This window comes from Myotis myotis, unplaced genomic scaffold (assembly GCF_014108235.1).
Source record: "Myotis myotis isolate mMyoMyo1 unplaced genomic scaffold, mMyoMyo1.p scaffold_m19_p_49, whole genome shotgun sequence".
Classification (NCBI taxonomy): Eukaryota; Metazoa; Chordata; class Mammalia; order Chiroptera; family Vespertilionidae; genus Myotis; species Myotis myotis.
Window position 1 is genome coordinate 780294 of NW_023416356.1, and position 60948 is coordinate 841241.

The window sequence follows — 60948 nt, forward strand, 5'->3', positions numbered from 1 at the left end:
CTCCCCTCCATCTCCCTCCATCTCCCTCCCATCTCCCCTCCATCTCCCAGCTCCCTCTCATCCCTCCTCTCCCCGCCATCTCCACCTCCATCTCCCCCCCATCTCCCACTCACTCTTCCCCCATCTCCCTCCATCTCCCTCCCCCATCTCCCCACTCATCTTCCCCCATCTCCCCCTCCCGTGTGCAGGGTCTCAGTGCAGTAGGTCTTTCAGGCTCAGAAATGTGCCCCAAGTTCAATGGCACAAAGTCGTACACAGCCCACGTGGTGCGGCCGTAGAAGCAGATGAGGCCGGCGCATCAGAGATCCGGGAAGGCTTCCTGGGTGGTGTTTCTGTGGCTCCTGAAGGTTCGGTGGTAGCCAGACGTGTAGAGTGAAGTGCTGACAGGCTCCACCGTGAGTGAGCCTGAGAACACGTGCTGAGGGCGAGAACCGGGCCCAGAGGCCATCGGTTGTCCGTCCCATCGACGTGAACGATCCAGAATCGGCAAATTCACGGCCAGGGAGGAGGCTGCCTCGGGGTCAGTGGGAGCGGCTGCTCCTGGGTGCAGGGTTTCTCTTTGGGGCGACGAAAACACCCTGACCTGGGCTGTAGCGGTGACTGCACAGTCCTGTGCGTCCACTGGAAACCGCTGGACTGTCTGTGCAGAGCACGTGGGCGAGTTGCACGGCGCGTTTCTGTCGCGATGAAGCTGCCAGCAGAGCACAGAACCCGCCAGGCTCTTCTGGGTCAAAGCCCCGCTCGCCCCGCAGCGACGGTGGGTCCCAGCTTCGCTGGAGGAAGCGTGGCTGGGAGCTCGCTACCCCTGCAGCCTCTCCGGCCGTCCCCGAAGTCCCAGTCCACGTGGTGAGTCCAGGGAGCCTCTGAGCCCGACAGGCCAGGGTGCATCGTGTGCACGTGGCCCGAGGCCCCACCTGGAGACCACGGCCGTGTGCATAGTAGGGCTTCTGCAGCCAAGACCCACGGGCCCGTCAGTGAGGTTAGGACGGGACACTCCAGGGGCCCATTTTCCTATCGAGGGCGACTTGTTTCCAGAGGTTGGGCAGCAGGAAAGGACAGAGGGAGAGAGAGAGGGGCGGGCCCAGCTGCTGTTGCTCAGTGGATAGAGCGCTGGCCTGTGGACTGAAGGGTCCCGGGTTCGATTCCAGTCAAGGACACCTGCCCGGGTTGCAGGCTCGATCCCCAGTGGGGGGCATGCAGGAGGCAGCCAGTCAGTGGTTCTCTCTCATCATTGGTGTTTCTCTCCCTCTCCCTTCCTCTCTGACATCAATAAAAATGTATTGAGAGAGAGAGAGAGAGGGCGGGCAGAGGGATGCACAGCAGGTATCCAGGGTGGAGGCGGGTCAGACCCTCCACGGGCGGGCGCAGCCCGAGAGCAGAAAGGTCAGAGGTTGAGGAAACGGCGAGAGGAGGGGCAAATACTCACACCCTGAGCCCCCCCCCCCCCGCCGGGGGCCCCTGGATGACCCTTTGCCTCAAGTGAGGTCCTTGGAGGAGGTTCCGGTGACGGGTGACGCCGGCTCTCAGGCTCCGTCTGAAGAGCCTGGGAAGGGTCACTCCAGGCTCCTCGCAGGTGCGCCCTTCAGCGTCGGGAGGCGGAGCCCGAACCGGCCGCTGCTCCGTGTTTGCTCGGAAAGAGGCGCATGTTCTTCTCTGAACGGCACAGGCGGAGCCTTTGAGGGCCAAGTGGGCCCCGGTTGGGGGTCTCAGAGCGGGGGGCGGGCAGAGGGCTCCCCGAGGGGCTGCAGCCCCGGCTACCCACGGACGGGCCGGGGCCCTGAGCTTTTCAACCAGGAACTGGAGGCCTTGCCAGCAGCCTCTGAGCTGGGGGGAGACCGGTCCGGGCCCTTCTCTGCCACAGGTTCCGTGTGGGTGACGCCAGCGCCTCCGGGAGGTGGAGCCGGGCAGAGAAGAGAACGTGGAGACGGGAGGACGCTGGGGCTGTTCAGAGCCGGGCCCTCTGCCCCGTGGACACTGCTCAGCCCGGTGCGAGGCCAGGACTGCTCTCCCCTGACTCTGTGGCAGCCCCTGTCTGTGGGGAGGGTCGGGCCTCAGGGAGCCCAGCGCCTCTGGAGACCATGCCGACCCCCCAGGGGCAGGGGGCTCAGAGCAGAGAGGGGTCGCTTCCCTCTTCGTTATCTCCCCAGACGGCGCTGGGGTCACGGGCGCCCCCTCCTACCTCCCAGCTGGGCTCTTCCCCCACCTCCGGCCGGTCCCAGGGGGCAGGGAGGGTGGAGCCAGGACCCAGGGACAGTCCCGTCCTGAGCACTGGGCCACGAGGACGAGAAGCCAGCTCAGCGGCCTTCCCTTTCCTCTGAGGCCCCCCGGGTGCGGCCTGTACACGCCCACAGCCCGTGCGGGGCCCTGGCTGTGCTCAGAGGGAGCTGTTCCCCACATGGCTCTGCCCAGGGCCACCTGCCCTCCTCTGGGGGCCTCCCTTCCCCCTCCCCTTCCCCCTCCCCGCTCTCCCCTCCCCCCTGTCCCTAGTGCATGAGCTTCTGTAACCCCCAGTGTCTTCGATGCCGGGCCCCTGCCAGGGGCGCTGGAAACACACCTGCAGCTGAAGCCTCCTGACCTGGGCGGGGCGGCAGGTGCGAGCTCACCGCTCCACATTCCTGGGCGCCTCCCCTTCGGGCCGGCGGGCGGGCTCAGGCAGGCAGGCCCGGTGGGTCCAGGATGCACCCACCCAGCGGCTTCCCTCTCCTCGCGGGGCCTCCCCTGCTCATGCTGGGCCTCCGGGGCCTGGCCGTGCTCGGAGGGACCGAGGAGGGCGTGTGCGTGAGCCAGGAGGCTCCTGCTCTCCGCTCCTGGCTCTCGGGACTCAGGCACCAAGTGTGAGCCGGAGGGAGGCAGACAGCGCGGGAGGGGGCTCGTGAAGCTGTGAGCCCCCAGAGCCCAGCCCATGTGATGATGCTCGGATCTCGGGGCGCCTCGGGTGCAGGGGGGCTGGGAGGAAGGGGGCGCGGAGGATGGAGACGATCGGACTTGAGGGCTGATTATCATGGAGCTGACATTCACGCCGGTCTTGGAAACTGGGGTTCCCTGGGAAGGGCCGTAAACTGCACCCAATTCTGCCTCCTCCTCCCCGTGGCCTGAGGAGCTGCACTCGGGCAGTCCCCAGGGGCCCTGACGTGCTTTATGTGGGTCGGGGGCCCCTGTGGGGTGTGATGTGGGTGGGATCACACATGACCTGACGGTTAAACCTGGTTTGTCAAATGGATAAACTGAGGGCGGGAAGGAGTTAATGACTTAATTCCAGGTCATGGAGGCCCCTGTGGCCTCTGGGCCCTCTGCCCTCGGATCCGCGGGAAAGGCTGGGGAGCTGAGTGTTCGCTGGGCCTCGTGCGGCTCGGCCGCCGGGAAGGGTGCCCTGCACAGGGTGGGTGCCCTGCACAGGGTGGGCGCCGAGCGGGTTCCCGTGATCCCCGGGGGGCGGCTGGGTTTGCTGACTGTGGGAGAGATCAGGCTGGGGACCCAGCCGTGCTGCCGAGGATGAATTATGAGCAGAAACTCTCACGCCGATGAGCCTCCGTCTGCTAAGCTCATCCCTGACGGTCCCAGGCCACAGCGGGTTCTGGTCGGGGCCCAGCACAGCCTCCCGCTCTGCCCCTCACACACACACACGCCAGCCCTCCCCAGACCCTCCCGCATAACTGGGCAGAGAGCTCCTCGTGGCTCAGCCTTTGAAGAAAACCAGATAAAGCTGGGCCCGGCCCAGGCCAGGCAGGGGCTATTTCTTTTAAAAACAAAGAAGGAGACAGAATTCCTGCCCGAATCCGCGCCCCCGTCCCGTGGCCAAGCCCCAGGAATCCCGCCCTGGCTGCCGGGCTCCGGCCTCAGCACTTTCTGCGCCCAGGGACCTGGGCCAGAGGCTCCACCAGGCCCTGCCCCCGAGTGGCAGCTGGCGGGGGGCGGGGGGGGGGATGGGGGGGCCGTGCAGAGCCTCCAGTCCTCCCGCTGCAGCATGAGGCTGGGGGATCTTGAAGCTACTTCTATTTTTATTGCAAATTATAAAACACACACAACTATCACCTCATAGAACGTTAATAAGAGTTAAGGAACTTAGCTCAGTGCCGGGCATGGAGGCAGTGGCCCCAGGCTGGTCATTTCATAAATTACGCATTTCTGGTGACAAAAGCGGCTCTCGCTGTAAACAGATTTAGAAAGCCCTGAGAAGGTCCAGGAATGCCGTCACAGCCACCGGCACTCCGATCCCGGGCGCGGGTACACGTCCTTCCAGGTTTTTCTACCTCGAAACGCAGCCCATCGGGTCATAGACGGGCTCTGCCTGTGTCACACGTCACAGATGACGGGCCTGAGAGCCGCGACCGTGGTGTGGGTGTGGCCCCGTGTTCACCGGCGTGAGCGTCTCCCTGTTAACGACACTGTTTTCCATTCCTTTCCTTAGGCGTCGTGCTCCTTCCCGCCGTGCAGTCTCGGGCGCCTGGCACACGCACCCCCTGGCCGGGTGGTTTTCTCTGGCTGATCCGCAGAAGCTGGACTCTCAGGAGAACCAAGGTGGTGGCGTAGGTAACGCCGTGCTCACCGCCTCCCACAAGCACATCTCAGTTACAACTAAAATACAGAACAGCGATTGCCCTGGCTGGTGTTGCTCAGTGGACAGAGCATCGGCCTGTGGACTGAAGAATCCCGGGTTCTATTCCGATCAAGGGCACAGGCCTGGGTTGGGGGCTCCATCCCCAGCGGGGGGCGTGCAGGAGGCAGCCGACCCGTGATCCTCTCGCCTCGATGTTTCATCTCTCTCTCCCTCTCCCTTCCTCTCTGAAATCAATAACAGTATATTTTTTTAAAAAACGCTATTTCTAAATAAATAAAATAAAATAAAATGCAGGATAAGTATCATTCAGAACCACTTGAAAGCTGGCTGGATGGAAGCCCTACAACTAGGGAAGGAAAGAAGACAGCGTGTGGAGACTGGCAGGGGGGCGGGGTGCAGAACAGGCTGGTCCAACGCCCACATGTGGCGTTTTCTTAATCAGGAGGGAGATTGCCTCTCTGTGGTGTTCCCACGAGAGAAACAAGGGGTCCAGGCCCCATGCCAGACCCCCTGCCCGGGGTTCCAGAGCTGCGACGGGCAGGCCTGCTGGCTGCTATGAGGGTCGGGCCGAGGCACCGGTGCCACCGGGGGCCATGGAGTGGAAGCCACTTGTGGAGCAACCCCTTGTTCCCACCAGCTTGTCTGTCCCCTGGGGTCCCACCAAGAAGGATGTGAGGAGAGATGCACAGACGATGGGCTCTGGAAAGAGGAGCCCTCACACGACAAGAACGTAGTTTTGTCTATCCCAGCTCCTCCCGTCCAAACACATCAGCATTCAGTGAGGAGGTTTTGAACACAAGGGTCAAGCCCCCTTGTGGCTGGGCAACTCCAAGGCCAACCTGAGCCTTAGTGGAAAGAGGGACGGCTTACTTTTGATCTTGATGATCAGTCACACAGATATGCACTCTGTCCTGCTCTTGCGCCTGGTACACTGTGATGGCTGCACATGAAAGGCGAGTGCCTAGCCAGTGTGGATCGGTGGTTGAGTGTTGACGTAGGAAACAGGAGGCCAGGGTTCGATTCCCTGTCAGGGCACATGCCCAGGTAAGGGCCCAATGCCCAGTGTGGGGTGTGCAGGAGGCAGCCGATCCATGATTCTCTTTCATCATTGTTTCTCTCTCGCCCTTCCTCTGTGAAATCAGCAAAGTATATATATTTATTTAAAAAGACAGACTTGTGATAAAAGATAACACGCTTGTGATATTTAACCCTGAGAAACCCGTCCAAGCAGCCCCCTCTAAAGGTCACACATTTAGTTCTGAGAGGCGGCTGAGAAGGCTGCGGCATCGAGCTTTGGAGACGAATTCAGGTCAAACCCTAAACCTGACCCTGACATTGAACCTACACTTAGGCCTAGGCCTAAACCGAGCCCTACCCTACACCCCAAATATAAACTTGGCCCTAGCCCTAATAATAACCATACCCTAGACCAAAACTTAACCCTAACCTCGAAACCTAACCGTAACTCCTAAACCTAACACTAAACCGAACTGCTAATCCTAACCCTAACCATAACAGCGAACACTAATCCAAACCCTACTATTAACTCTAAACCTAACAATAACCCATAACCCTAACACTAACCCTAACACTAACCCTAACTCTAACCCTAAACCTAACCCTAACCCTTACACTTAACCCCTAACCCTAACTGCTAAGCATAACCCTAACCCTAACCCTAACCCTGTCCATATCCCTAACCCTAACCCTAACCCTGTCCCTAACCCTAACCCTAGCCCCAGCCCTAGCCCTAACCCTAACCCTAGCCCTAACCCTAACCCTAACCCTGTCCCTATCCCTAACCCTAACCCTGTCCCTAACCCTAACCCTAGCCCCAGCCTTAGCCCTAACCCTAACCCTAGCCCTAACCCTAACCCTAACCCTGTCCCTATCCCTAACCCTAACACTAACCCTAACCCTATCCCTAGCCCTAACCCTAACCCTAACCCTAACCCTAACCCTAGCCCTAACCCTAACCCTAACCCTAACCCTGTCCCTGTCCCTAACCCTAACCCTAGCCCAGGATAGGTCTGAGTGACAGGTGACTCCATCTTAACCCTAAACCTAACACTAACTCTAACCCTAACCATAACCATAACCATTGTCACATGTTTTTCTGGAGCTTCTGTGTCCAGGGTATGAGCTGCCTTGTTTGCGGGGTTGGCTCTCAGCACCTCCTGTGTCACCTCAGGAATCGAGGGTGTGCTCAGCGGGGAAGGCAGCCAGGCCCGGGAATGTCTGCCAAAGGCGCGGATGGGAGCGCGTCACCTCACGCCATGGAAACGGTCCTGGCGCCGGCCCACCCTGCCACAGGGTCGGGGTGCAGAGGGCTGTGGGCAAGCGAGACCGCCCTCGAGACCCTGCCTCCCTGACTAGCGGGCAAACCTGCCCTGGGGGTCTGAGTGCAGAGCAAACACGGACAAGGCGTGGGGGCCTCTTCCGGAGATTGTGGGGGTTCCAGGGAGAACGGCCCCCACCAGCTCCCAAGAAGTCTCCCTACTGGCCTCCAATGGGTCTGTGTCCAGGAGTCAGACGGAGATGCTCAAGTTACTGTCAACAAGGTGTTTTCTGTCCTAAACTGCTCTGTTTTCTTACGGGGAAAATACATTAAAGGGGAAAATAGAGATGACACGCCATGCCCAGCATTCCTACAGAAAACTTTAGGGCATACACGCTATGCACAGGTTTCGTATCCAATCTTCCACTTCGCATAACATCCTGGTCACTTCCCCGTAGCCTTAAATCTTAATAATAATAATAACATAATGGCTGAGTAATGGTCTGTCTGGTGGATGGTGACAGCTCTAAGTCCTGGACACACAGGCTAGCTCTCCAATGTGGAAGTCACTCCGAACGCGGGAAGCCTCTGCAATCCGCCTCTGCAGTCTGACTGGGGAGCCCTCGCAGAACCAGGAAAACACCCTGAAAGCCACGCTGCTCCATTAACTATGTCTTACAGTTACATTTTTTAATTCATAAATTTGAATATGATTTAATGTTTATTGAATATTTGTACTTCATCTACTTATCTTCTTTGCCCGTGACTATTAATTATTTCCTCACTGTTTTGCATTAGCCTTTCACACAAAAGTAAGGTTTAACTCCCTGATATTTTCCACCAACACCTTCCGATGTGCTGATAGGCAGTTTTCGCGTTTCTGTGGTCAGCCCCAATAATCGTTTATTTATTAGCCTATCTTTAAGCATTTATAGCTACAAAGCCCTCTTGCTTTTGTTATTTTTGCATAACTGTTAACTGCATGTGGAACTTATTTGGTCTATGGGGAGAGCTGGGGATTACCTTTAATTTTTTCCACATGGTTGGTCCTAACATCATTTACTGACTAATCTCATTTTCTTCACGGCCTTCACCAGGGACGAGTATTAACTCCACTAGGGTCTGTGGTGGAGGCGTGGGTATAGCTGTCACCTGTTGATGGTTTCATTTGGTGACTGGCATTTTTTCTTTTTCCCCCTCAACGATATAATGCTTTTAATATTCTTCTTTCTCAGGTGTTCTGGGCTGGATCAACTACCAGGATTTCCTTAGAAGGAGCACCCATGCTACGCACGGCTCGTCTGAGCACAGCTCGTGGTGAACTGAGCAGCCGCCCCGTCTCTCACATTCAGAGTCAGGTTTACAGCGGTTCCCTGGGAAAATGCTCTTTAGCTTTTTGTGTTTGCTCTTTTTAATATATTTTTTTATTGATCTCAGAGAGGAAGGAAGAGGGAGAGGGAGAGAAACATCAATGAGAGAGAATCATGGATCGGCTGCCTCCTGCACGCCCCACACTGGGAATCGAGCCCGCAGCCGGGGCACGTGCCCTGACCAGGAATCGAACTGTGACCTCCTGGCTCCTAGGTTGACGCTCAACCCCTGAGCCACGCTGCCAGAGCGGAAAATGCTCAGAGGCGCAAACGAGGGCGATGGAGACAGAGCGAGGGCCTTGCTGGGCCACACTGACAGAAAGTTAATTCGGGGTCGGTCACCCTCTTAGGAAAGGTGTCTTTTCGCTTGGCTGGAAGTAACGGCTTGCATTTAGCTACGGCCGTCTTCATTGCTCCCTGGCAGAGGGACACTGGACGTGCGACAAGTAGCTGCTCTATGAACATGCAGCAAAGGGCATGAGCTCCACCTGTCACTTTACCCCTCGGTTCTCGTGGGTGTGCTGCTGTCACCCCATCTGCAAAGTGCGGCTTCCAGACGGGACACCCTTCCGGCTCCCACAGGGCAGCTGGCTGCGGGCAGCCGTCCACACCCTCAGAAACTAACACTCCCCCGTGTCTTCCCTGAGGCCGGCGTTGGCCAGGGCTTTGCAGCAGCTCTTAGTTCAGCCTCTCGCTTCTCGGGGCGTCTTGCTTCGTGAGAAGTCCTTCTAAGACCCAGGGATAAAAGCTCCCCGAAGCGTGAAGCAGATAAAAAGCAATAGTTGCACAGAAGACGAGGTTGCGGGCTTCTCCCCTTCCCCGCCCCATCCTCTCATTAGTTTAAGTTCTGACTGACTGAAACACTTGTTACACTTTTCCTGGAAACATAAAAGTTTAATTTGGAATATGGTCACGGAGCAAAACTTGGGCTGAGCATAACGCAAAGACATGGCTGCTAATGAGTGGGCCTGACTGAACAGGAAGCAAGGAAGAAAATACAGATTTTGGAAGAAAATAAGCAATTTCACAATGTTTCCATTTGCTCCAAGTCCAACGTCATTGCTTCAAGGGGCAGCCTGGAAATTCTCCTCATGAAGGCGCAGTAAATACTCCTGGAGACGTCTGTTCTCGGGCCTGCAAGAAACGGGTAGAAATAACAGATTTCCTAGAGCAACTTGTGGGAGATTTGTGTTGGTGATACCTGTTTTAAACTCATTCTTCCCTCCAGCAAAAGCACAGATCATGCCACCATGCAGAACAGAGCAGTGAATTACTGCTTCTTTCATAAAAAAAGTGTATGTATATTGTCTTTGTGGTTGCGGTTGATTGTGTGTGAATACCTGTGTGCTTTGGATACATTCTGGGATAATTTGAAAAGCTATTGCAAAATCCTCCCTCCCCATTAGAAATTCCGATTTTTAAAGAAAGGAAATTCTGATTTTTCACCATTAACTGGCATTTTCCACATGCCAAGCGCCCAGTTTGAAGCCTACAAATAAAACCGAGCCCAGATGCCTGCACTTAACACGTCATAAGCAGCTCGTTACACTGATAAGCGTCACACAGTAACACGGGCTCCTCCAGGCGCCCTCGCCCTCCCTTGTCCCGAGTCACCGAGTCACCGGGTGAGACTCCTGGGCTGGGAGCCCCAGGCATTTACCCTCCTGACGTCCCCCCAGCCTGGCTGGCTCAGAGGGGCCAGCTCCAGCCTGCACACCCGAGTGGCCGCACACACAGGGTCAGGCGGGAGGGGCAGACCCAGGGACGCGGCCAGGGGGTGGGAGGGGGCCCCAGGCCCCAGGACGACCCAGCACAGCCACGGCCGGCCTCACCCTTTCCCGAACCCCTGGGTCCCAGCGCAGCCCTGGCTCGCCCAGGCCACGTCCTCTCGCCAGAACCAGTTTCCCAAGAGCGGGCCGCTCCGAATCGAGGGTTTGGGGCGAATGCTCACCGCCCTGGCGCCTTGTCTTCTAACAGTTCTCGGCCTGGCGCACGAGGGCCCCATCCCCCGCCTGGGCTGCCGGCGCCCTGGTCTCTGCCCACCGTCAGGGCCCAGCGGCCTTGGCTCTTCGGATGCGCCAGCCACGGTGCCCGCTGCGCGGCTCTTCAGTCCCGGGGCCGTTTTGTTGGGGCGGAGGCGGCCCAGTCAACAGGGGGACGATGCGCCCTGGACGCGCGGGGCTCCGGCCGGGGCGCTGACAGCCGTCCCAGCTTCAGCTCCTTCTCCTCCACCGCCGGGCGCTCCCATCCGCTTCTGCAGGAGGAAAACGGGCGGAAAGGCATTCGGGTCCATCTGGGCCCAGGACAGGCGCGGGCCGCCTCCGAGAACGCGGGGTGCGCACAGCGAGTTCAAGGCTCCCACAGCCGAGCTCCTGGGGTTACCCCCCCCCCCCCGCCCCGAGGCTGCGAGACCCCGGCCCCTCGCGCTCCCCCTGCAGGGCCCGCCCCGGGCGCCCCGTTCCCACGCCCCGGATCTGGGAGGAGTGGATGGGTGACGGGGTGACGGACCCCCGGCTGGTGAACCTCGCGGGGCGCTGGGCGAGAAGCGGAGGCGGAGGCTCCACCGCCAGGGGCGCAGCGCCATCGCGTGGCCGGGCCGTGCGCTCCGACCTCCAGGGTGGAGGGAGCGGGGAACGGGGTCCCTTTGGGAACATCCTGGGCGGCTGCCGGGCGCGGGCGGCCCTGTAGCTGCAGCAGGAAAAGGAGTGGGGGCGGGGGGCCTGCCTGGCGGGGTCGCCCCGAACTCACAGAGGGAGCAAGGCCCCCTCTCCCGGCGGGGCCGGGTTTGTCCCGGAGGAAGAGGCACGTGCATCCGGCAAAGGCCCGGACCTCCTCCGGGGACATGCGGGTCCCTGAACCCGGCGAGGCCGTTCCTCCTGGAACATCGTTTGAAAATTGGGGTTACAGCTGACGGACAACAGCGACGTCTCAGGAACCCCACGGAGCGACTGGACGTTGACAGAAGGGCCAGGCCCCATGGCCCCATTTTATGGCAAAAACGTCATGAGCACCTACTGTGCGCCAGGACCTGAGGGGGAGCTGATGGTCCAGGTGGCTGGGCAGCACCGAGGGCGTCCGCAGAGGCGCTGGGCCCCGGGTGTGTGACAACAGGGACAGTGAGGTGCTCAGGACAGGCCGCCGCTGCTGCACTGAAACAGCCATCAGACTCTGAAATGCTCGGTAGCCACGTCCTCTAACCTATGAGGTCACAGGTCCTCTCTGAGGTCACGGGTCCTCTCTGAGGTCACGGGTCCTCTATGAGGTCACCCACCCACAGACCCGCGTACTCACCGCAGGCCTTTCAGACGGAGGAGATGGTCGGTGTGCGGAGTATCTGCGCCAACCGCCCCGCGATCGGGAGAGAGCTGCGCTCCTGCAGGTGCGATGTGACCATTGAAAACGCTCCGTCCGTCAGAGGTCAGTGCGAACAAGGAGGGCCATGCCCCCATCCCCATCGCGGGGCCCCCAGCCTTTGTCCGCAGACCCCTGGGTTAGGAAGCGGCGTGAGCGGAACAGATGGCACAGAAGCAGGTGCATGGACGCTCTGACAGCAAACGGGAAGGACAGCCTGAGCTACCGGGACAGTGTGGGGTCAGCACCTTGCGCAGGAGCCTGGTGCAGAGGGAGGCAATGGCCACCAGGGGGCCCAGTTCAGCCGTAAACCCACCCAGTCTGTACACTCGACTCGCCTGCTAAGGACCGCAGTCCGGGCCCCACCCCAATTCTAAACCCAGTCGGGCTCGTTTCTTACCGGCCTGGGTCCTGGCACTTGAGTTTGCAATGTTGCCGCTTGGGGCAGCCCCGCCTGACAACAGCATCAGCCCGGGGCGTCGACCTCCTGGAGCTGAACCCGCCGCTGAAGCTCAGCATCTGGGTCCTTCCAGGCCTCCACCCGCCGTCCACCCCGCTGGACCCGGGGTCACTCCTAGGCCAGCAGGGATGGTACCTGTTCCCACCACAGGTTCCACCGGCGGCAGCACCACAGGCCGCGTTTTGGGGTGACTCGGAGCTCAGGGCTGGGTCAGAGGTGCCGTGTGGTTGGGTAGGAGCCAGGGTGGCAAGTTTGCGGGGTGATGTCAGAGCTGGCACCGGCAGGGAACAACTCTGTTGACAAGAAGATTAATCAGGCAAACGGTGCCCATCAGTTACCACCACCGCCTCCTCGGGGTCAGCGCCAGTCAAGCCGTTACTAGGCTGTTTCCATCTTTTTAAAAGAAAGCTTAATCTCCTCACAAGGCAGCCAGCACACAGCTCCTGGCGTGCCAGAGGGCAAGTCCCTGCAAGCAGGTTCTGGGAAGGGTTCCTGGAACCGCGGGGCCTCGGGCTGGCACAGCCGAGCCGGGCGGGCCTCCTACCTGCACAGACCCAGCCCCGGAAGCTGGGCTCTGCGCCCCCACCAGGGACGCCGCTGTGAGCTCTCCTGGTCGCTCCCTCCCTGCCACCCACGGGTGAGCGTCCCTTGAGGGGCTGGCAGTGGCCACGCTGGGCCTCCTGGCTTAGGGGCTTCCGCCACCGACACCTTCCCTCATTTCAAATGTCCTTTCTCCAACACGCCCACCCCCCTGTCCATGATGAGACGTGGCCTCATCCTTCATCCGACAAACACACTGGCCTCTCTGTGCCAGCGACACAGGGTGGAGGGGTGACCTCCACATGCCCGGCCCTGGCCTTGCGCAGGGGGCGTAGAGGGACACGGCAGTGAGTAAATACACGCACGTGAGCTGCCTGCGCCTGGGTGGAGGCCTGGACGGGCACCGAGGGGCTGCGTGGAGAGGGCCTGAGGGGCAGCGGTTTGGGGAAAGGCCCGAGGAGGGGGTCTTCGGAGAGGAGGGCGGGAAGGTGCCCAGGGAGGGACAGGAGTCTGACGTGCGGGGAGGGAGGGGTGCTCTGCGAATGTCTGTTGACTGGATAGAAACAGGCTCCCAAGTTCTGCTTCTCTTGCTTCGTGTGAATTAGATTCTCCAGGGACTCGTTAAAATGTAGACTCCCAGCTCCACTGATTCAGGAGGGGCCCAGAAAGCTGCATCTGAAAACCCCGCCCCCGCCCCCTCTCCCCCCCAGCTGCTGCGGTTGGTCCTGCCTGAGGCCCCGGGCCTGCCCAGGCAGCCCTCCCCTTCCAGCTGCGTCTGCCCACAGCCCCCTCCCCAGGCAGCCTGCTCAGTCCTGGTGCTGCACTGCCCGCCAGCCTCCGAGGGTGAGGCCCGAGAACGCCTCCGTCCCTCCGTGGGCCTCCCACCTCCTGCAGCCCCGGCCAGGCCCGAGGAGGCCGTCCCGGCTCTGCAGTCTCCGGGCACCGGGCTCCCAGGCCCAGGTCTCTCTCTGGCACTTAGATCCTGGGCCTCTGCCCACCAACCAGGGCTGGGGAGGCGGCAGCAGAGGCACAGCTTGTCTCAGGAGATGCTGGGGGCCCTGGGTCACACATTTATAGGAACCCCCTTTCCCAGCTGCACAGGGAGGGACCAACCCAAACACTCCTGCCCCGCCCACACCCATGGCCTGGGCCTCCGGAGCCCCAGCCTCAGCCCCGGGGGGCAGCGCTCCTCAGGCCTGCTGGCTGGTCCTCATTGGGTCGGGCTGACAGGCCTGCGCATCCCCAACCTGGGACCACGGCCTCAGCAGCCAGTGTGCAGAGGCTGTAAGGCCAGTAGAAGTCCGGGCGAGTCCCCCTCCTCACTCACCAGGGCCCAGTGGGGGGGAAGCTTCTCGCTCGGGGGCTGGTGGCTTCCGGGCGCGGAGCCAGACAGATGTTCAGACAAAGGGCAGCTCCTAACCGGGAGCTTCGAGCTTCGGGGCTGTGGTGAGGCCACGGCCTGCATGTCCCGGTCCCTGCTGCCCCCTGCTGCCCGGCGCAGGCTGGCGCAGGCTGGCGCGGTGCAGGCGGAAAGCAGGAGGCAGGGCCATGCTGGAAGGGTCTCTCACCCACGGGAACCTGAGGCTTGGAATGGGCAGGGGTCGCCTCCAGGCCACACAGCACGTCTCTGTGGAACGGCTCCGACAAGGAAGACGCCTGAATGGCAGCACCCGCCTCTCTGGGGAGCTGGCTGGCAGGCGCGTCTCAGCCCCAGGGGCCCTCGGGGTAGGAAGGTGGATGGGGCCCCGCCTGGAGCTTCAGTCCCAGGGAGCCCCATGCTCTAGAGGAGTCGGGAGAAGAGTGGGGATCCTGCGCAGCGACAACTAGAGCAAGAGGACCACGACGGGAAGCGCAGGAGCGGGACGGACCACCTTGCTTTCCTCTCCGTGTGGGCAGGTCGGTGCGCGAGAACGTCGACTCCCAGGCGCACAGCGGGCTGGTCGGAGCTTCTGCGGAGAACAGACTCCTCCAGGTGGGTGGGTGAAGTCTGACCTGAGCGATGCGGGGGCGCCGCTCCGGGGGGGACGAAGAGCCTCCCTGGGTCTCGGACGCGGGTGAGAGTCCACGCAGACATCATGGCTCAGGGGTTGGATTTTTCCACAGGGCTGACCTGCACTCCCTCCGCCCCTCCCTCCTCCCCTCCACCCACCCACTTGGCACCTGTTCACTGAGCACCAAGCAAGTCCCCTGCAGACCAAGCCAGCTGTTCCCACTGGTTCCCGCCCTGGTGGTGGGCCCGGGGGGACAGGCGGTGGACCTGAACTTGCACCTGAAGTGAATCAGCGGAGGGTCACTCGTCACGGCTGTACCCAGCGCCTGAGGGGGACCTTCGGGTGCTCGACGGGCCACAGCGCAGGCCTGGAACACACACCCCGGACGGCCCTTCATGGATCCAGTTCCTCTCGGAGGGGACAGGCAGAGCTGGGATCCCACCTGCAATCCCACCTGCAGGTGGCGCACACCTGGGAGGGAAACCTGGAGAGGCGCCCTCCCCCTCACCTCTGGGAGCCACAGCGGAGCCGCTCAGGGGACAGAGCCCAGGCTCAGGGTCCAGGCGCTCAGTCCTGCTCCGAGCCGCACCCTCGGACCTCAGCCTGGATTCTCTGGGTTCGGCGCACGGCCTGGACTTCGGAGGGTGGGCGGCCGGACGGACTCCTGAGGAGCCAGCACAGCGCCCACCTCAGGCACAGAGAACACAAAAGCCTGGCTGGGATTTCCTGTTTATTTCTCATTTCTGTACGTTATGGACATTAAAATCTCAGCAATAATTTACAATAGGCACATCTCATGTTAAGAACACAAAGACAAATTTAAAGCATGAAGATATCAAAAAGGAGGTTCCCATAATGCATCACAGGAGTTAAAATGCAAATATCAAAGACCCGGTATTGGAACCACGCGCACAGGGTGGAAGTCCCCGCGAGCCTCCGTGATGCCACAGAAGGCAGCCCTGCCGGGACCGGGGCACAGGGAGTCCAGGCCAGGACACAGGGAGCTTCAGTGACCTCGGCCAGGACACAGGGAGCTTGGGTGACTTGGCCAGGACACACGGAGCTTCGGTGACCTCGGCCAGGACACAGGGAGCTTCGGTGACCTCGGCCAGGACACAGGGCGCTTCGGTGACCTCGGCCAGGACACACGGAGCTTCGGTGACCTCGGCACTGCTGGCTGCGTGTCGTCTGCATCTTCCACGGCTGAGTATAAACACAGGCACAGCACAGAGCTGAGAATAGGTCTCACAAACTCACTACAGGTTCCCAAACATCTGTAAATGTCATCGATGAGAAAAGTAATTCAGTTGCTTGAATTTTAAGTTTAAAAAAATTAAGTCTTTCCAGGGACTCTTAAAGCATAAAGTGGCATCTCTCTCACAATGGGAGCGCTCACGCTGTTCTCTGACAGCTGTGCACGGGGCCGGGGAGCTGGGGAGCGCTCGAGGACCTGGAGTGAAGCGTCCATCAGCCTGGGCTGTGACCGTGACCGTGGCCCGACCGACGCCCGCCTCACCTGGCTTGCACGGTCAGATTTCCTGGCGCCTGTTAACCTGTCACTCTTCAGCCAGTTCCTGTTTGGGGGACTGCAGCTCATTCAATAAATCTCTGCCAGCGGCTCCAGCTTTTGAAGCGAAAAGAACTGCTCCCTGTTTAAAACCGAGGCTCTTCAAGCTCCGGGCGTAGTCTGCGTACACGGCAGAGATGAGTCTCTGTGAGCCGCAGTCAAGGAGCTGAAGGCGGCAGGCCCAGCCACCCCCTCCCCACCACCCAGCTCCCCCGTGGGGAGGGCGGCTCCACCCACAGGTGCAGAGGCACTGAGGCCACTCCTGGCGTGGCGAGGGCGGTCCCATCTGTGACATCACCACACAGCACCAGCGGAGCCCATTCTTCTCCGAACAGCGGTCACCAACCTTTTGGACCTTACGGACCACCAGTGGTCCACAGACCTCCGGTTGGAGACCACTGTCCTAGAAGATCCGCTAACGTCCTCCCAGGTCCCACAACTGAGCATAGCTACACCCGGGGAAGAAGCCGAGGAGCCGCGTGCCCGTCCGAGAGGCTGGCGTCTGGGGCAGAGAGAGCCTCAGTGAGAGGCTCTTCCAGGCCTGACCCACGGCAGGAGCCTCATTTCTGGGCGTGGGGTTCTGACGGCCCTGCTCTGCTGGGTTCTGATACCACAATGGCTCCCCTGAACTAGAGTCGCTTCACCAGAGCCCAAGTGAGCTCGTAACGACGACGTACAGACCACACGTGACTGCCTGTCACAATGAGACCATGTCGTCGTCAGGAAAAGCGCAGTAACAGGCAGGGCCTGCCAACGGAAGGCGTGGAACGGCACCTCGAGCCTGTTCGCCGAAGGAGAAACGTGGTTCCGCTGAGCCGCGAGGCGGCATGGTCCCCGCTGCAGGGACAGGACCCGCCCGCACGGCCATGGCGGGAGCCCATCCACACGCGGGTAACGCTGCTCCCATTTGCTCCTGGAAATGTTTTCCAGAGGAACACGTGGACTCACTGCCTGGAGGGCACTGCTCTGAAACAGCCACATCACAGCACAGGCTCCTTCCTTCCCTGAACGACCCTGCACCTTCTTTAAAGCTCAAACGCCGTATCTCAGAGCCCGAGACCCTCCCTGATGACTTCCTGGTCCCAGAGCTGCAGCAGCAAGGCCACCCCCCGCGTCCCCTCGCGTCCCCTCTCGGCTCGGGGATCAGAACAGGCTCTTCCTCGAGGTAATACAGCCCCTGCCCAGGCGGCGTGCCCAGAGGGGTCTAAACCCTCTCGTCCACTGCTGCCTCCTCAGCATCACCACCAGCAAAGGATATCTGTGTCCTGGCCGACCTCCAGGGCCCCGTACTGGAGACACGCCTCCACGAACAAGGCGGCTCGATCGAAGTATCTCATGCTGCTCGACAGAACACACAGGTCAGGCCGTCACTCACGGCTGCGCGTCTCACCAGCGCCTTCCTAGCCGGGCTTCCGAGGAGAGGGGGGCACTCGGGCCCTCACCCGCGCCCCCTTCTGCTAACACGGAAGAAGTGAGCAGCAGCCGGGACACAGAAACCTCCAGGGATGGGACAGCAGCCTGCACCGCTGTCCACACGTACCCTCTCCTTGCATTGACCTCCCCCACCTCCTTCCTCTGAAACACATGAAATGTCCATCATGAGTCATGGGCACCGCTCCTCAGACTCTCAGGGCGACCCTCCCACTCCCCACGCTGTCCCCTCCGCACTGCCCTTGGGCCTGGACTCAAAGCTGAATGTGCCCGAGCCTCTACAGACTTCTCCGTATTCTTCTTAAAGAGGCACCTGTAGGTTTGACCAGGACAGGCAGGAATAGAGCATAGCTCCCAGAGCAAACAAAGGGTTAATAGACATGGCCCTGCCCTGGCCGGTTTTGCTCAGTGGACAGAGGTCGGCCTATAGGCCAAAGGGTCCCAGGTTCGATTCCAGTCAAGGGCACGTACATTGGATGCAGGCTCCTCCCTGGCCCAGGCGCTCACCAGGGCACATGCAGGAGGCAACCAATCGATGTGTTTCTCTCACATCGATGTTTCTCTCTCTCTTCCACTCTCTCTAAAAATCAATGAAAAAATATTCTCGGGTGAAGGATTATAAACAAATAAAAATAAACATGGCCCTGGCTGGTGTGGCTCAGAGGCTGAGCCTTAACTTATGAACCAGGAGGTCACGGTTCGATTCCTGGTCAGGGCACAGGCCCAGGTTGCCGACTCAATCCCCAGTAGGGGGCGTGCAGGAGGCAGCTGATCAATGATTCTCTCTCATCATTGATGTTTCTCTCTCCCCCTAAAAAACCAATAAACTATTCTTAAAAAAAAAAAGTAATGAATAAACAACGCACCATCCCCCCCTTTTAGGTGTTTAATCAGCCTGGAACGCAGGCCTCTCCCCAACCTCAGGCACTGAGTAACCCCCCACCCCCCACCCCTCACTCCCCTACACCCCCACCCCCTCACCCCCCACCCCCCCACTGCCCCCCCCGCCCCGCTGCGGAGCCCCAAGGGCGTGGGCAGTGACGGACGCAGCACGGGGGCCCAGCCTGGGAGCATCCCGGTACCTGTGCAGCATCTCAGCGACGCTGGAGAAGCAGCCCAGGGAGAGGAGGACCAGGAGGGCCTTCGACTTCTGGTTGACTTGGGGAGAGCAAAGGTGGTCCACCCACCGCTTCAGAACATCGGCGCACTCTTCCGAGCTCAGCCGGACCTGGAGAGACGCCGTGTGAGCAAGACATCGGCACAGACACCAGCACCGATCACCACACGCTCCTGAGACCGAGGCTGGGTGTGGCTTCACTGGCAACACCCTGACGCCGCCGCTGACCACGACTGGGAGGGACAGGGCCGGCCTGCAGGGCCTGGGGCCAGCACATGGTGTGTGAGCCGGCTGCCACCTGGTCAGCACCGTCACCAGTGGGAACTGCGTCTCCCAATAAGAAGCAATGCAGTCTGTGCTCAAAAGAGCAGGAGGATGATTTGTAAGAAAATATTTGCAAAGCAGCTCTGCAGCCAAAACTGCTTCTAAAATCTTGAGTGTAAGGTTCAAGACTAAAGTTTCTACCCAAGCACTCAGGGCACCCACAGGAACCGCCTACCTTTGCAAGCCACGCAGCCCGGCTCCACTCCCCGTAGGTCTGCAGGTAGCGGCAGGCATCCGCGGCCTTGTCAATCAGGCAGAGCAGCTGCACACCCTCTGGAAGACCCCGGGCAGCCCCGTGAGCCCCGCGCCCTCTGTCAGCCGGTGATAGTCAGATCACGCCTGACTCCACCCGGTCATTTCACCTGCTGGAGACCCCTGCTGCCCCTCAATGACCAGGCAGGAAGCACACAGGTCAAGCACACTCCCTGGCTGTCAGCATGGCTGTCAGCAGGTCGTCTCATCAGCCAGGTGTGTCCAACTGGTGCCCGTTGTCATTTCCAGGGCCCCTTTCACTCCTGGAAAGAGCTCTGGCCCAGGCGATTAAGTTGGAGCTATCTCCTAAAGGCCAGCAAAAGTCCTTCTCTCCCTCCAGGACCCATAAAAAGGCAGAAACGTCCCTGATGATCTCACCTTTGCAGGGAGCAGCCTGACTTCTCCGGGCCCTGGTGAACAGGCCCCAGCTCGCTTACCTGCCAGCTTGCCGCTGGCAATCATGTTGGTGGCCACCAGCTTGATGGTGCTCTGGGAGGGGCCGGAGGAGGTGACGGTGGTGACCAGGCAGGCCTTCAGCGCGTCGCAGTAGTAGTGCTGGTTGTCCGCGCTCGTCTCCAGCAGCAGCTGCACGGCCCTGTCTGTCTGGCAGGGACACGGTTCCTCCAATGACTCTCCCCCAACACCACCCTCAGGCTCATCACCTGGACCCTGACGCTCACGGCCGCAAGAGGACTTTCATTTCCAAGAACTCCCGACGCTCAGTTCACAAGACGCACACTGAGCGTGCTCCTGCTCCTCCGGGCAGCGTGACCCGCTGGCCTACAGGAGTGCCTGTCAGCTCCGGCCACCAACAGAACACACCGCGGCCTCACTCAGCACCATGAGGCCCAAGGCACAAGCTGAGTAACCATATAGTTTCACTTTCTTAGAAGATGTGCTGGCCTGTCTTTGAGACAAAGCCCACTTTATACTTATCCTTTCAGAGAAATGCTATGGTGCGTGTACGGGGGGGGGGGGGGGAGGGGGGGGGGGGGAGAGGGGGGAGGGGGAGAGGGGGAGGGGGGGAGAGGGAGAAGGAGAGGGAGAAGGAGAGGGAGAGGGAGAGGGAGAGGGAGAGGGAGGAAAGGGGTGCGATGCTCTGAAATACGAAACAACCAGTAACTCCATGAAGCATGAAAAGCTGTAAAAACTGACGTACTTGACCCAAGAGCAGAAGCTGGTCCGTGCACTTGCGCGTGTGATCGTAGGTCGACCGTTTCGCCTCCTGCAGATTAACCCTTTCCAGCTGAAATTTCTAGAGGGGGGAGAGGAGAAGTGAACCTGGATTAAAAGACTTGATTATTTAAATTTCACTATACTTAGTAACTTCATTTATACTGACATCACTGACTTCTGAGTCATTAACCAACTCCACGGAAGGACTGGGACAGCAGGTGAGCCTGCCGTTCGCACAGGCCGCCGCTCAGACAGCACCTGTGAGCAGCTGGGAAGCCCTGTGAGCGCCGAGTGTACCACAGACTCAACGTCAGGAAGCTGCCCTTTCATATATAAAAAGCACATTCAAGCCAAGAGAAAGAAATAGGAAATAATAAGAGAGAGAGAATAAACCTAAGTTAAAATTTTTTAGGCAAAGAAAAAAATAAGACTGCTAATAAAATTTCAACGTGTATTAAAAAATCTAGAAACATTCATAAACGCTTCAAGTCCTGGGTCCAGCCTTTTTTATGCAAATGTGGGCATGGGCTCATTCTATTTTGCGGATTTTAACTTAGTTCCAAAGTTTCCCAAGGGAAGAGGGTTACAGACACGTAAGTCATAGGGAGACAGCGTTCAGGGCTAAACCGCGTAGGAATGCGCCACAGCACCTGGAAGTAGGCGTTCTCACAGAGCACGTCATAGCAGATGTCCAGCGGGTTGCTCGCCCGGTCCCGAGGGGCAGCTTCCTGGGCAGCGGGGGTGCTGGCCGACTTCTCCTGGGACCAGCTGTGCAGGTAGTGGGCAGCCACGGTCCAGAAGTGCAGCTCCGACTCATCACCGTAGAGCCTGCGGAGGCAAAGCCAAGCGTCCACGGAACCACCTGGCAGGCGGCCTGGAAAGGCTCTCAGAGCACCTGAACCCCGGGGCTCAGGGCTGCCACGTGACCGGGGGGGGGGGGGGGGGGGGGCGCGGGGCTGGCTCGGAGAAGGTGCTGAAGCAGCAAGTCCTCCAGGCCTGTGCCCGGCCCAAACAATACAGGGGCCTGGCCGCAGAGGGTCCCTCAGCCCCAGGCCTCTCCGTGGTGCCCAGAGCAGCGCATCTAGAAACCTGGGCCACGAGAGGCCCAGCTTGCTTGAGCGCCTTTCCCTCGGAGCCACAGCACACACGGAGGAGGTTCTGGGTTAACTGCCCACACGAGGTCTGGAGACAGTGTCCACTGTCCTCTGGGGAGTGGAGGGAAATGTCTTTTCACAGGTGACAATCCACTGTACGTGAAAGTACCGGTGATCGACTCTCATGTCACTCATCGGAATGACATCACTGAAGTACATGCCCTTATAGCTGATACTGTTAAGAAGCTGTTTGTGAGGGAGTCTTCTCAATAGATAAGGCCTAGATCTCACGTTTAAATGTGATTTTTATTCTATTTGTTACTACTTTAAAAATTGTCATATTAAAGGATAAACTACAATATATTTTTCTAATCTAAGAGAGTTTGGTCTTAACTAAAAATCCATAAAAGAAATGAGTTAGCCAATTCTGTCTCTTATACAGAATTCTTTTTAAAACATATGGTTTTTTAAAGATTGACCTTAGAGAGAGAGGGAGAGGAAGATAGAAACATCGATGAGAGAGAAACATCCTGGGGCCGCCTCCTGCAAGCCCCCTCGGGGGATTAAGCCCACAGCCCAGGCCCCGGCCCTGATTGGGAATCAACCGCCACCCCTGATGCCAGGACAACACTCAGCCAGCTGGGCCACAGGGCCAGGCTCTGCACCGAATCCTTCAGAGAGTGTTACCTCGAAACCAGCAGGCATCTTTGCAGAAGAGTGAATTCTGGATCGAGCAAGAGTTTCTTTATGTCACTGCAGACGAATCCAAAGGCAAGAAAAACATTTAATTGAGCAATAAAGCAAGGGGATCAATCAATAGGCTCTAGAAATGGGAAATTCCACTCAAAGGCTGTGTTTAGAACTTATAGAAGTGCCTTTGCCTGCAACGTCCCTGACATTACAGAGCTCTGAGGCCTACAGCGTGTCTGGCCTGGAGGGTCCGTCACACACCGGGCTGAGCTCTGACGGTGGCTGACCTTGTGACACTTAGACTCAGTTTTGAAAATGGGAGCAGCTGCCCAAGTACAGGAGCGGGGATGTCACCAGGAGCAGCGTGTGCTGAGAGAAGCGCATTCAGCATTTGCTTCTGAAACTCTCCAGATGTAAAATGTTTAAGGAAGAAGGGCCAGTGTTTTTATAAACTGATATTCTAAGATAGCCAAATACAGAACGTTCATAAAGGAGGGATATTCTTTAAATCTATCCTTTTCCATTTAAACACACGTTAACCTTTGCCTAGAGAAAACAAGTATTATTTGGCATTTGATCTCAATAAAGCATTCTATTATGGCGACCTTATTAACTGTTATAATTAGGTGTAACGGCCTCTAGATTGCATCCATGTGTTTGGTGTTACCAAGAACTCCTTGTGGACCTGTATGCTTCCACTTCCTTTGCAACATTATTCCTACATAATTCTCCCTGCTGGTGGCTGCTGGAGCACTGGCTTCCTCACCAGGACTGTGCTCGGCCCTGGACGGAGAGCCCACTTTAGGAGCAGGAAGTGGGCACACAGACCGCCTGGGCATGTCCTCACATGAGCTCACGGGGTTTGTGGTGGACGCAGCCTGAGCCAGGGCACGCTCACCCCAGCTCTGTTCCTGCCCAGACAGGAGACCAGGGCCCCGGCCCCCAGGAACGTGCTGAGACAGACCAGTCAGTCACTTCCCAACCACCAGGCTCCAGGGACACAAACCCCGGCCACGCGTGTCTCCTGAACTGCAACTTGTCTTCATTTTAAACAGCCTGACTGATACTTTCTCATTTTCTAATCTTCTAAAGACATAACTGGAGTGCTTACTTGGACAACGAATTCAACTGCTCTTGAAGGAGGCTCTTTATTTCTTCATTTTCTGGATAATCCCTGCACAGGAGAGATTCTGGATGAGTTCCGTATTTCTTCACTTACAACCATGTTCACCAGAAAAAAAGTTGTGTTAATTAGAGAAACCACCTCTTTGTAGTCCTTGGTTAACACCTGGCTGCAGACCAAACAGCAGCACTGTCCTCAGGGACCCACCCACCCATCATCTTTGGTGTTGGCTTCTGCCTCATTTCGTCAAAACAAAAAAACGGGTCAAGAGAGTCCCTCTGATTTCAAGAAACCAGAAGACTTATCAGTGGGCGCCCAAACCAGCAGGTTTAGATCGTGCTAGGAACAAGTTCAGCGAGGACGAGCGGCGTTGGCGGCCTCCTCTCCACCAGAGGGCACTCCGTCCAGGCAGACGCCCTCGGAGCAGGCACCCCGGCGCATCGGGGGCTCCTTCCCCTGGAGAGAATGCCTGCCTCGCGCCCCACACGGCACAAGTGCAGGAAGGAACACGCGCAGGTGTACACACGCCTGCTAACAATCCTTTCTGTGGGTGCTTTTACAACGAGGCAGGCACTGAAATGTATAGAAAAACACCTGAGCTGGGCCATTCTTGGCGCTTTTAAAAAGATGCCCTCGCAGGTCCTGCAGTGCAGCCACTGCTGACTCTCACGGACGTCCTTCACCCCCAAGGAGATGACAAAGGAAAACAGAAGTGCAGACACTTACACGTGAGAAATATCCAACAAGTACTGTCCGCTCCACGGCTGGTGCAGCAAGAAAGCCTTCAGGGCGAGGGCGGCTCTTGGGACAAGGAGATACGGGCACCACACAGGCTCTGGACACACACACACACACACACACACAAAGTTATTTTAAGAAAACACAATTGTTATACTACTGCCAGAGGCCTGGTGTGCGAATTCGTGCACCAGTGAGGTCCTTCGGCCTGGCCTGCAGGATCGGGCTGAAACCGGCTCTCCGACATCCCCTGAGGGGTCCCAGACTGCAAGAGGGCGCAGGCCAGGCCGAGGGACCCCACCGGTGCATGATCGGGGCCGGGGAGGGACCTTGGGAGGGCTCCAGGGTGTGTCCGCCCCATCTTGCTCAGTTCCAATCGGCCGGACCCCAGCAGCAAGCTAACCTACTGGTTGGAGCTCTGCCCCTGGTGGTCAGTGCACGTCATAGCGAGCGGTTAAGTGGCCTTAGCATATCATTAGCATATTACGCTTTGATTGGTTGAATGGACGACCAGATGACTGGACACTTAGCATATTAGGCTTTTATTATATAGGATGAAGCTTCAGCTACAGACAGTTTACAGAGTATGGTGGAAGGGGAGAGTGTGGCCAACATAATCACCACTCAGACACACAAGTGGAGAGATTCTTCTTCAAACTAAAATTTTTCTCTTTCAAAGACCCGGCGTCCTGCGTGGTACAGGATAATTATCCCACCGAGTGACAGACCCAATGCAACGATTCAGCAGGTGCCAGACTTGACTATCCGATGGCTGCTTTTCTGAGACCATTAAACCAGGGTGGCCCTCACCCTGAGCTGCTGGCTGCAGGGCCAGGCCACTCGGGCCCAGTGTGTGCTCAGGCCTCACTGAGAAGGGGCCCTTGAACAAAAGCCCCATCTTCCCGGACTCTGGGCCCTGGAATCCCGACGCCCAGTGGTCGGCTTCCTGAGGACACACTGACAAGCTGCCTGTTTTCAGTAAGTTCCTGTGCGAACAAACAGGAGATCCAGAACTCCAACCCGACATCTGGACTCTGACTCCCTACAGGGCCGCACCCCCACGCTCCCGCCTGGAGACAGTCCTCTGGGATCCGCTGCCCCTCCCGCACCCCCCAGAGCCCTCTTCCAGGACCCTGGGGACAGGTGCACCTGCAGGAACGACAGGAATCCGCACCAGGGCTGCCTCAGTGAGACGCAGCCCACACTGTGCTGTCCAGTCCCGCCTCTGTCTCTGGCTCCTGAGCAAGGGAACACGGTCATACAGGGAATGAGCTCTTCTCTCATTTGATTTTAATTAATTTACATTTAAAATATAACACCTGCTCAGTCATTTAGGAATACTGGAAGAATCTGGCTATAGCACTCTCTCAGCTGTAAGTTTTATAAACTCTAAATACGACTAACACGCATTTCGGCTGAGAACTTGCCTCTGAACGGAGATACGCTCTAAATGAAAATACACTGGAGTTTAAAGACTAAGTACTGAAAAATGTAAAATATCTCATTAGTAATTTTTAATAATGATTTTATGTTAAAATGATATAATTTTGTATATACTGGCTTAAATACAATTCTTATTAAAATCAATTTCATCTGTTTCTTCTTTAATGTGGTACCAGGAAATTTAAATTTATGTGGTGCACCTTGTATTTCTATTGGACAGCACTGCTTCAGAACACTTCATTCTATGTAGTTAAGTATAAATTAAATCACAGATAAAATATTTTATGTGAACTTTTCAATTTCAAAGTTGGAAAGTGATCAAGAGTGTTTCTAATACTACTTTTTTCCACAACCGACAGTTTTACTATTGATTCAATGAAATTACCTAAAATGCAGTTCACATTCAAAAGTGCTCTGTGATCCTCACGTGCCCGAGAGCTGTGTTCTTTTCAGAAACCCAGGGCCTGATGAAGGCCCCGCCTGCACTGGCTTGTCCTGTCTCTTGTCTCCGAGGCTACAGGACAGACCTCCCACTTTGATTCCGATCTCTCATGCTGTTTTCATTTTTAAAGAGTCGTAAGATAGGCATCAACATTCATTAACACTCAGAACACTTTCCAGAGTGACTTTCCAATGACAGAGGGTTGCCAGGGCATGAGGCTCGTCTCTGGGAAGCAGCAGCCCTCCCCAGAGCTGTGCCCTCTGATGAGCTCCCCTAAATTCCGAGTCAGCCCTTTTTATGAAGGCAAACTTCTCTCATCTTTCGAAAAAGCACCCAGCAGTGGGTTAGAGAAGGCACGTGGGAACTGGAGCTGGGAATGATGTCAGCAATGACAAGGGCCCAGCATCTCCGCGAGCAGCACCCCAGCTCCAACCCCTTCCACTCAGACCCGGGGAAGCCAGGACTGAGCAACTGAAGCCGCTCTCCCCGGAGAGGAGCCTGCACGGAATAAAGCTCCGTCTCGAGTCCGTACCTGTGAGCTCCTGCTCGTCCACCCTGACGCACGTGGACTTCATGGACGTCTCCAGGACGCGCAGGCACCCGTCGTCGGACGCCAAGATCACCTTGTCGGACGTGCACCAGTCCACGTCCAGCACCCGGAAGGCCACGTTCCTCCCGCTCCGTAAGCTGCTCACCATCTGCACCTTCAGGAATGAACGGGACTGTCACTCTGAGGAAGAGCAGAGGGTGCTCATCTTCTGATCAGTCACAGCCAAGGCCCAGGGCCAGGGCAAAACCGAAGACTCTGGCGTCTGTCTGCCTCCCACATGCAGGCTGCACCGTAAAGGTCCCAAAGGCAGTGATAACATTTAAAGTCCGTTGAGCTGTCCCCCTTGGAACAGAAGCTCTGTGAAGGGACATGTCCGAGGAGGAAACTGTTCTCAGCCTGACAGCCCTCCACGCCGTCACCGCTGAAGCGGGCGGCTCCCTCCGCGGCGCCCATGCTGGACCTACCTCCTTGGTGTCCCACACCTCAGCTCCGTCGTTGTACATGGCAACTAACTTCTGGTTCCCTTTCCCGGGGGCAAAGCGGATCTTCCTCACCCAACTGCGGTGGGTCGGGATCCCTCTGAGGACACACACGGAGCACAGTGTGAGGAGAGATGGACACTGGAAACTCTGGCCAGCGTCTCTTTCTATTTCTGTTTCTGACAAGGTCTGTGCTGGCAGAGCCACTTCACTTCCTGGGCCGGGCCAATCTGACAGAAGGGTCTGCCCTCCCAGCAGCTGGAACGATGTCCCTGCACCTCTGCATGGACCCCCCCGCAGGGATGAACGACCCAGAGGCTGGCTCGGCCCAGGGCCTTCCTCCCAAGTTCAGTGACAGGAGACTCATAGCAAGAGGTTACTTTTTTTTAAAACCAGATAACAAGAATGCATTCTGAGCTCATACCTGGATACTCTGCCTTTCAAATCCCAAAAATTTAAATTTCCATCCATATCTCCAAGGACTAACATATCACCTTTCCAAGCGATGCAGGTAATACTACCCATGCTTCCCTAGAAAAGAACAGCAACAAGTACACATAAACTCCACTCATAAGCTGTCATAACAGAACCATGTTTTTACTTAATAACCCTGATAAAATAATGACATTTTAGTAATAATTATAAATGGTTTGCTTTATTATGAATGCAATCAACACTAAAAGAGCTACCTAGCATATCACTTTCAACAGTGAAAAACCAGACTTGGACTTGATGGGTAGGAAGTTGTCTGAACTAGCTTTACAGAGAAGGGATGCCCTGGAGGAAGAACTAGCTGCAAGAAAAGAAACTGGAAGAGAAAAGAAAGAGAAGGAAAGGCAACCCTGATGGAGAGCTCTGGTCTCCACCTTCTCTCTCCCTGCAAAGGAGGCACAAATCCCCAGGGGAAGCCACAGCGGTTTCACAACAGCCAGGCAGCGATTTTTCTACTGAGGCAGCAGGTTCAGCCTGTGGCCCCCGGGAACAGTGGGGGTGAAGAGGCTGCACCTGCACAGGCACCTGCACACTGGGACCCAGAGCCGTGCAAAGCAGGCCCGTGCAGAGGCAGGTCAGGCAGACACGACGGGCCCTCGAGGTGGGAGAGGACCTGCAGCGGCAGCACAGACTCCGAGGCTGTGGGGTGGAGCCGAGGAGCCTGGGCTGGAACCCCAACTTAACACTGAACTTGCTGTGTGGCTTGGGCGTGTTACTTCACCTTTCTGTCTTGGATTTTATCATCAATAAAGTGGGGCAAGTCATGAAACTTAGGAGTTCCCATTAGTATTAATAAAAGTATACAGGCCACGGCCTTAAAATAATGCTTGCCACACAGTGCAGGGTCCACACACACTCGCTATTCAGTAATATTATTGCCCCATTACTTCTTTATTAAACGGGATCTTGTGTTGGCTGCTACGGAGCCGTGTAAGAACGCACACAGTCAGTTCTCTAGGGAAGCAGCCCGTGGAGCACTGGGCACGGCTGTGAGGCTACGGCATATGAGCAAGTCCCACCAGTGACAGTGCCTCCTCAGACACTGAACTTATTCACATTACATTTTTCTGAAACAGCTTTCCAGCTTAGCTATGGCTTCACTGGGTACGGAACCAACAGAACCTCTGACAAGAAGGCTCAGTAAAGACGTGCTCGAGGCTGGACTCACGTCGGGTGGGATCCGAGCGCTGTCCTTCACGGAGTTGCCCTCGACAGTGAAGTGGTAGACTTGGCCGTCGTTGTCGGTGAACACGAAGTGCTCCCGGGCCGAGATGTTCTGACTGAGCTCAGATTTACTCTCCGCCTCCTGCAGCAAGCTTTGGGGTAAAATGAGATAAAAACACTTCATCTCCTTAGAGTGACACCTTGACTGATTAACTCATCCAAACCACAGATGCATTAACAGGGGCGGGGGGGGGGGGGGGGGCGTTCCAAAACCATTTTTAAAAAAGCGGACGCTGATGACAAGAAAACACAAACCACTCCCCAGGAGTCCTCCCGGGAGGACACACACCGCGGGGAGGAGCATCCTCCATCCCCACAGGAGACCCCTCCTCGCTGCTGCTGCTACAGGCCCTCTCCGCAGTGGCGGGGGCCCTTCCCTGACCCGTCATTCCCTGGGACGGTTTTATTTGGAAAGCTGGTGGGGATGGGTGAGAACAATGATACATGTAGAATTCTGAATGTTTTCTTTGGTGCACATCAATGACACCATGATCTCTGTATGTTCAAGGCTGCGCTTGCTTTACTGCCAGGAGCGGACGTGTATGGAACAGAACGATCACGTCACGAAGGGACATGACGAAGGCACTGACCGCACGGAGCAGTGCGGCAGCGACGACGCAGGAAGCTGGGTGAGGACTGAACACCAACAAGGCAGCGGTGCCGTGCCTCTGGAGAGCCTCGGGGGCACTGGTCAAGCTCCCCCGGTGACCCGGGCATCACTGGTGGCAGTGGCGCAAGGGCACACGCACCTGATCACAGACGACTCTGCAATGCTCAGCTCCGCGTCAGAGACCACGGTCTGGCGGGCCATGGCCTCGCGGGTGGCCAGCTGCTTCTTCCTCAGGCTCTTCAGGTTGTGAGACGGGGACCACTCCTGTGAAGCGAGACCCCGGCACACGCTCTGTGTCCTTCCAGAGCAGCACTTATTATTAATTATTATAATTAATACGCGTCACTTACTATTGCTGCCCGTGAGCTCACAGTTGTACCTCTTTACAGAAAGGCTGAATGAATGCATTTTCATTACAGCTTAAGGCAGACGATTTTCATAATCTACCTCTACCTCTTGCTACCTCTCATCTTTAATTAGAGTTTAAGGTAGAAGAATTTAATGGCAAACTTCTAAAAAGTCTAACCCTTTGATACTATCTTTTTATGAACTGAAAGTAATAAATTCCATGGTGTATCTCCTAGCCCCACCCTCCACCCCACAGCCTTGGTGCCAGGGAGAGAGGACGGTGTTCTCTGCTCACTGCATCATCACCTGCAGGTCCACCTCCAACCTCTCACTTTATTTACTGCTCCTGTTACATGCCCACCTGCTTTAATGCATTTAGTCCAACACCTTCTCATATGTATAAACTAGAGGCCCAGTGCGTGAATTCATGCACCAGTGGGGTCCCTCAGCCTGGCCTGCAGGATCGGGTGTCCCGGACTGTGAGAGGGAGCACGATCGGGGCAGGGGAGGGACGTGGAAGGTTGGCCAGTCGGGGAGTGACCGTGGGAGGGCTCCAGAACATGTCCAGCCCATCTCGCTCAGTCCCAATTGGCTGGACCCCAGCAGCAAGCTAACCTACTGGTTGGAGTGTCTGCCCCCTGGTGGTGCGTGCATGTCAAAGCGACTGGTTGACTCTCTGCCCCTGGTGGTCAGTGCACGTCATAGCAAGCGGTTGAGCTGCCTTAGCATATCCTATCCTATATAATAAAAGGCTAATATGCAAATAGACTGAACGGCAGAACAACCGAACAACCGGTCACTATGATGAGCGCTGACCACCAGGCGGTGTGCGCAGAACATGGCAGGCGTTGGCAGCAGGCGGCAGAGCATGGAACATGGCGGGTGTCAGCCGCAGCAGGATGGTGGAGCAGGTGAGCGGGGACGCCAGTCCAAGGCGGGGCACCGGTCGCTGTCACTGGGGCGAGCCTCTGTGGTTACTGAAAATTCTTTGCTCCCGCACACCGCTGTCCCGCCCAGTGCTCGCACCTGCTGCTGGCACCGGCCCTGCTCGCACCCGCTGCCAGTGCCCAGTGCCGACCCCGATCACTCGACACCGTCAGCAGATGTGAGCGGTGGCTGCCGGCCCGATGGCCCCTCAGGGCTTCTCCACCTTGCCCTGCACCTAAGGAGCGATCAGGGCTGGCAGCCGCCTCTCACACCCGCTGCCGGCGCCGGAGCTGCCGCTCACACCCACTGCTGGTGCCGGAGTCGCCGCTCACACCAGCTGCCGGCACTGGCCCCAGTCGCTCCACACCGTCAGTGCGTGGGAGCAGTGGTGGTGGGAGCAGGGCTGCCGGCAGACAGGGGACCAGGGACGCAGCAGGAGGGGACAGGCAGAGGCACGAAGGGTGAGCTGAGACCTGCCCCTGTGCCCACCGCAGCCTTGTGGCCCATAGTTCCTTTCAAGGTGCACGAATTTGTGTACTGGGCCCCTAGTCATTAGGATATTACGCTTTGATTGGTTGAATGGCCAACCGGACGACCAAACACTTAGCATATTAGGCTTTTATTGTATAGGTGTAGCATGTAGCTATTTTGTATGTGTTTGTAACTTACATAAGTAGCACTGTGCTATCCATCCTGCTCCTCAAACATCTGGACTTGCACTAATGTACTATTAGCTTAACACATCCAAGAATACGAGCTATCTTCTTTATTTAGATCATCTTCTTTGGACATACACTTTTACAAGAAAATACATGGCAATAATGATTTCAATTTAAGCTAAAGAAAACTATTCACCACATATACACATATCTAAGTAAACAGTCTAGTTCTGAAATTGTAACTTACCAAAGCGGTTACCCCGGGGAAGGTTCTGGACATTTCTCTAAGAATGGTACAAGTCCTAACATCCCATAACTCCAGCGGTTTATCTTTGAATACAACTGCCAAATACTGCCTGAAATAAACAAAATTACTAAATGACTTTTTGCAACATTTTCACCATACGTAGTACAAGTAAAAAGTTCAGTAAATCAAAAAACTCAGCTAACACCTTCTAAACAGACAATTTACACTAACATCTCGCCCTCGTGGTAAAGCCATGGAGGGAAAAGCTCCAAGATGACCTCTGGGAGCCACGGAGCCACGCGGGCAAGGAGCCAGCGCAGAAGGAAGATCAGGAAAGGCAGGAGTCCACCTGGAGCCGCAGCCGCTCGCACCTCCAGCCCAGGGCACTCACACACGACGAGAGAACCCACTGCCTCCCCGAGGGGAACGGTGCAGGCGGTGGGCAGGGCGGGTGGAAGTGACGCAGAGTCTCTATCTGCCGACGCTGGGCAGGTGTGACAGCAGCAAGGCCCCTGTGCTCAGTGCGTCAGAGGCTCAGGCTCACCTGCTCAGGACCAAGTCTGCACGCGATCATTCTGTGGCCCCAGACAAACCCTGTTCCGGCTTGCCTGCCTCACCGAATGCTGGGAGGAGGAAAAGGGGCAGCAAAGGGGAGAGGGTGTTACAAACCTCGGTAGACTGTGCGGTGCAGTGCTCCCTGCTTATTGTAAAGGCATCTAAGGCCTGTATGTAAATAGCTGACGAAAGAGAATCTGGCGCATGCTAGAAAGGTCATGATGGAAGAGACGTACTTTGACAATAAGACAATGGCTTTCACAAACGGCAAAGGGCTGGAAGGACGCAGGGTTTGGGGGAAGCCGCTGCCTGAAGGGCAGCGTTTCTGCGAGCAGTCCAGCGCGAGGAAGAAGACGGAAGGCGAACTGGATGACAATCATAGACCTAACGCACTGGCGTGCCAGCGGGGTGAGCAGAGTTACTCTGCAGAGAGCGGTGGGTCTCGGAGGCTTTCACTCAGGGAGCACGCGATCCGCTGCGTTAGATTTATGAATTCAGCAGCATGTGTGGCGTCAAGACTGACGGCCCCAGCAGAGATCTGAGCCCAAACAGTTCCACTGAGCAATTCCCATACCTTTTAGCCTCAGGGCTCCTTTACATTTTTTAAAATTATTGAGAACCTCCCCCAAAGAACTGTGTTTGTGTGGGTTATAACAACTGATATTTTGCATAGTAGAAATTAAGCCTAATAAATAAAGACTACATTAATTCATTTAAAATGAAAAAAAACAACTGGCAAAATGGTCACTTTAAACATAAGCCACTCTGCCAAACCAGTTTGGCTCAGTGGATAGAGCGTCGGCCTGAGGACTGAGGGGTCCCGGGTTCGATTCCGGTCAGGGGCATGTACCTGGGTTGCGGGCACATCCCCAGTAGGGGGTGTGCAGGAGGCAGCTGGTCGATGTTTCTCTCTCATCGATGTTTCTAACTCTCTATCCCTCTCCCTTCCTCTCTGTAAAAAAAATCAATAAAATATATATATATATATATAAACATAAGCCACTTTGATAACTACATTAAATATAAATGTCAGAGCAAAGAGAAAAACAAGCCCCAACTATATGCTGTCTATAAGAAATCAACCTTACATATAAGTGAAAGGTTAGAAAAGATACCCCCTAAACTAGCCGTGGGCAAACTACGGCCCGCGGGCCGGATCTGGCCCGTTTGAAATGAATAAAACTAAAAAAAAAAAAAAAAGACCGTACCCTTTTATGTAATGATGTTTACTTTGAATTTATATTAGTTCACACAAATACTCCATCCATGCTTTTGTTCCGGCCTCCGGTCCAGTTTAAGAACCCATTGTGGCCCTCGAGTCAAAAAGTTTGCCCACCCCTGCCCTAAACACTGAGGGAGAGAGCTGGAGTGGCGACCCTGGACAGACAACTCCAAATGACTTTTGATCAGAGAATTACCAACATAAAGAGGACATTTCACAACAATAAAAAAGTCAACTCATCAAAAGTATGTAGCAAGACCAAATATGTATGTGCCTAATACCAAAGCTGTAAAAAACTTAAAGAAGTTTAGGGCCGAAACCGGTTTGGCTCAGTGGATAGAGCGTCGACCTGCGGACTGAAAGGTCCCAGGTTCGATTCCGGTCAAGGGCATGTACCCGGGTTGCGGGCACATCCCCAGTGGGAGATGTGCAGGAGGCGGCTGATCGATGTTTCTCTCCCATCGATGTTTCTGACTCTCTATCTCTCTCTCTTCCTCTCTGTAAAAAAATCAATAAAATATATTAAAAAAAAAAAAAGAAGAAGTTTAGGGGACTCTATCCCCCTCCCCACGTGGGAGTCTGTACATGTTCTTCAGTAAATTTCCACCTTTGCCATATCGAAAAAAAATGAAATAAAATACTCAAAGAAGTTTAGATCTTTGAGAAAGAAATAAACCCACAAGTTCAAAATTTCAACACTCATCTGTCTCTTAGTAACAGATAGAAAAGCAGACGGAAAATCAGTAACAACCATAAACCACCTTGGACAGACATGTACGGAATATTCTAATCCACACAGAACACACGGCCTTTCCAGGTGCACGTGCACAGGCACCAAGGTGGAGCATGTTCTGGGCCATGGAACAACGACGTGAAATTTAAAAGGACTGAGGTAGAATAAAACATGCTCCTGACTCTAACGGGAACTAGAAGTTAAGAGAAAAACACCTGGAAAACCTCCAAACATTTTGAAATGAAACACTGTATCTATAATTATCCCATGGAAATTTTAAAGTATTATAAAATAAATTAAAATGAAAATAATCTTATCAAAATAAGTGTAGGGTACAGGAAAAATAGTGCTTATTACAGCATTAAATGCTTACTTTAAATCTTTCTTTACAGAAAGACCTTACTTAGTTCAATCATCTAAGGTTCTACCTTAAAAAGAAGAATGTATTAAACCCAAAGCAGAAGAAAAAGAAAAGATAACCATGGCCGTCCATGAAATAGAAAATAGAAAACCACAGAGAAAAAGAAACTAAAGGAGTTTCTTTGAAAAGATCATGAAATTGATCGACACGATTTATTGCTATCAGCAATGAAACAGACATCACTCAGATCACAGACATTAAAGAATAAGAGAACATGATAACAAGTTAATATCTAGCCGTAACCGGTTTGGCTCAATGGATAGAGCGTCGGCCTGCGGACTGAAAGGTCCCAGGTTCGATTCTGGTCAAGGGCATGAACCCTGGTTATGGGCACATCCCCAGTAGGGGGTGTGCAGGAGGCAGCTGATCGATGTTTCTAACTCTCTATCCCTCTCCCTTCCTCTCTGTAAAAAATCAATAAAATATATATTAAATTAAAAAAAAAACACAAGCCCTGGCCGGTGTGGCTCAGTGGATAGAGTGTCGGCCTGGAAACTGAAAGGTCCCAGGTTCGATTCCAGTCAAGGGCATGTACCTTAGTTGCGGGCACATACCCAGTGGGGAGTGTGCAGGAGGCAGCTGATCGATGTTTCTCTCTCATCGATGTTTCTAACTCTCTATCCCTCTCCCTTCCTCTCTGTAAAAAATCAATAAAATATATTTAAAAAAAAACCCAAACAAACAAAAAAACAAGTTAATATCTATAAATTCAACAACATCAATGAAATAGATAACTTGAAATACAGCAACTACCAAAGTTCCTTGGGGGTAAAAAATTATATAAAGGGGTAGGCAAAAGCAGGTTTACAGTTGTGCATACCTAAAACAGTTTATTCTTGTATTATTATTAATTACTAGAGGCCTGTTGCACGAAAAGATTCGTGCAATAGGCCTTCCCTTCCCCTGGCCGCTGGCACTGGTTTTCCTCTGGCAACCGGGACCCAGGCCTTCGCTCCAGCCAGAGGGGCCTTCAAGCCTTCGCTGCTCTGGCCAGAGCCACCTTCAGTCTTTGCTCCGCCGCTTCGCACCTACGTATGCAAATTAACCACCATCTTTGTTGATTAGCCAATGGGAGGCGTAGCAAAGGTATGGTCAATTACCATGTTTGTCTATTATTAGATAGGATTATATTACCAGAAGCCTGATGCATGAAATTCGTGCAAGGGGCTTGGCCCTCACAGCCCCAGCTGCCTCGGCCTCGCCCAGAAGGTTGTCCAGATGGTCGTTCTGCTGTTTGGTCTAATTAGCATATTACTATCTCTTTATTATATAGGACTTCCCATATGAACAGCTGTGAACCTACCTTTGCCTCACCCTGTAATATAAGTTACATTCAATTTCCTTCATGGATACAGAGCGCTCCCCTGGTGAATTCCTCTTTAAGGAAGAAATGATGATCAATCCCACACACACTCGTGCATAAAAAGAAGAGCAAAGCCTTCCAATGCAGCCACAAGGCCAACCCTCCCTCACTCCAGAGCCAGGCCAATGCCCTTCATGAACATAGATGCAAAGATCTCTGATAAAATACTAGCAAATCAAACCAGAATTTATTAAAAATTAGCAAATTACATCCGTAACACATCCTATCCAAGTGGAGTTCACTCAGGAATGGCAAGGTGGCTTACTGATGACTGACATTAAAGAAAACCTCAGTAAGTAGAGAGATACACCTCGCTCATGAATCACAAAACATAAGATGTCAATTCTTCCCACAGGATCTATGGGTTCAACGCCACCCCAATCTAGAGCTTTTTTGGTTAAACAGATAAACTGATTCTATATTTTACATGGAAATGCAAAGGTCCTAGGAAAGGTACAGTAATTTTGAAAACTATTTTAGAGAGTTTAATACTTCTGTCTTTGGTCTTTCGGTTTTCATTTAGTCTTTATGGTTAATAATCCTGCTGTATATTCCTCTTGGAACAAAAAACTCAGAAATGTCCTGGAGTTAAAATGGGTATAAATTACAAATAAAGGAAGTGAGTTCTTTCACTTAATAAACCACCATGAGGTGAAAGTACAACAGAATTTCATCATTTAACAAATTGCCTTTTCTTAGTGGGTGGCAGGATTTATGTCAATTTGCAGCAGAACAAAACAGGGCTGCTGATTTTACCACCTAATAAAATACGATCCACACAAATACCCTCATCTCTGTAGAAGTAGAGAAATAGAGACAGCAACTTGTCTTAGCTGGTTTGGCTCAGTGGATAGAGCCTCAGCCTGCAGGCTGAAGGGACCTGGGTTCCATTCCAGTCTAAGGGCACATGCCTGGGTTGCAGGCTCGATCCCCAGTGTGGGGCATGCAGGAGGCAGCCAATCAATGATTCTCTCTCATCATGGATGTTTATATCTCTTTCTCTCTCTCCCTTCCTCTCTGAAATCAATAAAAATATATTTTAAAAAAGAGATAGCAAATTAATTTTGTGATCAAATTATTTCCTTTGATATGGCTGCATGTCACCATTTGCTAGCATGAAGAGAGCCCCTATGGGTCTTAGCACATTCTCACTCTTAGAGATGACAGAGATTCCTTGAGATTCCACTGCAGTAACACCATAGGGGTTTTTAGGTTGATACTTACTTCAAATGAGATACTTTAATCATTTCGATGGGCGATTCATCATTGCCTCGTTCTCCTCGAAAAGCAATGCTCCTGCCTTTAATTGAAAACATTAAAGACAACGTGAAAAAACGGCCCGTAAGACATAGGAAACTAGGAGCTACACCACGCACTCGGACCCGCACAACCCTATTCTCCCCCCTGCTTCTGTGTCTAATCAAATTCCAACCACATTCTCAAAAGTATTACAAGTTAAAGACCAATAATATATTACTCATATTCAAATTCTATTTTATAAAAAGGCATCTTCACTTGTTATAGTTTCTTATATTTCTTCTGTGGTGTCCTTCAATAATTTAGTTTTAGAAATTGAGAAATATCAATTTCTAAAGTTTAAAGGCATTACAGGAGAGCAACTGTCCCTGTAAAACTACTGTACATTCAAAGGAATATATACATCCCCCACACTCACAAATACTAACGAGTGGGGAAAAGCTTGGACAGGCATTTAAGAGTCCTTGTTCCAGCTGCAAAATTCCCAACTGAAATATTCGGACATGTTCCTATCAGAAGTTCTCTACAAACTGAAAGTGGGGAATGACAGGAATCAGTTACCTGCCGAAGAAGCCAATGACTTTCTCTAATTAAAAACGCGTGCCCAGCTGGAGCGGCTCAGCCGGCTGAACAGCATCCTGTGCACAAAGGGTTGCCGCTGGTTCCCGGGCAGGCACACGTCTGGGCTGTGGCTCGATCCCAGTCCAGAAGGCAACCGATGGATGTTTCTCTCTCACATCGATGTGTCTCCCCGCCTCTCCCTCCCAAACCCTCAGCATGTCCTCAGGTGAGGATTTAAAAAAAAAAAGCAAATTGTACCTTATGTCTGAACAAATACATTTCAATATGTCTTCCTAGAGTTTTATCCACATTAATCAAGAGAAAACATACTCAATTTAAAGACAACTGACGCCTGCAGGCCTCCCTGCTCTTCATGCGTCAGTCTCCCACTTAGAAAAGCCAGTAACTAGTCCTTAGGAATTTGTCCTCAGAAACAGACTGTAAAAGACAGATGACGTTATCACAAGTCCTGAACCCGAGCCGACCGAAAAGTGAACAGGGTTTTTGGTTTGTTTGCCGTCTTAGTGAATGACGCCAGAGAGCGCCATTTCATCCAGGCTACCTGGTGACTAGAGACCAGGGGCTTGCTGGCACCTGGGGAATCTGGGACCCTGGTCACTTCCAGGGAAGCGAGAGCAACACTGGCCTGCAGGTGGCGCCAAGTCCTTGAGGGTTAGTAACTCTGAGATGTGCCTTAGTTGTTCTCAACTCTATCTTGGAAATACACATTGAGAATGTAAGGAGGCAACAATATACCTGATTCACTACTCACACATCACACACATACGCATCTTATTGGTTAAAACCATCTACGTATATTCATATTGCTATGGCGTTTTAAAGAAACCACAATTTTGTAAAAAAAAAATTTTTTTTGAAATCAATGCATGTGCTATAAAATAATTTGAAATCCTCACCTTATTCTAGTTCCAAATTTTTCACTTTAAAATTCTTTGGGCCGAAACCAGTTTGGCTCAGTGGATAGAGCGTTGGCTTGCGGACTGAAAGGTCCCAGGTTCGATTCCGGTCAAGGGCATGTACCGGGGTTGCGGGCACATCCCCAGTAGGAGTGTGCAGGAGGCAGCTGATCGATGTTTCTCTCTCATCGATGTTTCTAACTCTCTGTCTCTCTCCCTTCCTCTCTGTAAAAAATCAATAAAATATATTTAAAAAAAAAATCCTTTGGGCTGTAGGTTTTTATCAATTCTGAACAAGTTACTTTACAGGAAGTTTCCTATTGTAAAGTCTTTAAACTCCCAAATTAAATCTCCCTATTTAGTCAGCCAGAGACTATCAAATGTCTTAAATTTGATCATTTAGAAACAATCCTTACCTGTAAGTTTTTTAAGGGTTTCCTTGAAAGTCCAAAATTCTGAAATAGAATCTAATAGAGTTGAGCTACCTGGATTTATTTTAAAACTGTACTTCTGGCTATCTAAAACAACGTATAAAAGAAGAACTGATGCCGTGTATTTATGAAACTGCCTGTTCAGGCCAATGGCACTCCCTTCATCACACACCTGTGGCAACACCATTTGCATACAAACAGCTGAGTCTTCCCTAGGACAACTGTGCGAGAACAGCAGCAAGATGTGAGCGGACAGCCCCAGCACACAAGAACTCCGCGGGGAAGCCAGTGCTTCAGAGCGTCAAGAACGGCCATGGCTCCGACCAGCATGCCCACCGCACCTGCACCAGGCCCCGTGCACACACCTGTGGGAAGGTCAACCAGCTGGAGCTCGTTCCGCACCAGTCCCATGTTGTTCGGTGTTGACGTAGCAAAAGAAAGGAAGCCGGTCAAACTCGTCCACTCAATACCCCTAGAATGAGAAATTAAACACAGATTAACCTAATGCCTTTTCTGTTTGAAAAAGTTATTTGACAAGTAAGTTTTTCCCAAGACCTAAATTATACAAATTAATTAATTAGCAATATTAATAGAACCTTTTATTAGAGCCTAAAGTACCATATATTTCCAACACATATGAAATTATTTCTAGTTAAAACTTTATCTCCAAATACTGACAAGACAGTTTGGTTATCGGCATCGGTGGCAGCAATAAAATAACTTAAAATCCAGTAAAGGAGTCACGCTGCAGTGGTTTCTGGGAATTTCTCTGCTTAAAAACAAGTGGTTTAGACATATTCTGCGCAAACTGCTTAAAGTTGAGTCCACTTAGGAATTGTATCAAATGTATCAACATTCTTGGTTAGGAGGCATAAATTCCCGAAGCAAACACCACCCACTGAGCCCGGAGACTTGGAAGAGGCCTCCCCACTTGTTACACACTAACCACGCCTACGGTGACACAATAACGGGAACCTGGCTAATTGCCGCTGGGAAAGGCCCTTGTCTCCTGCTTCTCTTTCCCCAAACGTGTAACAAACTCATTTTCTCCTCAGACGGAACAAGAGGAGAACCAGTTTGGACTCCTCCTGCTCTCGACGCCCGAGGCTTCACTCAGACACAGAAACCTCAGCGCACGCTCTCCAAGCCTCGCTGCTGGCGTCTGAGCTGCTTGGGCTCCGCACAGGAAGGCCACTGTGGCTGGACACTGACCATTCCAGCCTGCCCGCTCTCCACTCCATGTTTAAAAAAACACACCTGCTGAGACCCGGGACATGCTAGTGCCTGTGCTCGGCCCTGGGAATGCGGCTTGAACGAGGAAGATACAGCCGCGGCCCTGCTGAGCTTCTGATGCAGCAGGACGCTCACACAGGCCTCCCATGTTCCCTCGGACGCAGGAGAGAGCTGCAGAGGCCAACGGGCTGTCCGTCACTCGGGGCAGGCGAGGCTTCCAGGACATAAGGCTGAGGCCCCAAGGGCGCACAGGGCTGTGCCTGGAAACCTGCACCACCAAGGGACGAGGGGACAAGGGGACGGGGCAGCTGCTGAGAAACGGCACTAGACCTAGACGTACCCCCTCTCTCTCTGAAGGGAGGTGCCGGCGCGTTTCACCAGGCACGTGACACGCTTGCCCCCGGTCGGTAACTGCCTCAGATTAAATGAATAAGGTTGAGAGAAGCCTCGCGTTCCATCTACGTCAGTGCCACACACGTTCAAGGAGTGCTTGCCGCCTGGTTCACAGGATGCCCCGGGCTCAGACATAACAGAACGGGGGGGGGCTGTTATTTGATTTCATTTGATTCTAGCACCGGGCGTGCAGCCTTTGAGCCGATTCCAGCAGCAGCCGGTATATCCATCCCACACCTACTGATCAGCTGCAGAGAAAGAAAATCAGGCTGGACCTCAGAGTAGATCAGACAAGGGGATTATTTCTCAAAAGGATGAAAACTCTTGTCAGACACAGCTAAGCACCCCAGTGCTTGCTCTAAGGATTAGAAACCACTGCTCAGGTGACACTGGGCACAGAGCTCCACACACAAGGGGAGGCAGCCGCTCGCTCTCCGATCCATCCAGGCTTGTTCTCTAGGATCCCCAACTACTGAGCCATGTGACTTGTTGATGGGCGTCTGGGGTTCTGACCCTAAGGTTTCCAGCTGGGCCTGCGGACCCCTCCGGGGACGATGCCACCGCCTACTTCTAACCATGGTGCTGGGGGAGCACACACTTCCTGACAGGCCCAGACGTCCTGGGATTACATAAAACGAACGTCTGCAAATTTATTGAAAGACAAAACAGAGATCATTTTACTTTCCACAAATTACTCCATTTCCTCAAAACAACTCTGAGCCGGTCAATGTTCTGATACCCGTATAAACTACTGTTCTAATAATTTCTGATACTGAAAATAGTATTGGGCTATCCTATCTAATAATAGACAAACAGGGTAATTGACCATACCTTCGCTACACCTCCCATCGGCTAATCAGCGAGATATGCAAATTAACCACCAACAAAGATGGCGGTTAATTTGCATACGTAGGCGCGAAGTGGCAGAGTGAAGACTGAAGGCCGCTCCGGCTGGAGCGAAGGCCTGGGTCCCGGGTGCCGGAGGAAAACCGGTGCCGGCAGCCAGGGGAAGGGAAGGCCTGTTGCAGGAATCTTTTCGTGCAACGGGCCTCTAGTCTCTATATATAAAAGCCTAAGCGACCTTTACGACCGGTTGCCATGATGCGCACTGACCACTAGGGGGCAGACACTCAATGCAGGAGCTGCCCCCTGGTGGTCAGTGCGCTCCCAAAGCCAACCTCCCCCGCTGGCCCTGATCAGCCTCGATCGGCCCAATCGCTGGCCAGGCGGAGGAACCCCACCCATGCACAAATTCGTGCACCGGGCCTCTAGTAGTATTATTATTGTTAATCTAGTCCACTGGACAAAGACACAAGCTAATAATCTAAGAAAACCGACATGTATCCACTTTACCTACTTCCAGGAATCTTCCAACAGATCATGAGCTGCAGCTGTCTGTTTGCAGGCACAGAAGCTGCTCAATGCCTACTTGTAAAGTAACAGTTAAAACACCATGGCTTTCAAAGACCACACAGAGGCAACTTGCAGCTGGGTGATCCCTGGCCATGAGCGTGCATGAGATCAAGTACTTAAGACTAAGTGGTTTTAAACAACACATTTAGCATGTGGTAGGAAAACAACTTTCTAAAAGCTGGCCTTTAATTTGCATGTGAATATCCAGAGTGTTCTGGCTGATTGCTAATAAGTCTGGCAGTTTTTATCACACGCTGTGAGATTTTCATAATGGCTTTTAATGACGATACCATAATTGCATTAATTGAAGCACAGAGATAGCAGGATGTCAGCATCTTTTTGGGTACCATCTCTGAATATAAAAGGTGAATTATCTTCAAAATGGCAATTAAGAGGGAGAATTCATATGAAAAAGGGTGCAGATCGGTGTATCCTTCACACCAGCCTGTGTGAGGAGTGTATCCCTAGAGTTATCTGGAGTCCCAGGTAACGGTTTCTAAGCACTTTCAGTGTCACTCAGTAGTAAGTATTACCATAGCAACTGTAAGTCATGGACTAACTGACATCTAGGACCCAACTGAGCCAGGAGAACAAATCTTACTTTAAGAAATGAGCAGCTCACTGGGAACTAGCTACTGCCTTTATTAAAAACTTCAGTGTTCAGAAAAAAGTAAAATGTGCTTGATTTTCCAGGAGCCTGGACCAGAGTCCTAACATGAATCCTGGCCCAGTCAACTTTTTATCTTCTTGTCAAAGCGTTTCCTGCTCACCCAGGTGCACACCCCATCCAAGGCCTCACAGTGAACTGGGGAGGACAGGCCTCCCGCCGAGAACTGAGTGCAGTTCAGTGGAAGGAATGCCTGCACAGCGTGAGTGCCAAGCCTGAGAGCACGCGCTGGGTGAGTGAGAGCTGGTGCTGCCGCCGGGAAGGGTGGAGGCCTGTCAGAGGGGAGCTGTGGGCAGGGAAGGAGGAGGAGCTGTCAGCAGCAGGGACTCCTGAAGAAGAGAAGGAAGAGGCGGCACGTGTCAGGGAGACACTGAAGGGGCAGCACAGGCTGGACAGCCACTCCGGCTGCACCACAGCGCACTGCCCCTGCGAGAAGGAGGCCCTGAACGCCTCAGCACGTCCATCCCCGTCAGCAGCTCTGACACGGAAGGGCTAACCTCTGCCCGTTCAGAGATTCGTTTAACAGAATAACGTGCTCTTTAAGGTTCACTAAGAATTGTCACACACACGGGACCTGTACCTATAATGCACAGAGGACAGAAAACGGCCTTCCTGCATACTTTTGTTAAAAGATCATCAAAAATACTGGCAACTTAATAACTTTATATTATACAGTCCATCCTGCTCGGGCATCCAAGGGAAACAGCCACACAACCAGCAAAGCAAGGCCATGAGGAGAGAGAAAGCCAGAGGCACGCACCCCTCTGCCACTCTGGCCCTCCCTCACCATGTCTGCTCACTCACAAAACAGATCCCATCCGGAAGTTAAAAATGCTGGGGAGCTTGGTCCTTTTCTCATGTGCTTAAGCAAAAACATAAATGAGGTTAACTATTAAAATGACTTTATTCAAATTTTCATAAATAGTCCTACTAAGGGATCTTTATAGAAATGCAAAACCAGCTAGATAAACCTCAACAAGGAGACACGGTGATTTCCAGTAAGAAAATACCTGAAGGTCAGGAGAAACCATTAGGTCACAGCAATGGAAGTGAGGGCAATGCTCCCTGCAGGATGCCCTCACACAGGGAGCAATCAGTGCTCATCCTGGCTGAGCAGCCACCGGCTGGACGTGAATACTGACTGTGCAAAGCTCCCAGTGGCACAGCCACACTTCAGAGCACCCCGTGCAGAGCGCCTGGTGTGATGTCGGCGACACAGGACACTCACCTGACTTCACACGAGTGGACACTCAGCTCCTTGTGCAGCAGCCCGCTGGTCAGGTGGTACACCAGGACAGAGCCGTTACCTGTGCCTGTCCAAACAGGAGAGCATTTACCTAGCGAGAATTCCAGACCTTTCCAACATGAGTCTTTTCTCAAGATTTCAATCGTTTACAACATTTCTCTTTTATAAAAGGGACCAAAGCTATGTGATTAAAAAAATTAAAATTCTCTGTCTTCCTTCCTATCAAAAATGTGCCTGATCTTGTGTGCTCTGAAATCTTACTGAACCTTAAAATTCAAATCACTTTCAGAAGATAGTAATGAAAAAATGGGAAGAAAAAACAATGCCAAATAGCAATATTCAAATGAGCTGTGAGTACTCACATGTCAGCCATTAAGCTGACACACTAGCATAACTCAGACATACTAGCAACAAAATAAATGTGGTCAGGTTTTCATTTTAGAAAAAAAAATCACAAATCACATGTTTATAGACCTGGGAAGAAAGCCAGAAGCCAACAAATCACATCTTTAAAAAAACAATTTCACTTAGCCTCTTCCTCTTTATTCTCAAAGATAAACAAGGATTTTCCAGTAACTAGCGAAGTTAAAAGTCTTATAAAATATAAAACATGCTGACAAATTAAAAATAGGTCTGTGCCCTGGCCGTGTGCTCAGTGGGTGGGCATTATCCCATGCATCAGAAGGCTGCCGGTTCAATTCCTGGTCAGGACACATGTCCGGGCTGCAGGCTCCATCCCCACGCAAGAGGCAGCGATCAATGTTTGCCTCTTAAAATCAATGTTTCTCTCTCTCTCTCTCTCTCTCTCTCTCTCTCTCTCTCTCTCTGCCTCCCTTCCTCTCTCTAAAAATCCATAAAAATGTCTTAATAAACAAGCCAACAAACAAAAACAGGTCCAATACTCACCAACAGCAAGCAATGGCTGATACATCTTGATGTTTTTTGTGGTCAACGGGGGACACATACGGACAGTAAATGGTGGTGCGGGCAGTCCTGAAATCAGTCCCGTGAGCAGGAATTTGAGGTGCACTTCCTGCAGAACGGAGCCTTTGGGATGTTCTTCCCCAGCAATCGCGCTTTGCCCTGATTGGTAATCAACAGCAATACATTAACTGTTGTGCATGCGATCTGCAGTGGGAACACTCTGCAGGCCTAGAAGTGCACACTCGGTCAGGAGGCTGAGCTGTGACCGTGGGCTGAAGCAGGACGGTGGCTCTGCCCTTGGCTGTGGGCCCTGCCATGCCCTGCCTGGCACCTCGAGGCAGATACTCCAGGGCGCGCTTCCAGAATGGCCAACTGTCTCCTAAGAAACACTGTTTCAGCCAAAGCTCCTGGAGTTAGCGCACCAAACACAAATCAAGGGGACGCCGTGGAGTGACTCTGTCGATGACTTGGTAAAAGGCACCCAGAATCAGTAATCCCACACAACAGGTTTAAGAACTCACTTGGACTTCTATAAGAAATCTTACAAAATTTAAGCTTTACAATTAAACCCATTATATGTAAATATATAAAATAATGTATATTACATATAACCTGTAACTGTCAACAGCTAGGTATTAAATGTCATAACTTTCAGATGTAACATTCATACTTAGGAAACCAAGTCTCCAACTAAAAAGATGACTCCACTAAAAACGAGTGTAAGAAATATGAATCTGAAGACTACAACAAAAGCAATACTGTTTACTAACAAGGGTAACAAACTTTCTTCCTATAAACCACTACTGATGACTGGATTAAAATGTCAAAAATACTACAGTAAAGAATATGTGAGTGCACATATGAATACACACTTACATATACTGTTTAAGGGAAAAATGTAAATGCTAGGAGTGTGTGCTAGGACTCTGAATATAATCTTTCAAAGCTACAAAGTTCTTTTAATAAGAAGCTGTTTTAAAATCCATAGATATACAGAAAAAAGTGGCCATCAATTTAATGCACATAAAGTGATCCCTTAGGATCAGTCCTACAATTAGTATCAGTTTTTGGTTACAAAAGATGGATCCAAAGAAATGGGAAATTCACAGGCAGCTACACGCCCACCACCCCCAGCACAGTGCAGCGACTCCTGAGAACTGCCACACGTCCGTGCAAGCACCTATTATCTGTGCAAGCACCTACATCTGTGCAAGCACCTTCCACACGTTTGTGCAAGCACCTACATCTGTGCAAGCACCTTCCACAGCAGCAATTCGCTGCAGGGCAGGGAAGGCCTTAATAAGCAGCAGCCTTTACCCAACGAATAGAAACCAGGCCTCTGTATTTAACTGAACTATCAATTATCATTAAGTACATAGTGAATCCCAAATTAAAAATTTAATTAAAAGTTTTAATTAAAATGTTTTCAAGTAACAAAGCTTTAATACTTTTAAATCAACTACAGTCAAGAACTAGTGCACAATCTATATCCTTTTGCCTCCTGAAAGTGTAATTTATATCGCTTAGATCCCTAAACAGCATAAAATCCCAGTGTCTTTCATATTACCAATTAGTTCTGTGCATGTGTGTGTTTGTAATTCCTTTTAATTTAATATTTTTATCATGTGCAGACAAGGTCAATTAACTCAGAAAATTGTGTTACTGATAAAATGCATTTTGCAAAACGAGTCTGTGTCCAAACCTCTTTCTATGGATTTATGCCAGGAAGGTAAGAGGGAGAATCTGAGATACAAAAGCGTCTTCAGGAGCCATGAGAAAGCCGAGGCTGGAGGGTCCGGTCCTGCTGCGGTCACAGTAGAGCAGCCAGGACTGGAGGCCATGGCCAAGGAGCAGGCTCCAGACCAGGGGAACAGGTGCACCTTTTGGCTCTGCCACTTACTGGCTGTGTGGTTCTAAGAAAGTTCTTAAAATCTCTCGGGATCTCAGTTCCCACAAACATGAAATGGACATAGTATCATCTACCTACAGAGCATTTAGCACAGCACTTAACCCAATACTGAGCAACCAATCAATGTCCTCTCTGATTAAAAAAATTAATAAGTGCCTAGCTGCTGTGGCTCAGTGGTTGAGCATCAACCTATGAAGGAGGTCAAGGTTCGATTTCCTGTCAGGGCACATGCCCAGGTTGTGAGCTTGATCCCCCATAGAGGGCGTGCAAGAGGCAACAGATCAATGATTCACTTATCATTGATGTTGCTATCCCTCCATCCCTCTCCCTTCCTCTCTGAAATCAATTAAAAAAATACATAAAAAAGATTAATAAGGTAATGCACTTTTCTTATATATCATCTATCAAGCATTTCAACAAAACATCCTACTAAATAATAGCGATTTTCAATTACATTATGGAAGAACAAATAATGATACAGAAAAACCTTTATAAACAATAGCTACAATTTTAAAAGAATAAGACATCAAAATTGCTTGGCATACAGTATTTATAATTTCTAATTGTATAGTATTTGAAATCACAAATCTTTATTCTTCGTTTAATTTATACGGGCCCTATAATAATGAAATAAGTTGGAAGCAATATTTTAACTGCAAATAAATATTTGAAAGTAAGACTCACCATATGTAAACAAGACAATGTATGTCTCAAGTTAAAATAATTGTTGCCAACCCTTCTCAGTTCTTTATTATTCCTCCAGGAAATATCGCTGTGTATCTGGGATGCACACAGCTCTGGCTCTCTACGTGGTAGTGTTCTCAAGTATTAACTCTGACTTCATAATTGCAAATCAGTGAGACTTTAGTTTTGCCCTTTAGAAAGAATCCACAACAGGAAAGTCAGAGAACAACAGCTCACCGATCATGTTATCCAGAGAGAGGTCGGGGAGTTTGTTCTGCAGCACCCCCACCGGGATCCCACAGAACGACACTGGGGAGTACAGAGGCGACACGCCGGAGCCACTGCAAGGACACGGTCATTAGTGCTTCACAGACGTAAAATCTGCATCACATGACGGCAACTCACCAACCACAAGTGCAGGTCATGGCATTCAACTTTCCTTACCCACAAGTGAAATACCTCCAGCAGGTTTACATAAAGTCTTCATTCTCACTTTAAAATATTTTATTATCTTTAAAACAAACAGACAGAAAACAAAGGAACAGCCCGGCTGACTGACCTGCTCCGTGCACGGAGATGGCCCACGGCGGACCTCAGCTCCCAGACCATGACCCGGCCGTCGCTCACCACCAGGGCCGCGGCGTTCTCGCGGACGGGGCAGCACGCCATGCTGAAGGGGCGCACGGTTTTCGTCACGCGGATGGCGTCGCACTGGCTGCGCAGGTCGTAGGTGAGCTCCTGGACGGGATCTGCATCTGAACACAGTGGTGCCTTCTTGTCACCATCAGGAAGCAACCACATCACCATCACTCGTAATTCCTTTAATTTAAATAAAACCTCCACTAAGAAGGTTATCAGTCCTTCACTCATGAAAATCTGTCAAGAATGGCTTCTCTTTCAACGATTTCATCAGAATATACAGATAATTACCTTATTGAGTGTCTACACCAAGTTTCGTTTCCAAAATGACAATTATAATCAAGATAGCTTGTTTTTTTGCCCTAGCTGGTTTGGCTCAGTGGATAGAGCGTCGGCCTGTGGCCTGAAGGGACCCGGGTTCGATTCTGGTCAAGGGCACATGCCCGGGTTTCCAGCTCAATCCCCAGCAGGGGGCGTGCAGGAGGCAGCCAATCAGTGATTCTCTCTCATCACTGATGTTTCTATCTCCCTCTCCCTTCCTCTCTGAAATCAATAAATACATATATATATATATATATGTATATATATATATATATTTTAAAGATAGCTTATTTTTTAATATTTCTAAAATAAAGAAAAGGCTCTGAATGGTGACATATAATTACATCATGAACAGTGCACTACAGACCATCCTAATTTACATGTCTGCAATAAGCCTGCAAATAACTGTACTTTACAAAAGATGTTAACGTTACTCTCAACTTGATGTAGGACAGGACTTCACAAAACAGAGCTGTTCTTCTCCAGGGTAAGACTGAGGCTGACAACGGAACGACCTAGGGCCTGACTTGCCTGTCACTTTCCAGGGAAACTCCTGAAGCAGAGGAAAGGTCAAGGGAGTAATGGATGTGCCCACCAGGCTGGGCTCGTGCTCAAGAAAAACTCATAGATCACATCTACGCGGCCCCTGGAAGCCCTCAGGAGTGACAACCGGTTGCTCCATGTGGTGCGTCGGGCACTGTCCTAACCCCGGGAGGTGTTCCAGGCCTCACAGCGGAGGCTTTCTGCTTTCTCAGGCCAGGACTCTCGTTAACGCTAAGACTGGCTGGTACTTGCTTTACAAAATAATTCTGAAAAGAGTAATTAACATTACTGTAGATAGAAACTCACCTGGCTCCTCGTTTGAAGTGGTGAAAATACTATTATAAGATCTTCGAACACGTAAAGTTATGCAACCATTCTCATGTAGGCAAAATAAACCATCTCGCTGAAAGCAGGGTATTACCTTTAAACAGATGATTCGTTTATTTTTTAAAACAAAATAAATTAAAGAGTATATACTGTGGCATTCAAAAGTTCATATGTAGAGGACATAGGCTAAAAGAAAAAAACAGACAAAAATATACTACATAGTCCCCAAGTTTTGTAAGTAAATGAACATTTAAAAAATCCATTTATAATCATAAAAATTTGTCTTTATCCATGTAACTTAAATAGTTCGGTAAATATCTCCAGATCAGTCAGAAGAATTTCTAGGATACATCAAGTCAATCAAAAGTTAAGAAAATAAGAAATGTACAACATTGTTAATTTTTAATAAACAAAAAGAGAGTCGAACTAAGGCCCTTTGCATGGTTAGGCTCTTCCCCTACCCCCGACTTCTGGGGAGGCAAAGATAAACGCCGATACCTGCAGGAACGGAACGCCCGTGCGCTCGATCGCAATCACGCCCACGGTCTGGTTCACCTCGAGGTCCAGGACTAAGATCTCGCGGGGATAGAGCAGCAGCATGTGGTTCCTTTTGGAAGGCAGGTAGGCCAGCTGCAGGCAGTCGTTGAGGGTTATGAACTCAGCACTAAAACAACCAAAGCTGTGCTTTAGGCCCAAGAAAGGAGTCAAAGATTCATCCACATCAGCAAAGCTACTCAAGAGCTGCATCGTGTACTGTCCACATGAAACTGTCAGTGAGCCCTAGGCAGTGTGGCTCAGTGGATAGAGCACTGGCCTGTGGACTGAAGGGTCCCAGGTTCGATCCCAGTCAAGGGCACATGCTCAGGTTGTGGGCTCGATCCCCAGCAGGAGGCGTGCAGGAGGCAGCCAATCAATGGTTCTCTCTCATCGTTGATGTTTCTCTCTCCCTCTCCCTTCCTCTCTGAAATCAATAAAATTACATTTTTTTTAAAAAATGTCAATGAGAATGTACAACTGTCTATGAAATGACCAACAGAGCCGAGTATCTAAAACTTAAACCTCCACCACGTGCCCAAACCCAAATTATGACAATAACGTTGTAGAGGCTGAGTGAGATGTGTTTCTAAATATTGAAAAATATAGAGTAGTACGTCTATGATATAAGATGACAGGGTAAGTCTATGATATACTAGGCATTCATAGGATAGCAGTTTTATTTTTATTTGCAATTAGAAGTACTAAACAGATGCTGAAATCAAGACTCAGGATAAAACAAAACGTTTAGAGTAATGAGGGGCACTGGTCAGCGGACTGTGTGTGGCCTTGGGCAAGACTTAACCAGCCTGTAGATTAATATATAAAAATGATATTTACATATAAATTAAAAATGTATTTGTAGAGCAATTTGTATTTTACCATTTTTTTTTACCATATATTTTACTCTGTCTTCATTTCCTTTTTTAAAGAAAATATATTTATTGATTTCAGAGAGGAAGGGGGAGAGAGAGAAACATCAATAAGGAGACAGAATCACTGACAGGCTGCCTCCTGCACACCCCCTCTGGGGATCGAGCCCACAACCTGGGCACAGGCCCCTTGACCTCCTGGCTCATTGGTCAACACTCAACCACTGAGCTACACCAGCTGCGATTCTTTTCCTTTTAAGCTGCCTGAAATCTTTTTTGAAACAAAATAGGGCAATTTACTCACTTATCATAGCATTTTCTTCTGTGTAAATAAAATATACAAAATCCATGAGGACTTTAAAAGATTGTTAGAGTCTCAACAAAGCATTTTAGTAATCTGTGATTAATGCTTATACTTAGTCATAACCTTTTTAAACTAAATATATTTCAATTGGAATAGGCATAGTTATATTCTATTTTCTACATAAAAATACTATTAAAAGGTTTTGAAATTTAAAATAAAGTTAGCTTAGAGGACTAGAAAGGGGAATGTGGGCTGCATTAAACGCCTGGCACTGCCATTTCCTGTTTGGGTGAGGTGAGGAACAAAACAATGTGAGACACAATTTCCTCATTTATAACACAGGACCAGTTCTACTGCCCAGGACTGTAGCACGACCAAAATATAATAATGTACGTGAAAACCCAGAGCACTTCTATTTGAAGGTATTCATAATTCATTTCCCCTAAACTCACTGTGAACATGATTCATATGAGAAAAAATGTAATATATATAAATCATAACTTATAAAACTACTCAGACTACACAATAATTATTTCTTTATGAGACAGAATCAATGGAAAATAAAGTTCTCATGAGCTATTTAAGGAGCTATCTTAAATTATTTTGGCACAGGGTGGGGGATAAATTAGTGGACTTAACCAGCCTGTAGATTAATATATAAAAATGATATTTACATATAAATTAAAAATGTATTTGTAGAGCAATTTGTATTTTACCATATATTTTTCAGGTAATTACCACAAAGTCTAGATAGAATAATCTTAGCATATTAAAAGTAAAGGCTCTTTTAAAATAAATGCCAAAAAAAACTGCCAAGGCAATGAAAAATGAAAGTATAATCATGGCTCTATGAAGAAAACAGAAATCTATTTCTAATGCATAAAATTAGTTACGTAAAATAAAATTTTATTCAGTTGCAGTTTCTGATATGAACAATAATAGCTAGGATTTGCCAAGTGAATGCTTATTAAGCATCAGCCACTATGCTAAGTACTTAGATTACTGCATCTATTAATCCTCACAGCAACCCTGTGAAATCCCTTAAAACACTATGTTAGAGATTGGGAGAGTGAAATCTGAGCAAGATTGAAGATCTTCCGAGTCAGATAGCCACAACTTCCTCTAGAGTCCTGGCCCTAACCAGTATGAGAAACATCTTTACATGCATAAGAAAAATACCCTTATTTTACAGCTCAAGGAATTGCACAGCATTTAAGTCAGGAAAATTTATTTGAAATAAAAAGCCAGATCTCGTCCTCAGATTTCAAATATATTCAGTGGCCACCATGTTAGAACGTTCATTCAATATTTCAGAAGTAAATATCAGAAGTCAAAAATGTTAACCAGGAAAAAATCAGCGGGGGTGGGGGGGTCGGCACAATGAGTGGAAACAAAGGAGCCACGATAAACGCTGAGCTCCTCTTAGGGGCGGAGACAAAAAGCATATTTTTCCTCTTATAAATTCAAAAGTGGAAAGGAGGAAGGGGGAGATGAAGAAAATCAATCACAGTACGAGTTCAAAACTGATTTTTTCAAGAACAGACGATAAACAGATGAATGTTGTTGTTAGCTTCACGCTGTAACTTACCTAGGTTTCTCCTGAGTGATTAAGATTTTGACTTTATTAAGAGCCTTCTTAGCCCCCGTGGCGGCAGCCAGTTTGCTATGAGCTGGGCTAGAGTGCGGGCTGGATATGTAGACTTTTTTCCCAGGGCCTGAGGGAGGCTTGGAGGGGGAGAAGTCTGAGATGAACACAATACCTTCGCTGGTGAGTACTATATGGAGAGAAGCAAACCCGATTGAAGTTTAATCCAGTTTAGCACAGTTTTCTCCAATATGATTTTGAGAGCAAGGTAACGATAATTTTAACAGTACAGAACTGGCAGTGTTTGCAGTCATAACGTAACGGAATGTTCTCCAAGTTGAAGTGAAACAGGTGGCCCGTTATGATTCATCCGAGGCCTCCAAGCTCAGCATTCTAAATTAATGTTTTATATTAAAAAGATACCAGAGCCCTAGCCATTTTGGCTCAGTGGACAGAGTGTTGGCCTGTGGACTGAAGGGTCCTGAGTTCGATTCCAGTCAAGGGCACAGGCCTGGGTTGCGGGCTCAATCCCTAGTGGGGGGTGTGCAGGAGGCAGCCAATCAATGATTCTCTCTCATCATTGATGTTTCTATCTCTCTCTCTCCCCCTCTCCCTTCCTCTCTGAAATCAATAAAAATATATTTAAAAAAAAATAGATACTAGAAGGTTCCTGGCAGAAAAAACCAATGTTTGTTCTTTCAAATTCAGTGCATGGACTTTCATTAAAAACCCTCCCTCATTATATCACATAATTGCAACATCTAAATACTTTTTTGAATATAAAATCACAAAAATCCCATATATACAGGGTGTCCCCAAAAAATGTATACACACAGTGTAGATTCTATTACTTTTCAAAAATGAAATGTATTTTAATAAACACTGCCTTTATAATCATTCAAAGTGTGCATACATTTTTAGGGACACCCTATATATACATATACATGAGGCTCTACCTATCACACTTAGCTAGGTTCAAATATTTGACTTGATGATATAAATTTATGATTATCATGAACTACTCAGTCTAAACATATGTCTTTTTCTTCTTGATCCTCAGATGGAATCTTAGGATGTCTAGGGAGTTCTTTTTCTCTGTAGATCTACAGTAAAGTAGAATGCCAACAGTGGCCTCCACCCAACACAACTGGCCACTCTCCACCCGCTTCTCCCTTGTTCCCTTTATCCTGTTTCACTTTGTTCTACCACCTGTAACCACTAATACACTAGACGTTACCAATTCATTACGCTCTGAGGTTAGACCTGCCTCCCTCTCACTAGAACGCAAACTCGATAAGGCAGGGGTCTTTGCCTTGTTTCACAGAGATATTCTAGGCCCCAGAACAGGCCTCCCATATAGTAATAGCCCAAGAAACATCTGTTGGATAATTGGATAAAAATATCTAAAAACAAAACCTAATTTATCCTGTTTTACTTTGCACATTGGTAAAAGCAACTTCTGCAGGAAAAAAACTCCCTTGGGCTTCCTCTGTTCCCTGCATGCGTCTGGTTATGGCACTGGTTAGAACAATGCTTTTTTAAAAAGGAAGGGCTGAATTTGGTCAGATTAAATGAAACACTTAACTCAGGTTCTTTAAATGTTCCAGGAAAAACAAGTTTAATTAAATTCGAGTTGGTAACAGCACAACGACTCTCTCTGGCTAATCTAATTCTATTCACAAATTCAACACAGTGGAGTCCAGCTGCTGAATCAAACATCTAAGTATCAAAACACCTGCCAACGCTATGGGTTATGACAGCGCCTGCATCAGCAGCTGCAGGTTATGATTCACGCCTGTAGGAGGAGCTCAGAGGTGTGTCTCCCCCTCTGCTCAGCTGTTGGACAGTTTTGATACATAACGCATGTGACATGTACACAGTGTTAACTCTATGATAAACACCTCAACTCATTTTCCACAGAAACCATTACTCACAAGTTAAATGGGAGGAATCAAACGGGTCGAAAGAAAAGGAAAGGATGTTGTCTGCGTAGCTCTTCTTCCAGAGTTTGGTGCCGGTGTCCGCATTCCAGAGCACGATGTAGTTTGGCGGGTGGATTGCGAGCAGCAAGTCTCGGGAGGCATCTTGGCTCCATAACCACTGAACGTCTGCAAAGACCAGACAAGGGCAGAGCTCAGTGATCACGCACCTCAAAACACTTGCATGCTGACTGGCCTTGATAGTTAGTAGTGTGCTGTTTTTTACATAATCCTTAAAATCTTAACGATCCTCCCACGCAGTGTAGCATATATGTGTCTATGTGTCAAGGCTGCAGAGGAAAGTTAATTTTATATAAAAATTAGATGCGTGGACATCAGCATCTCAAGGTCAAAATTGGCAAGTAATCTGAAATCTTACTTCAAAGAAAAGACAAGGCTATTTGCAGTAATCAATACTTAAAACTTTATGTCAAAGACTGTCCTGGGCATGATCTCTGGTGCCAGGCTTTCCTAATGTTTTTGAGGAATTATTTAATGAGGCTTTGCAGTTTCATGTTTTTTCACAACAATAAACAAGATAATATCTAGCTCAGTACTTAGAACATAGTAAGTACCCAACAAATACGTTTTAAACTGTCATTTTTAAAAATTCACTCATTCAAAACAGCCCATCAGTCAAAGCCTTGAGTTCATAGCATACTCTTATTGGTTTTAAGACAACAAATACACAAATTATCTATATAAAAATGAAAATAAAATTTTGATGTCTATTAATTTAAAGTAAGCACTGAGGGCTAATAGAAAATAGCAGTTTGGTCAAGTTTACTTATCCTGTAGCTTAATTTACAAGATTGTTTGTAGCAGCTTAATTTTTCTCATCAAGCATGACTGAGGCGGATGTTGAAATTAATGCATTTTACCAAAACTCAAATCAGCTGAGATATGAGGAAATATGCCCAGAAGTGTATTAATAAGGATAAAAAAAAACCAACCCAACTAGATTCAGACCCAGAGACCAGGCTGAACACAATCAAGAGCTAAGCGGGAAGGGATGGGATTAAAGGAAGGGTATGAATGCCAACAGCAGAGCCAGCCTTCCCTCACCCTGGATGGGCTTGGCGTGCTCTTGGATCTCACACTGAGCCACTCCGGCCGCCACATCCCACACGATGATTTTCCCATGGACGTCGGCAGAAGCGAGGCGCAAGGCGTACGGCGAGCCGATGTTATGGTGGTAATTTTCTCGGGCCCACTTAACCTGGCATCGAGAAGGAAGCGGGTCAGGGGAACACTTGCGCTGGATGAAATTAAACGTGTGTCCTGTCCTTGAGCCGTAGGCACCTACTTCCCTTTGTGTATGTCCGTCCTCGTTCCTGCCCTGCTCCTCCCCAATTTGTTATGTGCCTACCTGCAGCTTAGAGGGCCCTGACACGGAGACTTCCGTGATCCTCCCAGATCCCGACCGCTGGGCCACATCAGCCCTTGGTCTCCCCACGGTGCATTACGGGCGCCTCGCTCATCACACCGTATCGTGCTTTCATCTTCCTCGCTAGACAACGAGCTGTTTGGCGGCTTTCCTCTCTCTCTCCCTGGTACCTGCTAAGTGCTCAGAACTAATAATGAATGCGAGGCCCAGCAAATAAGAGCACTGGTGTTTCCGGTCAGCTCTGAAGTCACCTCAGAACCAGCATTTCATAGCTCATCCTGGAAGGACGTTAAGCCATATGCGTGGAAGGAGTGGGTTAACCCCAAACAGATGGTTATAGTTAAAAGCTGCTCCACATGTATGCGTAGGACTTAATGAGCATGTAGTGATATTTAACACTAGAACAGACAACAGGTTCAGGGCCAAAGAGGCATCGGACTCACCTTGACAACATCAGCTTTATGCTTTTCTAAAACTTGCAGCGTCTGGGCAGTGCTGGCATCGACCACCACCACAAGGGAATGGCATCCATAAGCAAGCAAACCTTGCCAGCCCCTGGCAAAACAGCCATGTGGAAACTCAAGTAAAACAGAGCAAGAGGCATCCTAGATAAACGACAGATATAACTAATAGGTATTAATTACCACCAGTAACCCTATTATTTAAGCTCAAAGGTCAGCCTTTTACATGATCTCATTTAAATAAAAGGTTTGGCTGAGCTCAAAAAATGCTTGTTGAAATTCGTGTTTCATTTGGGTAAAAAAGGCTCTGAGAGATGTGCATGCACACGGAGCCGTGAGAAGGAATAAAGCAACTCCTGTCCTTGTCCTGGAGGCCACACTCCTCAGCCTCCAAGCGCGGGGGACCAGGTTGCAACGTCTGTGATCAGTCCCGGTCCTGCAACCGGGGAACCAGGCGGCACCGGACGGTCAGTCCCGGTCCTGTAACCGGGGAACCAGGCGGCACCGGCCGGTCAGTCCCGGTCCTGCAACCGGGGAACCAGGCGGCACCGGCCGGTCAGTCCCGGTCCTGCAACCAGGTAACCAGGCGGCACCGGTCAGTCCCGGTCCTCCAACCAGGGAACCAGGCGGCACCGGTCAGTCCCGGTCCTCCAACCAGGGAACCAGGCGGCACCGGTCAGTCCCGGTCCTCCAACCAGGGAACCAGGCGGCACCGGTCAGTCCCGGTCCTCCAACCAGGGAACCAGGCGGCACCGGTCAGTCCCGGTCCTCCAACCAGGGAACCAGGCGGCACCGGCCGGGAGGCTGCAGCCCTGGCCAGGCCCCAGCCCCCTCCGCCAGGGCAGCCCGCTGTCCGCTGGTCACCTGTTCGCTGTCAGAGCCGCAGCGACATTTCACCGTGAAAAGGCGGCGGGAATGCAGGGCCGGGCGGCGTCTGGCACGGGCACGCTTTGCGGATGAATGGAGGTCGGGGCAGGGACGAGAGTGCAGGGAGGGCGGCCTCGGGAGAGCGGCCGGGCCGGTCAGCGGAGGGGGCTGCGGGGGGGAGGGAAATGGGTGTTTCCGGCGGGTGTGGGGCCGAGAAACAAAGATGCGAGAAAGGACGGGGCAAATACACGTGCCCACGAGGCAGTTACTACCCTAGAGCCGCGGCTCTCAACCTCGGCTGCACATCAGCATCACCGGGGACCTGTAAAATCCTGGTTCCTGGGCCTCATCATTGGTAACAAAGAAACAATTTCCGGAGGATGAGGCCCAGAAATCAGGATTTTACAGATTCCCCGGTGATTCCAATGTGCAGCCGAGGTTGAGAACCGCTGTTTTAGAGCAACAACAACCAGCGCGAAGACAAACTCTCCACGATGGGAGGGCGGCACCCCGTCCGGGCGAGGCCGAACGGACCGGGGTGACACCGCGGCCGCTCCCCGTCCCTCAAGCTCCAGGCCTCGGGGCCCTGCGCCCTCACCAGTCCACCGCCGCCTTGTTGTGGGCGCTGAGGGCCCCGGTGAGGGTGCGGGCCGACACCTTGAAATTCACCGTGAGCGGCAACATCGCCGCGGCAGCCCGGGCGCTCGGGGCCGACCAGCAATCCGGAAGCGGGGGCCTCTGCACTTCCGCTCCCAACACAGTCCGGGCGGCTCCGTGGGCGTCGCCACTTGGTTCCGCCGGTTCCAAGATTCCACCACCCCTGGTTATCCCTGACCTTGTCCGCCACTCCCGGGTCCGCCTCCTTCGGATTCCGCCTCCTTCGGATTCCGCCTCCTTCAGGTTCCGCCTCCTTCAGGTTCCGCCCCTTGAGGGTTCCGCAGCCCTGAGGGTCTGCAGCTGTGTTTGGGCCTGGGATGGGCCTGGGAAGAAGGGTGCTCCCCTCCAGTCACGCCTGTTCGCTCCACTGTGAGACTGCCGAGGCCTCCGTATCTTGCTGGAAATCGTGAAAAGAAGAGCTAAAAAGGCCCAGGTAGCCTTTCTGCTTTTGGCCAGTTAACTCCGGGCAACACAGTGCCAGGCAGCGCTGCTCCTGTAGGTCACAGAGGACACGAGGGAGTGGGATGAACTGGATGCAGTGGAGAAAGCGAATTAGATGAAGGGCTTGAATATAAAAATTTCTAAGTGTGGAGAACATTCCACATCTGGTTTGGAAACACTAGAGAGAGAGCGTTCTTCCCGAGGCCAGGTGCCGGGTTGCCTGTCGGAAGAGCTTTCATGTTGCAGTTTCTCCTCTGCGCCTTCCTCTGCTCAGATCGCTTCCTTTATCCCTTCCCTGCAGCACTTTCCAACAGATGTCTGGTTCTCGCCTAACACGTGTAGGCCCTCGGTCAACAAAAGGGGCAACATATTGGTATTTTGTCCCCCGGGTCCTGTGTCCACCTACCGCTCTTATAAAACAGCTTCCTGGCACCACCTGCAATATCCACTCAGGCAAAGACAGTGAACGGTCTGGCTCTTAGTGGTTCTCCGGCCACGGCACCCCCTGGCTGCTCCCTGCCTGCTGTCCACCTTCCCTGCACCACACCCTTCCCTCTGATGTGTCGGGGCCACCGAGATGCCCACACCACAGACCTAAACGTATCACTCCCTTCTTAAAATTCTTCGGTGCCTCCTGTGACCACCGATTGCTAAATGGCTCCCAACATTCATTCTCCCCTTCTCCCATTGGAACGTAACCACAATTTGTACCCAGGAGAGATGGCCACACAACTGACCTGCCAGCAAAGCTCATTCCTGGGGCCACTTAGCCTCTGCCTGGGTGTGCGTACCCAGTTATTGACTCTTTTATTCAAACTGGAGGACTTTCTCCAGTTTGATTTCTCCTTCAGATTTTATTAGTTCAAATAAACCGTGTCTTAACATTGTTACTCATGGATAGCACTTCCTAAATCCGATTAACCTAACCAGATTGCATCTGATAATGTGATCATGATTTCTTAGGGGAAAAAACATGATTCTATTGATTTCTCCTCTTAACAAGCTTGGACTTTGGTGGAAATAGATTGTGAGACGTTCTCGCAGGTTTAAGAATTCCATTGTCCACTCTTTCACAGAATCCTCTAATTGTTGCAACTAAAAAAATTGCCAATTTGCCACTGTTTCTTTGAATCTCTGAGTGTCATACTTGTGCTTCTACCCAAGGGCAGGTGACCAACCGACTTGTAATTTAAGATATAACTCAAGACTAGTGACGTGATTCAAACATGCCCTAGAGCAAGGCCTGTGGACAGACGGAATCAAGCAGCCTGGATGCCAAGAAAAGACATTGCAGGGTCTCCCAGTGCCCTGACCTTTGCTAAAAGTGCTCGCTTCGAGACCATCTCACTGGACTTTTCTGCAACATGAAGAACAATATAAGAAATTAAAAAATATATCCATACTCTTCATTCGCTAATGTAATTATTTTTGTGTTTACGCATTTCTCCCAGTTCTTGCCAAATGAAGATATGTTTTACATAGTTGTATAATACACGTACATCTTCAGTTCTTATTTGAACAGTCTGTCAGAATCATATTTACACTATTTAAATCTGATCATAATTACCGGTTGAATGATTTCACAGTATTTGGTATAGTGGATATACAAGTTATTTAGCTATTCCACTACTGCCCAATATTTAAGCTATCCCATTTTTTTAAAAAATAGCAAAGATAAAGCTACAGTAAATATTGTGCTTATAGTTGGTTTTAATTCTATGAAGTTATTTCTTAAAAATAATTCACAGGAGTGAGTATAATTATATTTTTATACTATTAAATGTTTTAAATTACAAAATAAATAAATGCTCATTGCAGAAAATATGGAAGTTTCAGAAAAGCATAAATACAAAAAAATTAATTATAAAGGGTGTCCCAAAATTCATGCAAGAAGTAATTTTGATAGAAAACACAGGTTTATAATTAAAAATTGTAAATTTTTTATTGATTCATAAAGTATACAGTATAGGGTTATGTATGGAATAGCACATCAGGTAAATGGCCTCCACAGCTTTGCTGGCACATACGCAAAGCCGTGGTCTTCATTGGTCTTCATTGTCCCTGCTCCTGGGCCATAATTGGTACTTAGTAATGCTTATCAAATTGAAGGGATTGAAATCAAAGGGCAACAGATATTAGAATCTGATTCAATAAACCAAATAAAATTAGGCTTTTATTTTTTGTTGTTGTTAATGCTCACACAAGATTTGAATTTTGGGATACCCTTTATGATCACTGGTAAGAGTGGCTTCTTCTAAATGACTCTCTTCCTTTAGAAATTAATCTGTTTTATTTTTTATAAACTGAGGTCACACTATAAGAACTATTTTACTCCCCTCTTTCCCACTCAATAATGAGATGTAAGCATTTGCAAATAGTTTCCTAACTTAATCTCCCCTTTATTTTTTGAAATTTTTTTTTAAAATACAGAAACTTAACCTTTTTAATGGATAAAAGGCACTGCCCACTGTCTGCGCTTTTCACACACTGAAAGCATGTCTTTCACCGCTTGACTGCCAGACACCGTCCGACCACACGATGTTCCAGTTCCGTATTAGTCATGGCCACAGGCCTGGCGACAGTCACAGGAGCTGAAGAAAAGCAGCCCTTTCTGAAGTCGC

The 60948-nt window shown here is 51.0% G+C and overlaps 2 protein-coding genes across 14 annotated transcripts; both read right to left on the reverse strand.

Annotated features, from left to right (window-relative positions):
- Positions 1 to 9079: 9079 nt before the first annotated feature.
- Positions 9080 to 15114, reverse strand: LOC118655624 (translation initiation factor IF-2-like). Of its 7 annotated transcripts, none has more exons than XM_036307653.1 (6): positions 13885 to 15114; positions 11958 to 12310; positions 11498 to 11579; positions 11235 to 11350; positions 10158 to 10460; positions 9080 to 9340 (listed from the first exon to the last, which is right to left on the reverse strand). In XM_036307653.1, exons 1-5 carry the CDS (start codon positions 14020 to 14022, stop codon positions 10313 to 10315), a joined length of 837 nt encoding a protein of 278 aa, XP_036163546.1. In that variant the 5' UTR covers positions 14023 to 15114; the 3' UTR covers positions 9080 to 9340; positions 10158 to 10312. The 7 variants fall into 7 exon arrangements, with proteins under 7 accessions (XP_036163546.1, XP_036163543.1, XP_036163542.1 ...); XM_036307650.1 differs by having other exon boundaries at positions 10250 to 10460; positions 11235 to 11404; XM_036307649.1 differs by having other exon boundaries at positions 11235 to 11404.
- Positions 15115 to 15265: 151 nt separating this feature from the next.
- Positions 15266 to 57984, reverse strand: WDR11 (WD repeat domain 11). 7 transcript variants are annotated; one of them, XM_036307643.1, is made up of 30 exons: positions 57828 to 57984; positions 56345 to 56456; positions 55580 to 55733; positions 54470 to 54643; positions 52539 to 52725; positions 49739 to 49904; positions 49220 to 49334; positions 47970 to 48165; positions 47648 to 47751; positions 44800 to 44976; positions 43876 to 43960; positions 39307 to 39413; positions 37000 to 37075; positions 31482 to 31590; positions 29440 to 29564; positions 28635 to 28782; positions 27399 to 27505; positions 26960 to 27074; positions 26478 to 26649; positions 24049 to 24157; positions 23311 to 23373; positions 22197 to 22262; positions 21066 to 21243; positions 20399 to 20494; positions 19677 to 19842; positions 19163 to 19260; positions 18629 to 18774; positions 17374 to 17453; positions 16065 to 16262; positions 15266 to 15751 (listed from the first exon to the last, which is right to left on the reverse strand). In XM_036307643.1, exons 1-29 carry the CDS (start codon positions 57911 to 57913, stop codon positions 16105 to 16107), a joined length of 3675 nt encoding a protein of 1224 aa, XP_036163536.1. In that variant the 5' UTR covers positions 57914 to 57984; the 3' UTR covers positions 15266 to 15751; positions 16065 to 16104. The 7 variants fall into 7 exon arrangements, 5 of the variants coding, with proteins under 5 accessions (XP_036163536.1, XP_036163538.1, XP_036163540.1 ...); XM_036307645.1 differs by having other exon boundaries at positions 15266 to 15822; XM_036307647.1 differs by lacking the exons at positions 15266 to 15751; positions 16065 to 16262 and having other exon boundaries at positions 17376 to 17569.
- Between the last annotated feature and the right edge of the window lie 2964 nt (positions 57985 to 60948).

Coding starts and splice junctions, on each gene's coding strand:
- WDR11 (XM_036307643.1), bottom strand. CDS start 57,913: ATGTTGCCGCTCACGGTGAATTTCAAGGTGTCGGCCCGCACCCTCACC. Junction 49,335..49,738: donor CGGGCGTTCCGTTCCTGCAG/GTATCGGCGTTT, acceptor ATCTGTTTAAAG/GTAATACCCTGCTTTCAGCG. Junction 16,263..17,373: donor GGAGGTCGGCCAGGACACAG/ATATCCTTTGCT, acceptor ACTGCGGCTCAC/AGAGACTCATCTCTGCCGTG.
- LOC118655624 (XM_036307650.1), bottom strand. CDS start 14,022: ATGCAGGCCGTGGCCTCACCACAGCCCCGAAGCTCGAAGCTCCCGGTT. Junction 12,311..13,884: donor TTCCCCCCCACTGGGCCCTG/GTGAGTGAGGAG, acceptor TCTTGTCAACAG/AGTTGTTCCCTGCCGGTGCC. Junction 11,580..11,957: donor AAGTGCCAGGACCCAGGCCG/GTAAGAAACGAG, acceptor TCGCACCTGCAG/GAGCGCAGCTCTCTCCCGAT.